This window comes from Ambystoma mexicanum, chromosome 12 (genome assembly GCF_040938575.1).
Source record: "Ambystoma mexicanum isolate Mex_15411 chromosome 12, UKY_AmexF1_1, whole genome shotgun sequence".
In the NCBI taxonomy this organism is placed as follows: Eukaryota; Metazoa; Chordata; class Amphibia; order Caudata; family Ambystomatidae; genus Ambystoma; species Ambystoma mexicanum.
The window spans coordinates 1,022,064,901-1,022,136,989 of record NC_090936.1 but is presented as its reverse complement, the minus strand read 5'-3'; positions in this window follow the sequence as shown (position 1 = coordinate 1,022,136,989).

Sequence of the window (72,089 nt, the reverse complement as noted above, 5' to 3'; positions counted from 1 at the left end):
CCATGGCTAAAGGTCTTAGGTAGTGCCCATTGTATGTTAGAATATACAGTCTGCACAGCCAAAGGCTGTTGCCACTGGCTTGTATTATGTTGAAGACCATGGCTAGTGGCTGGTTAGTGTATATAATATATAGTGGACACAGCCGAAGGCCATAGCTAGTGGCTTGTTACACTATACACTATACACTAGTATTCTATACTATATACTATACACTATAATACACAGTGGGCACGAGCATCACTTATTGCCTTTTATTGTTTTAAAATATACAGCAAATTTGGCCAACATATGTACACGCTGTTCAGGGTAAAAGGCCATGGCTAGTGGCCAATTTATATGTTAGAATACACTGTGGGCACATCCAAAGATTGTGGCCACTGGCCAGTATTGTACTAAAGTCCATGGCTAGTGCCTGCTCATTGTATATAATATACAGTGGACACGGTTGAAAGCTGTATACACTGGTAAAGGGCAAAATCTATGGTTGGTAGCCTGTTAGTGTTTTAAAATATTCAGTGCACACAGGTGATGGTTGTGACAACTGGCCATGAGTGAAGGCCATGACTAGTACCCATTCATGTGTTAAAATATATTTGGCCATGCACACTGACCTTGGCTGAAGGCCAAGCTTAGTGCCAGTTACTATTTAATTTGTAATTAGTAAAGTCATCAGTGATGTGATCTGTGATGTCATCATTGTGGTCATAGGCTGCGCAACAGGGGCCGCAAAATTAAGATTGTTGTGTTAAGTCATTTAGTTCTCACCTCAACGCCCCTTCAAGTAAAGTTTTTTCCTTGAAAATATGTATATCTAAAATAATTATGTAGCACTTTCATTTAAATAATGCATTTATGCAGAATCCTTTTTGATTTGTTTCCCTCCTTTTCTATACATTGTATTTGCAATGTACTACTTCACATTGGTGGTGTTATTATTTTGTTCTCACATGATTTCAAATACATTTTTCTTACAATGTTGTTGAATTTTCTAGATTATATATTCCCGTGCAATTCTTTAGAATAGATTTCAATAGTTTTCTTAGTTGAACTTTTCCAACATTTGTCTTGTTTTGATCATTTTTGTATAGTTCAGATGATTGTAAAATTGTAAAATATAGGTTTGATAAATTCTCTTTTACATGTTGCTCAAAGAGTGTCTTACTGTTTTACTGTTGCCCCGGCTGGCTGGCAGGACTGCAGTAAATCCTTGTGTGTCTGTATATATACCCGAGCCTCAGTTTGAATTGTGTGGACGTCATCATTTCTCGTGCACAGCGCAATAAAAATGTGTCAAACGTGACATCGTAACCGCTGCATTTGTGGACACAACAGCATTGTACTCTTTTGCTGACATGTGACACATGTTTATTAATTCAGAGATATTGAGGTATTGTCAGTTATCCACAAGAGACAGGTATGTTGAAAGTAGTTTATTCACAAAAGAGGCCCTCCTCTCAAAAATGAAGACTGGTCTTTTGATTTGGAACCTTGAATGATTCCAATTTTCCCTGGAGACCACACAACATGTTGTGATGCCAAAGAGTATTACATGGCAACCTAATAATAAATGTACAACCAAAATGTTTACAACCAAAATGTTTACAAATACCGTTAGCAGCCTTCTCAACATGTATATGTAGACAGTTAACTGTCATAAATTCCAAACTATACAGTATTTCAAACTGATAATTATAACACTATTTTACATGACACATGATGATATAGTATACATAAATATATAACAGATATACAATATATATTAACACTATGTCACTGTGATTATGAATTCAGAGATGTGATGAGGATTTATATTAATAAATCAAACTATCACAGTGTAGTGTGTTTCATAAATAATTAACAGGCCAGTTGCTAGACATTTTTGTGAAGGTATTAATAAATAAACTGAAGTCAAATTAAATCTTAATTTGAAAAACCTCATTGTTTGGAGTTTACCATCATATGTTCCATAATTTTGTAATGTTTATGTTGTTATGAACACAAAATATATTCATATTTGCAAATATCTATAGGATGGGCATTATGGAAACCAACTCTAGAAAACTAGATGCCTTATGTGTTGAGCTTCTGTCCCTAAGAGACAGACTCCATGATCAATTATCTAATAACCATATGTTTGCAAAATAAATTATGCATTGTGATTGGGAAGCAGGGGAGGTCTAAGTTGAGTTGCATTCTGGCAATCTTCTTGTGTGTGGTTAAAAAGTATTTCCTTCCTGTTTAGGTCCATATGCTGGAACATTCTCCATGGACTTTACAAGAGTTACTCGGCCATGTGACACATCACAAATTTGGCAGTTTAAGTAAAGCTGCAGACTGGCAGTCAGGTGAAACTTAGTCTCCAGCTTGCCCTTTGACATTTTAGCTGTGTCTCTCCCATCTCTTTTGCCATCCAATCTTCTAAACTGATCAGGCCTTTCAGATATATTCCCAAAGGACAGTTGCCCTCTGGAGGTTGACTTGCATTTTAGTGCCAACACTTCACCATGCTTTTCCAACTACTTTGTGCCTTTGGGATGATTGTATAGTATGCTACATTCTATATATATATTTGTTTGGTGCATGGCTGTTTGTTCATGTCATCCAGTAAAAGGCTGCTTCTGGGCCCTAAATGATCTCATGCATGCCAAGGCAAACACATTAGAGTATTATACATTTGTGAATGCTGAGCATTACAAAGTACCCGTTGCACCTTTCCTTGATGCCAATATGTGTATGATATTGAACAGGAAATGGGACTGGAATTACAAAAAAAAAAAAACAGAGAACCCTGCACTGAGAAAGTCCTGCCAAAAGACGCGGTCTCAGGACCAGAGGACTTTTAAGAGAGATGGTGGTACACGATCAAAGAGTCCTTTGTATGGTTTTCCTTTTGTGCCTGGTCTGTTGGTATCCTGGTCTCCAATCCCACACTGTCATATGAATCAAAAATCTTGATTTCGGCACTCCTAGTGCCTGTCAGTTAAGACAATGTTCAAGGTTTGATTGCGAGAATGGGTCACAATGTTCAGTTCTAAAGAAGATGATGATTTTGAGGGAGGCTTTGTGAAATGTACAACACGTGTGCAAAGTGGAATATGTCTTATATATCTGCTAATGTGTTTTACTTGGTGTAGATTTTAACATATGGACAATTTTACTGAACTTTTACCAGGAAAGATACCCTATTCAGTGTGACACATTTATTTGAGGGTAAATGTGCATAGAAACAGAACATGTAAAGCTGGTGGCCTTAGGCAGGTAACGGGTATTCTTCCATACATCACATGATACAAACATTTACTATTGTCTTTTCTATGATGTCCGAAAGAAAAGCCATATTGCTCTTACCTGGGAGAGAAATTGGCTTATCTTTTTTTATTTTTTTTAAATGTGTTTTTCAGCTGACACGCAGCTTTTAACAAGTTACAATCAGAAAAGAATCAGAGACAATAACAATCAATGAATCTCAATAATACAATAACATGCATACAATTTGAGAAAATTCAATTTAAACTAAGACAAATTAAACATCATAAAATGCATACAAATATTAAAAATCCTAAAAAGCATAATTTTAACTCAAATCTGTAGCTCTTAAGAAGCCAACAACTAATATTATGTCAGAAGTTACTTAACCTGCCAGACATCTTATCATTACAGCATCTTCATCAAATGAGTCTCCAGAGACACAGTATTTCCTAAAATACTTTTGACGAGCGGACTGCAAAAATGGGCACTCCATCATGATGTGTCTGATAGATTTAACCTTTACATCACCACAAAAACTACATTTAAAGTCTCCAGGCATGATCATTTGAAACCTAAGGAGAGTTTCCTTGGTACAAATACGATTTCACAAAACCTGAGAAATTAATTTCTTACAGATCTACTTGGATAAATCATCAAAAAAGGTGCCACCACTCCTTGATTCTTATGATCAGCATTTAAATGAGAAAGAGATGGAAACTGATACAGTAATTCAAATGTTTGGATCCAATCCAAAAGTCTCAGGTGGTTTTTGTTATACTGTGGTCCATTTCTTAACTCTTCTTGGTACAAACCTATCTTAAGGCGAAGGTCTTCACACTCCTTCCCAAACAAAAATGGACCAGATTTTGGCAAAGATGACATTGCCATATGGACATCTCCATAAAGTGTGAAATCATCTACTGTCAACATTTTATGATACAGATTCAGAAAACATCACATTCCCCTTGATTGAAGACCTAAGTCGTACCATACCTCAACATAACCCGGGGAAGGGAATTAATTATACAAAACCGTTTCCTCTATAGAAGGGCATCAGGTTTGGGGAGGAGATTCAACACAGAAAAGTCCTGTATTTCTACACCATAGAATATTTTGGGATTATTTTACCCTGATAGAATGTTAATGGTGGGAGGATTGAAACGTCTCATATTTCCCATCAACTTTTCAAAACTGGGAACATAAACCTATGGTTTTGCTACCAAGATTTTCCCTCAGTATCTGCTTTGTAGCTTTTGTATTTATGTGGAATCCCAAATAAACAAGCAAATCCACGACTTCCAATATTGACCCTCCAACCACCAATGTTGTGCAGTCTGCTTCTTTTGCTTTGTAAATACCATAACCTCGGTTTTAGAACATTTAATTGCCAAATCATTCGACTTGGTGTAGGTTATAAAGCCATCAATCAGTTTCTGCAAACCCGGTGGGGTCAGGTCAAACAATAGGAAGTCATCCACATATGACACCCATGTCAGGCGCTGATTGTTCAAACTTGGAGAAGCGAATGCGGATTTCTCTAACGTCTCTCCAGCATTGGACCACTACACTTTGAATAGGCAAGGGGCCAACATGCACCCTTGTCTAACTCCTGAGGTAGTCTTAATTGGGTGCAGATATCTCACTCCTCACATTCAATCTTATCCTGATTTCGGAATGATCATGGAGAGCTAGTATTAATCTCAGAAGGCCCATGTGTTGTTCTATCTTACAAGCTTTTGCCATAAAAGAGCTCTATTCACTGCAGCAAATGCAGAGGTGAGGTAGCAACTTACAACATAAGATGCATGTACTTTGCTCTTGAGGGCTAGACCTTTAACATATTTTATCAGCAGGCCATTAAGGTATGTGCTATGGTTTTTCTGAAACCCAACCTGCAAATTTATGATACTTCCTGAGTGGACCGCCCATGCCTCAAGATTTTTAAGCAGCAATGACGCAAAGACTTTACTGTGTGCGTCCATGATGGAAATAGGTCTACAATTGCATGGGTTTTTTTCGATCGTCCCTCTTTTAAATTGGAATTAGAAACACTGTTTGGCAGCTTAATGACAAGATTTGATCTTTTAAAATCTGGCAAAAATATATAGTCAGAATAATTGACCAGGATGTTGGATTGTTCCTAAAAAGCATATTAGAGAGTCTATTGGGCCCTGGTGCCCTAGAGCCAGTAATGCCCTTTATGATTTTTGATACTTCATCAAAGTCTACTAATCATCAGGATCCAACTCCTAGAGAACAAGAGGGGGATATAAATAGTAGAATTCTGTCAGAATTTGGTCTCATAATAGGATACCCACTGCTGTTAACCTAGGGGATTTAGCTGTAAATTTGCCTAGATGATTTATCAGATGCCAAAATGTAGTGGTTGTAGTTTGACATAGTGAGTCCATCATATATTCAGCATCGTTTTGTAGTAGATGACATTTATGAAATCTGCACCATTAGCAATAGGATTGCTTTTCTCTTTTAACCTCTTTCAGCCGTGACAGAAACTCAGCGTTATCAGCTGAGTGTTGAACCAGTGCACACCCCCGGGTACTCCTTCAACCTTATTTTCAAATACACCTCTCTCTATTTATTCACTCTCTCTGTTGATCCCTATTCCCATGACTGCTCACTCATTTAGTTCACCATGTAAGTACCCCTCCCTGGCACTCCATCCTATTTCCATCATCAATAGGAAGTTCAAACCAGACACAATGACTAGATACTTGGACCAAATCCGATTCTCACTTCATGCCCTCTCGGCTCCTCTCCAATGAATTTACCTTTACTGTGTATAACAATGCATTCAACACAACTATCCCGATTGCTCATTTACCACTCCCAACTTATGTCTCCTCAGCCATTAAACAGATGGAACCAACCATGTATCTTCATTCTTCTCACAAACTGCAAGAACTCCCTCCTTGCCCTCACCACTTCTTTCGACTCATCCAAACCTACTTAGTACATTGACCACATTTCCTCATGTCGCTTTCATATTTGCAAACTCTCACTGGCCTCCATACAATGGTCACACTCCTAAAACAATATTCCACATTTCCCTCACTCTCCACTGATGACTTTGTCTCCCACCTCTAACCAAAAATCAACAAAATATGTTACACCATTCCCATCCTCTTGTCTCTCCCACCCAACCCTTAGCTCCACCTTCTGTTACTCCTTTTTTCCTCAGTTACACACCTTTCTCCCACCTCTGCCACTGAACTCTTACCCACATACCTCTGCTCAACTCTGCTACTCCTTCATTCGCTCCCATTGACTAATTTGCTCCAAAGTAATCACACCTATCACCTCCTCATACTTCCCCTGCCTAATAAATCTCTCTCCCCAAAGGCTTCTTCACTTCCTGTCACAAAATGGCCCTGCCAATCCATTGTTAAGAAACCCACAGTTGACCTCAATAATCCCTAATTCTGCTGACCAATCTCACTCATCTCCTCCACTTGAGAGACTTGTCTCCACCCATATTGATGCCTGACCAATGGTACATTCCCTCTGTGAACCCCTGCAATCATGCTTCCAGAGCAAGCACTCTAATACCATTTCTCTCACCCCCATGTCCAACTATTTAACCACTTTAATCACTGATCACCACTCTCACCTGTTCTCCATAAAGACCTGCAATTTGCTTAATATAATAAAAACTAGGAATAGGGCAACTGAACACCGATGACACTGCAAAGCAGGGAAACACACCCTCAAGCCTGATAATCAGAACAAACTCTGCAACAGAGAGTTCTCTTGGAAGAGCCAATGCTCTGAACCTCTAGAATAGAAACAGTCAGCTCAGTGGGCACTGGAAGGGAATCAGGAACAGGGGTCTCCCACCAATCCGCACAGGCACACATACCAATGTGTTGCTAATGAGCCTGCTTCAGCACAGGGCAGGTCAGTATTTAAACATCTGCTTGCAGGAGCAAAGGGCTCTTGCAATGACTTTGCACTCAGCACCTGGTGCTTTGATCTGTGCATTGCTGCAGTGACCTGTTCCTTCCAGAACCTGCTCTTGTTCCAGTGCCCTGTGTTCCCTGACCTGCAGCCCTGCTACTTTGCCTGCATTCCCCTGCCTTGTGCTCTGCACCCCTGTGCTGTAAGAGGATTCAATTCAGCACTACAGCCAAGTCAACGCCTAGTCTAGAATACTGAATGAAAACCCTTATTGATATATCTTTATGTCCAGTTCATGCGTTCTGGATGACTATCCCTATATAACACCCCTCCCTTGGAATCCCCCTGACCCCACTGAGCCAGGAAGTAGTTCTGTTTTGCAAGTTAAAAGGTTTATTTGATAATTTAAACAATATATATTATATCACGCTTTATAATAAATTAATAATTGGATATCACACTTAATCTGATATGATAAAGATTAACAACGGAGAATCTGGCACTAGCACACTTCTTTATAATCACTAAGGAGTTGACATGAAATGGATAAGGTAGCACACTGGTAAATAGGGACAGAAGAATAATGTGATAGAGAATGCTTTATAGAGTTCAAATGGATGCAATGTTGAATGAAAGGCAATACAGAAAATACTCAATATGATTTCAGCAAAAGACAATGTAATCACTTTCTTGGACAATTCACCCCCCCCCTTTTATGCAATGCAAGGAAATGGAAGGAAGGCACACAGTTCTCAGAAATGCAATCAAATGTGATTCAGTTCGCCCCAGCAAGCTTAGACAACAGAAGTTTAAAACACAACCCAAAATGCTTCTATATGTGCTGGCAATGGAGTGAAAAATATGCTAAAATGCTTTTAATTCCCTTTAGAGGTTCAGGGTGAGTGGTATCTAGTTAATATTAGTCCAGGCTCACACTAGCAATGATTCAGGGATGATTAGCAGGTTAAACGAATTTCTGGCAAATGGAAGGCAAGCAGCATCAGATTTTTACACGTGGAGAAATTTGCAAATCGCGGCAAAATTCGCGAATGCGTGTTCCGCGATTGCGGTAAAACTATAAGGGGTAGGAATGTGGTTCCTGGTGCGATTAAAAGCTAAGATTCTAAGCTTTCAGATGAAAGTTACTGCAAGTCTCTAAGGCAAACGGTCGCGGAGATATGAGCGATTTAGTGAAGGTCGTTTTTGGTTTTGCAAATTTTAAACGCAACACTTTTTCAGCTTTAAAAATGATGGCAGAATAACACAATTTCTAAGCTGCAGTTCTACTTAGATTAAAAATGGATTGAATTATATGATTTTAACTAAGAGATGTGTTCTGAGTTTTGCCGAGTACTCACAAGAGATTTTGAACCGGAAAGCGACTTGGTCACGGACTTCAGTCTGGTCAGGTCTTCCCGAGTTCCGCTCACAGCGCCTGGCCTCTGGAACTTCTCACAGCATCGGGGTCAGCACTCTCTCTCTCTGGGTACAGCACTGCTTCTGGATTCTGGAGATTGAGGGATTTGAAGTCTCTGTTTATCTTGGAGTCTAAGTGTTGGCTCTTTGAAGGTTGATGGAGGTAAAGTATGGATTTTTCCGGCAGAGCTTCCAGCTGCAGATGGAAATGAAGCTCCCCACCTAAGTTTCAGTGGTCCATTTATATGTTCTGCAAGTGGGTGTGTGTGTTGGTCATAACTAAACTTGCCCCTCTCACTTGTCATTGGTCCAGCTTTCATTTCTCCCCTAATTGGGGGAGCTAAGTTGTGTCAGAGTGATGTCAGCCATTTATGATCTCTTGAAAAAACTCCCCTGTCATCTGTGCACCCAAATCTATATCTGATCAAAATACATATTTCACAGTTACACAGTTGTTTGAAATTACATACCCATGTCACATATCACATGAGGTATACTCTGTCCCAAATCTGCTGTTTCTAAGAGCTTGCATTCAAAAATGGCAACCTTTAGCACTTTTTAATGTGCTAAACAACATTGGATCTTCATTAAATTTTATACAACTGTTCCTCACATATCTACCCACATACCAATGCATTTTCGTTTGTCTAGCTGAAACAGGGAGTCTGTAATAGTAATAAACAGCAGGGTTTTGTCCCAGAATATCCCACAATTTGGAGTTTGGGCTTGAATTAAAGGTACATTTTTTTAATTAAGTCTCTCAAAGTTATACATTTCTGTCATTTGATTACAAAGAGTTATCAGTGTTTTTGTAAAATATATATTTTACTTTCAATTCAGTCCTCAGAGTGTTGGAGTCCGCCTCCAAGACTTGGGTGGGTCAGTCACATGCATCCTCTGGCAGGCAGGCCTTTGTTGACAGTAAAACAGTAAAAATCAACATATTCCTTTCACAGGAAAGGGTCCTTTGTGTGGTGTCTGGCAAGCTGACATCAGGGGGCCAGGGAGCCACTTTGCATTTAATTAACAGAACCCTGTGATTTCCTGGCTCCTTGTGTTGAGTTCTGAAGTGTCAAGAGTTCTCAGGACAGGCAACCCCTTTGAACTTTTAATGACATGAGACCCCTTTTTTTGCACTTAGACAGTTTTGCAAGACAGCTCTCCTGTCAGAGTTTAGACCGCTAGTGCCGCCTTGAGGATTTTGTTGGTACTGCATGCAATTTTGGGATCTTTCTTGGATTAATGCATTCTAAACAGGAATGGTTCTTACATGGTAGTAAATCCTTGCTTAACATTGTTTTGATGGGGCTCCTTACAGTAAGATGGTTATGTGGAACCCCACAAAAAGGGTTGAATCTTTAAAGTGGTCCAATGAGTCACGATTTCAGCAACTTTTTGACATCAGTAACAGTGGATTTTGTTAACAAAGACCTTTCTTTACACTGGTGGGTGGCAAGTTAGGTAACCATTTTGGTGTGCGCACAACTGCGCAGCTCTCCTGGATTCTGGGATGAAATGATGGGCGGCGACAGCGCATCCCCATCTTTACCCACTCCAATGATTTATTTTTGTTCTGGGGTAAAATGATGGGCAGCGACAGCTTAATCCCCACATTCACCCCGTCTAATGATTCCACATGGGTCAAAACCCTCCACAAACCCCCCCGCCCGACTGCGCTTTGACTTGAGTCGAGGGGGAGTCGGTTGCAAGGGAGGTTTTGAACCCTGGCGCTGGTATGTCCACATTATCTTCTTCCAATTCTGTAGATGGCACAGTTCAGCATCTTCCTCTCCATCCGGTCAGATCGGTCAGTTCTCCTCGCCGGTCCTGATGGGAAGATTGAGCGGTACCCCGAGCCCATTGCGTCTCTGCTCCCGGTCTCCGGATCGTCCTCCTTGGCCAGTCTCAAGGTCTTCTTTCTCCTAGGACGACAAAGGAAGAGCGGCAATACCTACTCATAGACGTTTTTCCACCACTGTTGAGATAGTGGGGCAGCATATGCATTTCATCATAACGAAACATTACATTCTTATTTTGAAAAAAACAAAAAAAAACAGTATAACTAAGAGACAGTTTCATGCAAATCACAATATTTAAGAGACTAGATGTGGTATGTTTTATGGTTGGAACTGAATTAGTCTGAGACAGTACCCGCTAGGATTCCAGAGGATTCCTCCAGTTGTTGCAGAGTGTGCCTGGGATGGCAACATTTCAACTGGTTTATGTGGACCCACTTGTCTTCCCCCGCTGCCAAAGGACCTTTGGGGATGTGGATTTTGTAGGCCACAGGGGAGATTTTGTCGATGATCTCAAAGGGTCCCTTCCATGTAGGCAAAAATTTGCGCTGCTTGGCTTGGTTCCTTTGGAAGTTGTATAGATAGACCCGGTCTCCCACCTGATATTCTTTCCTGGAAGTTTTCAGGTCATAATGGGTCTTCATGCTATCAGCTGATCTTTCTAGATTCCGCTGAGCATAAGCAAAAGCATGTTGGAGGTGTTTCCTTAAATTCTCCACATACTCATGAGTTGTGGAGGCATTTATCAGTGTCTGCTCTTGGGTCCTGTAGAGCAAATGCTGAGGAAGCACCATCTTGCGTCCAGTCATCAACTCAAATGGTGACATTTTGGTTGCAGATGAAGGGGTAGATCTAATGGCCATTAGGACCAGAGGTAATCGGATATCCCAACTTGGCCCAGAATCTGCCACAAACTTCTTTAATATGCTCACAATTGTCTGGTTATATCTCTCTACTGCCCCAGAAGAAGCTGGTCTATAAGCAATATGCAGCTTTCTCTTGACCCCCAGTATCTCCCACATCTTTGTCATTACTTCACTGGTGAAGTGGCTACCTCTGTCTGACTCAATCCTTTGAGGTAGACCAAAACGGGAAAAGATGTGGTTAATCATCAAGGCAGCTGCAGTTTCTGCCTTGCAATTTGGGGCTGGGAGACATTCCACCAACTTGGTAAACAAGCATGTCACAGTCAACATGTACTTATTCCCCCTAGCCGAGCGAATCACAGGGCCTACAAAGTCGATTTGTAAATCTGACCATGGCAGGGTCATCCCCCTCTTTTGTAAAGGCGCCCGGTGTGTGAGGGATGTCGGCTGAAATTGTGCACACACAAGACAACCCTTCAAATATTGGTTGAGGTCCTGCCCCATGTGTGGCCAGTATGCAACCCCTCTTAAGATTTCCAATGTTGTGTGAAACCCCCTATGACCGGCGGTGGCCGCATCATGGGCGTGACTTAACATCAGGCTTCGGAATGAGGTAGGAACCACCCACTGATCGTGGCCAGCTTTGGATTTCCTTACCAACAACCCGTCTTGGATTCGGAACATTTTTGGACATTTCATCAACACTCTTAGGTCCTCTTTCCCAATGTAATCGGTATCCGTCAGGGGAAAGTTCTCAGGGTCCTCAAGGTGCTGGTAAAACTTACCAATAATTGGATCCCCCTTCTGAGCGGTAATCAAATCAGCATCAGGGGTCTCCTTACTCCATTGTGCAATTGAAAGGTCGGTGTGAGCATTTGTCTGGGACCTAGTGATAGCAGTGACCTGGATTTCCCCCAACAGGGACTCAATCTCAATTTGATCCCCTTGGATGGCCCCGGTTTTGGCCAGCTGATCAGCTAAGTCATTTCCAGTTTTGTCTGGTCCCTCTACTTTGGAATGACCCTTGATCTTTTTCCAATAGATGGTCATCTCATTCGAGGTGACCAGATCATCAATGTTTTGGATCAACTTCCCATGTTTCAAGGGTTTGTTGTTAGCACATAACATGCCTCTGGTTTTCCAATTAACCAGGTGCTCCACGAACCCGTTCCGTACATAATCCGAATCTGTGATTATGACCAGTTCGTGGAGTTGATGCTGGACAGCAGTGAGGATGGCCTGATGCACAGCCATCAATTCTGCCACCTGACTACTTCGGGGACCAATTTTGTATCCAGCGGAGGGTTCTGGGGACTCATTCACCCATGCATTCCCTACGCCGGCCACCAGTTCTTTCTCCCCGTTGTTGTCAACATGGTAAGAGCATCCATCCACATACACAGTGGGCATTCCCTCACACTTGTCTTCTTCAAAGACTTTGTGGGGGGAATTAAGGTACGCCTCCATGTTGTCCTTTATTTTTAGACTTTCGTCCTCGAGACAGTTTTCTCTGGCACAATCATGCAAGTCAGCCAGACCTTGCGCGAGGGGACTCTTCTTGTTTTGGCCATATCGGACCTCCACAGGAAAGCCTTGCATTGACAGAATCCAGGAAGTAATTCGGGAATTACTCACATTTCCGGCCCGGATTCTGTCACTTTGGAGATATTGCAGAGGCTGGTGTGGAGTCTCCACTATGATGTGTTCCCCCTGGATAAAAGGGTGGTAATTCTTCAATGCCCACACCGTTGCCAGGAGTGCCTTCTCACAATCGTTGAATTTTTCCTCCACAGAGGATAAAGTTTTGCTCGCATAGGAGATTACTTTATTGACCTTGTCATGCTTTTGGTATAATACTGCCGTCAAGCACGTATTAGAGAACCCTGTCTCCAGGAAGAACTCCTTGTTTCTGACAGGGTAAGCTAGGCAAGGCGCTTGTGAGAGGCTTCTTTTGAGTTGTCTTACTGCCTCGGCTTGTTCTGGACCCCATTCCCACTTGACCCCCCCCCCTTCAGGAGATGAATCAGGGGTCTGTAATCTCTGTGTAGCCCTCAATGAACTTTCTGCTGTAATTAGTCAGTCCAAGGAGGCTCCTTAGTTCTCGCAGAGTTGTGGGGTCCTTCAGTTTCTGAAGTGCTTCCACTTTCTTTTCCTGGGGACAGAGACCCTGAGGAGTAATCTCATGCCCCAAGAAATTAACACGGGTTCTAAACCACTGTGCTTTCTGAAAGGAAAGTTTTGCTCCGGCGGCCCTCAACTGTGTCAGAACATAACGGATCTCCGCTATGTGTTCCTCCACAGTTGAGCTTTTGATGAGGACATCATCTACATAAGCCAGGTTACCCCTCGCACCCAAGTCCGGCATGGCCTTGTGTAGAAAAATGTTGAATTCATTGCCGGAGTTGAGGTATCCGAAGGGAGTCCGGGTCCATGTGTATTGCTGGCCCCCAAAGGTAAAAGCCAGCTTGTATTGATCCTCCCTATTGATCGGCACGGTCCAGTATCCATTGGTCAGGTCTATTGCAGTGAATACCTGTGACCCCTGGATCTGGGCCAGCCCTTGGTCAATGTAGGGCAGAGGCCATCGGGATGTATGGACCCGTTTGTTGAGCTCCCTAAGGTCAGCGCAGAGTCTCCACTGGCCGTTTGGCTTCAATATTCCCAGCACCGGATTATTGAAGGTGCTGTGGACGGGACGGATTATTCCCCGGGACTCAAGGTTCTTAATTATTTCAGTAAGGGACTCCATTGATGCGAGAGGCAAGCAATATTGCTTCACAAACACAGGAGTCATGCCAGGGTCCGTGGGGATTGTTGTTGTGTGGATGTCAGTGCGACCACAGTCATATGAGTCTACCGCAAAGAGATCTTGGAAATCCAAGAAAACTTGTTTCAACTTTTGCTTTTGTTCCAGAGTCACACAGGCATCAGCTAGGTTGACTCTCTCTTCCACCATCTGCCTGAAGCCTGGAAAGACTTCTGGTTTGGCTATCTCAGCGGCCTCCTCCAGCTGGGTGGAGAAGTCCCTGGTCAGAGTGCTGATTTGGACCGGAGGCTTCAGGTGGGAAAGGCAGCCCTCATGGACCTGGAAAATCACCTCATTCCTCCTGAAGTCACAAGTCACATCTTCCTTACCATAGGGGCAGGAAGTGTACACCAGGAAGTTCCCCCCATGCCGGGTAAAAATCCTGTCTGGTGTTGTATTGTCATCCCTGTCACTGTCAAAACAGTCCTTGGGGATTGGTCCTAACAGTTCATTTCCAAGATCAATGGAGAAATGTCGGTCATCAACCGCCATTCCAATAATGGTGCCTGCGGCTAGAGTAATACTCTTTAAGTCGCTGTTATCCACCTCTATTGGAATGGTGTCATGTTCTATGTTGACTAATGGAGTTGGGTTTACCCCCAACCCTTGCTGTTGGAGAGAAGCGTTTAGATGTATGTAAGCATCAGGGTTTTTCAACTCTTGTCCCCTTTTAACTTTCACTTCCAGGGAGAATTGTCGGGTCCTTTCTGGGATGGTGACTTCCTCTTTAACCTGAATTTCAACTGCATAAGGTAGCAATTGAGCTGACCTAAATGCTTTTTCTGGATCATCAAAGCTCATGGGATTATCCGCTAATCGGGACCAAGCTTTGAAGTTTATTAGGTCCAAACTAATGGCAAAGCGATTGAGAATGTCACTGCCTAAGTAAAAGGCGGCAGGGACGTCTCGCACGACCCAACAATTGTGGACTATGCTCTTGTTGCCAATGGAGATTTTGAGCATACACCTGCTTGGCAGGAGCTGTTTGGAATTAGGTGCTTCCAGGTCCATTTCCCATTTGTCTATCAGTTTGAATGTGGGAATGGCTGGATCTTTTGGGAGTTGGCGGGACATGGCTTCGCTGATGAAGCTCTTACCGTTGTTCACACACACTCGAGCGAGAACAGAGTCCTTCCCATCATTTAATTGGACAGGGTTGAACAACTGCTCTCCAATTTGCTGAATATCAGCCAGGCTCTGAGCTGATTTCGCATCTTTCTGGACTATAGGAGTGGGAGTTTCAGATTGTGGATTAGTATAGAATCTCAGAGTGTTTCCTTCCAGCGTGGAGTACCACTTTAGACTGGAAGGAAGGTTGATTTTCAGAAATAGAGAGGACCCTGCATCAACGGTCTGTTGTCCTACTGCTATTACTGTCACGTCTGGAATTTGGCTATTCTGGAAGTGAAATTCTACTTGGTCAGATTTTTGTTCAACCATGTGGCAGGTGCCGTTTAAACTAACATGGTTGACACTCTGTTTTAATTTTATTGGTCGGCTAGTCTGGGTCCAGAGGACCTTGTTTACACAATCTATTAGGGGTGACAACCTTCTCAGGAGGTCATTCCCTAGTAAACAAGGGGTGCCCTCTGGGGTCACAACTATGACCGGGTGTTTCAACTTATGTTGCCCAATTTTAATGTCCAAATCTGCCGTCCCCTCGACGGGAATTTCCTTCCCGTCAAAGTTCTGGAGTTGCCCACGAAGAGAGGTGAGAGGAATTTGGTAATTCTCTCCCCTTCCTGCATTCAGTTCGTCAAAGGCCCTTCTGGACAGAAGGGTAGCTTGAGATCCAGTGTCCACCAGTGCCAAAATTGTACCCTGCCCCTGTACTTGTACCGGGGCATAATATCTTCCCTCCTTCTCCTCAAGGGGGCACAGATAATGTAAATTTTTGGACAACTGGTGGGCTAATTTTCTGGTCTTGGACATCGCTAGCGAAGAGATTTGGGCAGAATTCTGTGGAGAGCCTTGGGAATCTGAAAGAAAAATTTGGCAACTGGAGATCAGAGCCAGTGTGGGTTCCCCTGGCTCTGGTTCTGGGCCGCCCCCCCCTTTTTGGAGGCAGTCACCAGGATGGGTTTGAACCAGGGGATTTTCTTGCTGTTGGTTCTGGGATGAGATGGTGGGCGGCGGTAGCTCAGTCTCCACATCTCCCCAGTCTGGATTTGCATCCCTAGGGACCCATTTTTCTTTGGGAGGAGTTCCCCCCTCTCTGAAGGAGAAGATCCTTTTCCCAGGATCCTCTGAGGATCCCTCTCCCTCAAATTGGAAGACCTGTACCTCCTCCTCAAACTGTGTCTGTTTGGGTCTTTTGTTTCTCCTACCACCCCTCTGCTCCTTAGGAGGCAGACTTTCAGGGGCAAGAGATTTTGTTTCCGGTTCCTGGGTTTCCAGGGGCTGTTTACAAGTGAGGAAGGAAGCTTCCTCCAAGGCTTTACACCCCCCTTCCCTTTGTGCCTCCTCCCTGGGAACCGGTGAGTTATCGGGGTGCTGCCCCCGTCATTGTTCTGGAGCACCAGGTCCAGAGTTGGGTGCGTTCTGCGCCGGCACGCCCATCTGAGGGTTCTGCTGAGCCCTCAGTATGTGACCCAGATCCCGCGCCATGTTTTGAACCTGGCGCTCTAACTGGGAAACCCGCTCAGGCTGATACGGGGCCCTGTTTTCTCCCCTGGGCTGATCCCGGGAAGGGTAGCTGTCCCTCCTCTGGTAATACCCCGGGTTGGGAAGATTTGGGTACCCCTCCACCCTTGGCCTCCCCTCTCCCGGATTCAGTGGTCTGGGCTCAGGGAATTGGGGAAAGAAGGATGGATGGTTTTGGGGCTGAAAGTCGGGTGGATATCTGGGGAAAAAGTTCTGCCCAGGGTTTGGTAAATTTCTGCCCTCCTGTGGGAAGTTTGGAGGGAAGTTCCCTGGGTTAGGTGCTTGGCTGGATCCCCCCCCTTGGGCTGGAGGAGTCCACACATAACCCAGGATGGGTCAATTTCCCTTGTAACGGGGACTTACATAATCAGGAGAGCGAGGGACCCCATTTGTGGGGCTGCCTCCTTGGCTCCCTGTCTGTGACTGACCCGAGGACCTCCTGGGCCTAGCATTATTAGGTGCAGGTAGGTTTTTAGGCCCCCCCATCTCCAAATCCAAAACGGGGGTGACCTTTACCTGTGCCACCTTGGCAGCAGCAGGGGTGCTGTTGGCTTTGGGGTTTTTCTGGGCATTACTTTTGCTATCTATCGGTTTCTGCACCTCATAGATCCGGGTAGCCTGTTCAATGACCCAGTCTAAAGATCTTTTCTCGTGAAAATCCCTCACGAGCTGGGTCATGATATATTTGGGCAAGGCATGGAAAAACGTATTAATAAATTCTCTGCTATCCGTGCGCACCCTTCTTGTGGTCTGTGCAAAGGCACGCTTTAACTCCTGCACAAATTCTTGTGGGGCCTGATCCTCCCCACATTGTAAATTGTAGGCTGCCTTGCGAGCCTCTTGAGGATTTCTGTGAACAGAAAAATGTTTCAAGATGGCCGCCTTATAGGTGGACCATCTTAAATGATTTTGGTCCTCCAGCCCCGCAAAGAAACTGGAGTATTTCGGGGAGAAGGTCCACTTTACATATTGAATACAGCTTTGGCTGTCCTTCAAATGGAAAGTCTCCATCATTTGCTCAAACAACTCTAAGTGCTCCCAAACAGAATACTTAGCGTTCTTATGGTAAGGCGTGATAATGCTCCTGATCGCCTTAATCTGCTTTAAGGGGTCCTTAAGTAAGGCCCTTTTTGCCTTATTGGCCTTTTTGGTTCGGGTAACCCTTGTCCATTCATCCTCTGACTCAGAGGCACTGCTCCCAGAGGTTCCTGTCTGCTCTTCCAGGTTTTCCCGGATTCTGCGAGCCTGGGAATGGCTGGCAGAATGTGGGGACCTGGTCTCCTGTGTCCTGCGCAGTTCAGAGGAGTCTTCAGATTCCTCCTTGCTGCCAGGATTTGATGGGTACCCCCTCCACTGACCTAACTGGGCAGAGGTTTTCAGGATGCCCTTAATGGGCCTACTCTCCTGGGGTTCCCCATTAAATTGCACTGTGCTTGGGTGCCCATACCCGGATGCCCGCCCCTCCATTCCTGGGTGGTACTGGCCTATGAGCCCCATGCTTCTGGCTGGATAGTAATCTGCCATCCCTGTGGCCCTGTGCTCATGTGCGCCAGGGAACATGGGGGTGGCAGAGTCCAGGGACTGAAAGGTATGAGGGCCTCTGGTACTAGGGCTCCTGAGGTTATGCTCCGGAGTTTCCATTTCCCAGCGAACCTCATCTCTATCCGCCCCTGCTCCCTGTTGCAATGCAAGAGCCTGCATTTGTGCCTTCAGTTCCTCCGTTAAGGCCTTACTGGACTCTATCAGTCTCTCCTGCATCGCTACCTGTTGTTGGAACCTATCATTGTGTTGACAGAGGGCCTCATTTTCCCTCTGTGCTTCCTGGTTGGTCCTGGAGCACTGGGCCAGTCTTTGCTGCAGGAGGGTTACCTCCTGATTCCCATCCCTGCTGGCCTGCTCCTTTCTTGCCAGAGCATCTTCCACCCTTCTGGTGTGCTCTAACAAGTTTGCATGCTCTTTTTGGAGATCACCCAGCCCCTGGAGGGCCAAGTGATTTTCTTCCGTTTTTCTTTTTAACTGGCAGACTTCCTGGCCTAAGGTGTCCCTTTCCCGACTAAGAGCCTGCATCTGTGCCGCCAGGTCATCCCTCTGCCTTTGAAGGGCACCAGCTTTCCGGCGCTCTTCATCAAACTCTGCCTGGGTATCCAGGTCTTTCAGAATCATTTTATTGCTTTCTGCCTTTTCCCTATCTAGGTGGCCTTGCAGGGTGACTACCTGCTCAGAACATACCCTGTTGAAGTCCAGTTGTTGCTCCAGCTTTTTCTGGCTTTGCAGTAGGGAGTCCAAACCTTCTTGGTGTTCCTTCTGCAAGGCCAGAAATCTGGTATCCTGTTCTGACTTTTCCTTTTGCAGCACATCCATATCCTCCTTTATTTTAGTGATGTACTGTCTGGTCTCATTTTCTGACTCCTGGCTTCTGTGCAGCCTTTGCTCAGAAGAGTCCAGATCAGATTGGGCCTTCTCTAACGCCATCTGTTGCCTTTTTGCCAGATCATGGCCTTCAGCACATTTATTCTGTATGGCTCCCATATATAAATATAAATATGCCGCTATCCTAACAATCTTGTCGTGTTCATCTTTGGCCTTAGGAGCCATATATAGTTCACTCAGGGCCACATGTAATGGACCCTGATCTCTCCATAAGTCTGACCCTGTTTCAGTGGCCTGTCGCGTGATGGCCTGCAACCAGGCATCCTGGCCCTGCTCAGCCCATTCACCTCTCACAAATAGTTTATGTAAGAAGTGCTCTCTGGCTATTTTCATATCCACGAGTGTCGTCATTCTGGAAATTTGATTTCCTTCCTGTCTTACAAGAGTTAGTATTTTATTCTTGCAAAACAGACCGTTTCCTTGGAGCGTTCCTATGAGGAGTGCTTTACAGCGTAACACAGCGTGGTGATCCGACCGGATATGTATCCCGTCAGTTAGCACACTGTATTAAGCTGCACAAGTGGTATTCTAACCCAGACGTCCGGCACGAGCCCCCAATTTGTAAGAGGATTCAATTCAGCACTACAGCCAAGTCAACGCCTAGTCTAGAATACTGAATGAAAACCCTTATTGATATATCTTTATGTCCAGTTCATGCGTTCTGGATGACTATCCCTATATAACACCCCTCCCTTGGAATCCCCCTGACCCCACTGAGCCAAGAAGTAGTTCTGTTTTGCAAGTTAAACAGTTTATTTGATAATTTAAACAATATATATTATATCACGCTTTATAATAAATTAATAATTGGATATCACACTTAATCTGATATGATAAAGATTAACAACGGAGAATCTGGCACTAGCACACTTCTTTATAATCACTAAGGAGTTGACATGAAATGGATAAGGTAGCACACTGGTAAATAGGGACAGAAGAATAATGTGATAGAGAATGCTTTATAGAGTTCAAATGGATGCAATGTTGAATGAAAGGCAATACAGAAAATACTCAATATGATTTCAGCAAAAGATAATGTAATCACTTTCTTGGACAATTCAACCCCCCCCCCCTTTTATGCAATGCAAGGAAATGGAAGGAAGGCACACAGTTCTCAGAAATGCAATCAAATGTGATTCAGTTCGCCCCAGCAAGCTTAGACAACAGAAGTTTAAAACACAACCCAAAATGCTTCTATATGTGCTGGCAATGGAGTGAAAAATATGCTAAAATGCTTTTAATTCCCTGTAGAGGTTCAGGGTGAGTGGTATCTAGTTAATATTAGTCCAGGCTCACACTAGCAATGATTCAGGGATGATTAGCAGGTTAAACGAATTTCTGGCAAATGGAAGGCAAGCAGCATCAGATTTTTACACGTGGAGAAATTGGCAAATCGCGGCGAAATTCGCGAATGCGTGTTCCGCGATTGCGGTAAAACTATAAGGGGTAGGAATGTGCGATTAAAAGCTAAGATTCTAAGCTTTCAGATGAAAGTTACTGCAAGTCTCTAAGACAAACGGTCGCGGAGATATGAGCGATTTAGTGAAGGTCGTTTTTGGTTTTGCAAATTTTAAACGCAACACTTTTTCAGCTTTAAAAATGATGGCAGAATAACACAATTTCTAAGCTGCAGTTCTACTTAGATTAAAAATGGATTGAATTATATGATTTTAACTAAGAGATGTGTTCTGAGTTTTGCCGAGTACTCACAAGAGATTTTGAACCGGAAAGCGACTTGGTCACGGACTTCAGTCTGGTCAGGTCTTCCCGAGTTCCGCTCACAGCGCCTGGCCTCTGGAACTGCTCACAGCATCGGGGTCAGCACTCTCTCTCTCTGGGTACAGCACTGCTTCTGGATTCTGGAGATTGAGGGATTTGAAGTCTCTGTTTATCTTGGAGTCTAAGTGTTGGCTCTTTGAAGGTTGATGGAGGTAAAGTATGGATTTTTCCGGCAGAGCTTCCAGCTGCAGATGGAAATGAAGCTCCCCACCTAAGTTTCAGTGGTCCATTTATATGTTCTGCAAGTGGGTGTGTGTGTTGGTCATAACTAAACTTGCCCCTCTCACTTGTCATTGTTCCAGCTTTCATTTCTCCCCTGATTGGGGGAGCTAAGTTGTGTCAGAGTGATGTCAGCCATTTATGATCTCTTGAAAAAACTCCCCTGTCATCTGTGCACCCAAATCTATATCTGATCAAAATACATATTTCACAGTTACACAGTTGTTTGAAATTACATACCCATGTCACATATCACATGAGGTATACTCTGTCCCAAATCTGCTGTTTCTAAGAGCTTGCATTCAAAAAATGGCAACTTTTAGCACTTTGTAATGTGCTAAACAACATTGGATCTTCATTAAATTTTATACAACTGTTCCTCACATATCTACCCACATACCAATGCATTTTCGTTTGTCTAGCTGAAACAGGGAGTCTGTAATAGTAATAAACAGCAGGGTTTTGTCCCAGAATATCCCACAATTTGGAGTTTGGGCTTGAATTAAAGGTACATTTTTTTAATTAAGTCTCTCAAAGTTATACATTTCTGTCATTTGATTACAAAGAGTTATCAGTGTTTTTGTAAAATATATATTTTACTTTCATTCAGTCCTCAGAGTGTTGGAGTCCTCCTCCAAGACTTGGGTGGGTCAGTCACATGCATCCTCTGGCAGGCAGGCCTTTGTTGACAGTAAAACAGTAAAAATCAACATATTCCTTTCAGAGGAAAGGGTCCTTTGTGTGGTGTCTGGCAAGCTGACATCAGGAGGCCAGGGAGCCACTTTGCATTTAATTAACAGAACCCTGTGATTTCCTGGCTCCTTGTGTTGAGTTCTGAAGTGTCAAGAGTTCTCAGGACAGGCAACCCCTTTGAACTTTTAATGACATGAGACCCCTTTCTTTGCACTTAGACAGTTTTGCAAGACAGCTCTCCTGTCAGAGTTTAGACCACTAGTGCCGCCTTGAGGATTTTGTTGGTACTGCATGCAATTTTGGGATCTTTCTTGGATTAATGCATTCTAAACAGGAATGGTTCTTACATGGTAGTAAATCCTTGCTTAACATTGTTTTGATGGGGCTCCTTACAGTAAGATGGTTATGTGGAACCCCACAAAAAGGGTTGAATCTTTAAAGTGGTCCAATGAGTCACGATTTCAGCAACTTTTTGACATCAGTAACAGTGGATTTTGTTAACAAAGACCTTTCTTTACACTGGTGGGTGGCAAGTTAGGTAACCATTTTGGTGTGCGCACAACTGCGCAGCTCTCCTGGATTCTGGGATGAAATGATGGGCGGCGACAGCGCATCCCCATCTTTACCCACTCCAATGATTTATTTTTGTTCTGGGGTAAAATGATGGGCAGCGACAGCTTAATCCCCACATTCACCCCGTCTAATGATTCCACATGGGTCAAAACCCTCCACAGTGCCCTCTGTCCAGCAGCTCTGCTACCTTGCCCACACTCCACTGCTTTCTGTCATGCACCTCCGTGCTTTCTGCACTTCAGCCCTGGTTGCAATCGTCTGTTTCCTGTCTGCAGCCCCTTGCCCTCTACCACCAAATATTGTGTCACTTTTTCTGTGGGCTTAGGCTCTGTTACCTGGCATTAGCTTACTTGATTCCAGTCCTGAGATTCCTTGTTATCTATCAGCATTCCTGCCCTTGTTATTCCATTCCATATTTACAGTTCCTTGATAGCAGTCTGCAGTTCAGTCCTTGTTATCCTAGTCCAGAGTTGCGGTCATGAGTTTTCTTGTTTCTGTTCTATAGTTCAGTCCACTGCTCCTTGATTCCAGTCCATACTTTCTAGTCTGCAGCGCCAGACTCCTGTACCCTTGCACTTAGATTCTTGCCTTCTAGCTTTCCTCTATCTTCCTGTTCTCTGCCCTGACTCTTGCTCACTTTGACTTCCTATTCTTTCCCTGGATATTGTTGTTACTGTTCTTGTCCTCACTTGTGCTTGTACAATTCCTTTATTCAGAGTTTAGCTGATGGGTTTCCCAGCAGGTAAGCTCTGCCCCTTTCCTTTGTTGCATTTTAGTTTTGAACCTTGTGCCAAATTGTTAACAGTGTGATGGTTCCTCTTTTCAGAGACAGTTACTGCTTTGTTCTTACTGGACCCATACAGGCTTAAGTCTTATGATTACTGTTTCCTTGTTTGTGCCTCAGGGTACAGAAACAGACCATGGGGGTCATTACAAACCTGGCACTAAGGGATTATCGGTACCGGTAAGGGTACCGATACCGGTAATCCCTTAGCGCCCAATTCCCATAACGGCGGCTTGAACCAGCCGTTATTGCAGGGACCCGCAAAGGGACCCTGGCGATAATTACGGTACTGCAATTTGCGGTGCCGTAATTACCGCCTTTCCCCATTCCCATTATGCCCCATGGGGCAAAAATGGGGAAGGGCCATGGTGAAATGGGGAAGTACCGCCCTGCCAACCTTGGAATGGGGTGGTACTTCCCCATTTCACCATGGTGGACTCGTTACAATACCGGCAGCAACCATGGTGCTAATAGCGCCATGGTTTAGCGCCAGTGTTGTAATGAGGGCCCATGAGCATTCAGGGTGAGGCCCTGTAATAGTAAATAGCACAGAAGGCTACAGATTCCCGAGACCCTGTGGTAAACTCTTACCCTCTCTGTGTGCACCGTAATTGGGAATCTAATGTGTTTATCTTACTTGTACTCCTTGCCCTTTTCTGTTTGCTGCCTTTGTTGCCTGTCTGTAAATATTGCCTACCATTTCTTTTCTATAGGATTCCCCACAAGCAGAGTGCCTCAAATGAATGAAATTAATCATAGACAATTCAACTCACAACTTCATGTTGAGATTTTCCTGGTCACTAAAATGTGTTTTTAATGCAAATTGTGCAGGTAAATAAACAAGTTCAAAACAATACGTTTCAAAATATTGAACAATAAAAAATATAACACTTCAGAACTTTCCTCACCATAAACCATTTATAATAAAATAAATCTATTCATAAATTAGTATGATTTTTAATAGATGAAAGGCAAACACTCAATTTCATCATTGCATACCAAAGGTTGTTAGTTAATGTGGTATTGCATCCATAAATGTGCACAATTATAGATATGCACAAATGGTTATTGGATTGAGCTTCTAAAAATGTCTCTTCCGTCATGTGAACAAGTGTCTTTCCCAATGTAACATATGTGAATCTAGCACTCTTTCTCTCTCTCTCTCTCTCTCTCTCTCTCTCTCTCTCTCTCACTCACTTTATCCGTCTATTTCTGTCTCTCACTTTCTCACTCTATGTGTTCCCTCTATGGATGAGAGCCACTTTAGCAGTATATTAAAGGGGGGCGCTGTTTTTCATGGTGAAAAGCAGAATGAGAGCATCAGTGCAAGTGTAATAACCAGAGGTGGGGACTTGTCTATTATTTGCAGATATACATTGTCATTGCATTTGTCCTACAGAGATGTCACCATCACACTGAGGGTCAATTGCCTGTATGGGGAGTGAAAGGGCGATCAATAGGCTTTATGGTAGGTGTTGGGTGTCTGGAAAAACTTGTAAGGAACCAGGACATATATGCACTACAAATGCATGTAATTGTTCTCTTTTTTGTGCATTACATTTTAAAGGGTGTGCATGCTGTAACAAATGTGTATGTTTAGCACAATTATCAACAAATCAGTGACCAGAAATCAACATTAAACTTTGCCTAAGTGTTCACATATGAAACTGATCATTGGTTTTAATCTGAGCATATCTCTTTCCAAGAAGGAAGGACATTTTAACAGACAAATGATGAGTGTTCTCAGTAAAAGATGCTATTAAAGGAAAGGAAATTATCCAATTGTTCTAACATTATACTTTTATCTTTTTTTTAATCATTTTACAAGATTAATTCCTAATGATAATGTCCGGAATGCTATACCTGCCTTACTAAGGAAAACACATTATGAAAACCCAGAATATCCATATAAGTTTTGTGCATTCCAATTTCACTTGTTTGAAATACCCCTATAAGAAAGGAGAAAGAAACAAGTATCACCTATGAGGATTGCTGTCTACTTTGCTGCTAATCAACACGCATTTCAGAAATATAAGAACAACTAAAAATCTTTGAAGCTGAAGCAGACAGCATGTGTGTCTCTGATGAGGTTTAGACAAGGGATTACAATTCCCCTATGCCAACTCATGACGTCTTCACTTCAAGGTCATAAATTGAGCACCTCAAATGTTGGTAATTATGAATGTAATGAGTACGATCTGTGACCAAGTGCTCTGAAGGCAGGATTTTTCCAATGTTTCATGATACAAATTACCAAATATCATTATACTATGTTATTATAGATCTTTTTATTGTACAATTAAAGTGCCGTATTCTTAAATTGCTGAATACATGATGCACACTGAATGTGGTGTTCATTTAATTTTTCTCAACACCCCTAACATAAAGTTCTTTTAAACATGAAACATATATACTCAGTTGGACCACTTCAGGATTTCGATGCAAAGATAAAAGACAGCTGTTACTCCATTGTGTATGCCCGCCCGAGTGAGTGAGAACTTTAGAAGAGGAGGGGCTGAGCAGGGAAGCAAGGTTTCAGGGTAAGGATATGTGTGTGTATGGGGCTGTGCATAAACCAAGTTTCCAATATGCAGACATTCTTAGAGAATTATATATATAAATATGAGAGTTGATTTGCGGCTGCCTTCATGGACTACAGCTACCAGAACTCCCTGCGGCTACAAACCTTTATTAACCAGCAACACATGAACTGACTGCCTCCCAAAAGTGCAAGAAGCACAAAAGCGCTTGTAGGAGAACACCATCTGGACTGAAAGAGGCTGAATAAGCTGGGAACCAGACTGCGCCCCTGACCCCATTTGCTTGAAATTAATATTTGGCAGCTCTGGATTCCTAGAGGGGCAGCACTGGGGGCGACACATGCCCCACTGTGGAAAGCCACATTATTGGTCCCCCCCACTGTGGGATTTACATTGTGTGTCCCACGTGGCCTAGATATGTCAGTGAACAAAATGAAGGGGTCCATATATGTGATGCCATTTGTGATGTCATTTTTGATGTCCTGGGTGTTAGTCTTAGCAGTGCACGGAGGTGGTGTGAGTTATGGTTGCTTAACATACCATAACTGGCAAATGTCTTGGGTGTTGTCAGTTGGAGACCATGACATCTCATATGGGCATTGCTTCTTCCCCAGCACCACCACCATCACCATCATCATCTGGAGGGCCTGGAGAGGGGAACAGGCACAGTGATACAGAAGACAAGGATCAAGAGGTAGAAGAGGATGAAGTCTCTGTCACCAGTACTTGGAGTGAGTCCTGGGTGTGGAAATGTATCACGACTATTGGAAATGTCCCAAAAGCTTGTGCAGCAAGGTTCAATGCACTGAGTGCAAAGTTGTACTCAGTCATGGGAAACCTGGCTGGTATTCCTATGGGACTACTTCCATGAGGCACCACTCAAACTTGACACACCGACTGCTCTAATAAAGGTAATTACTTTCTCAGGTAAGAGCAGGTTGAATTCCTCCACCCCATCATTGTCATCTGCTCCTGTTAACACAAAGGGTACTCCTTTGGGGCGGATGATCCCATCAGCGGCTTCACAAGCTATACAGAATGCCGTTGACCCTTACCTTTCGAGGGTCACAGTGCTATGTATGCACTGTGAAGTATTGATCTGTAGGGGGGAACAGTTTCAGAGTGCTTTCAAGGCAATGGTCAAGGAGCATGAGAAACACTATCACCTAACTAATTAAGGCCCACCCAACATCTTCCTCTCTCCACCTGCCCCTTTGTTGCTATGGTTGGTGCCCCTTCCATTCCTACCTTGCCTCCTGAAAACAAAGCCCCAAAAAATATAAAATACAAAAAAAAAAAGGATCCTTTAGGAGCCACCTTTAACAGTTAAAAAATAGAAGTGAGAAAAGAAGTCACAGGTCCCTGTACAGCCTGCATAGTCCGTGGACAGTGGGGTAGTCCACAGACCCCTAAGAAATCCAAGCACGGGGCGAGACAATTGAAATCATTTTAATTGTTTTGCAGTAAAAAAGGGTGTCTCTTAAAATAACCTTTTTTGTGTTTTTGGCTTTTATATATTAAAAAAAAATGTTTGGTTTTACAAACTGAACTAAGAAAACATTTCACTGAATTTAATTATTTCTTCTCACTTTCACAAAAACTTCTTTAAAGCATTTGTAATGTTTTCCACACAAATCTGAAATCTCCTACATCAGTTAGATGGATTCCATCTCGCCGAAAAATGTTGGCCCTATCAAATGTAATGTTGTCATTATGAAACAATGTCATGCCAACTTCTCGAACAAAAGTACCCACAGACTTACTGATGTTGCACCTCGCTTTTTCCATTTGTGGACCAAATGAACTCAAACGCATCCACATCTGTCTCTGGGCAATGCGTGAAAAAATTATTTTTTTCGAATTAGGGAACATTTCCTAATATCTTCTTCATTGCCAACTGCAATGAAATTCTAGTCACATTCTCCAAACTGTTCCCTCCACAATGAACAATAATAAAGTCTGGATGTTTCAATTCAACCATATTTGCACAAAATGGGAGGAGGTTCATCCATTTTATGGCTCACACTCCATACCAAAACACTTCCAATTCAGGGAATCCAAGATTTTTGGCACATTTTCACAATGCTCAGCATACACCTTCAACCAATGAACCCAAGAGTATTCCAAAATCCAAACACTCTGCCCGCTGACAGACATTGCAATGGCCATTTTCAATCCTCTCACAACTCCTACTAAGACAACTCCTGCTACCCTCTCTTCTTGTACACCACACACATGAAACCTGATTGGCGGATCCCCTGATGTCCATGGACACCACAACTGTCTGTGGTCTCGCAATCTCCTTTCCATGCCAGGCAACCTTAAAAGACCCAGATGTGGCATGTGCCATCAGTGGACTACCGCGGTGTGCATAGATTTTGCGGCCATTAAAAGGAGTGGGTCTGAAAATTAAACACATTTATTTAATGTTCAGTGGTGGCTCTGAGAAGAACCTGTTTTTGGGGGGTTTGTTAACAAACAACTTTTGCGTTTATATACAGTAGTACTGTACACTCTACATCTTCCTTTACAATTTTCTTACAGGAAGTTTTTCAATGCATTCATAACATTATAAAGGAAAATTGCACTTCCGCCATTTGTGAAGTGAACTCCATCTTGTCAAAACAATTCACACAATCAGAACCTGCAGCACATAAAAAAGCAGATACAGCTTAACTGAAAAGCTGCCTTGATTCTTCAATTTGTGGAGTGAAAATGTGTGTTGGACATCTCCATGTTAGCCTCTGATATATTTCAGAAAAAAATAATGTTAGCAGCAGGAAACAGTTACATTAGGCTTTTAAATAAATCCTTCAGGGAAACCTGCAAAGACACCGGAATCACAACCCCCAAACCTTCCCCTCCACAATCATAATGTCTGGACATTTAAAGTGAGCCATACTCTCACAGAATGAAAGCAAGCTTGCCCAGTTTAAGTCACAACTGCATGCCACACAACTTCCACTTCTGCCAATCCAGTATTTCTAAGAATGCCATGATGTTTGGCATACACCTTCAATGAATGAATTGAAGGGTCCCCCAGATTCCACACAGTTTGTCTTCTCAAGCACACAGCCATAGCCATTGTCAGAACTCTCACAACTCCAGCTAACTAAACTCCTGCTACCCTCTCTTCCTTTCCACCACACCCACCAAACCTGATTAGTTAATCCCTACAGTCCCCTTTCCATGCCAGGCATCCACAAAAGACCAAGATGTGGCACATGCCATCCGCGGACTACCACAGTGTCTGTGGAACCCCTAGGCCCAGGGGCAGCCCTTCTACCGTTTCCACTTTTATGTTCTCAACATTCCCTCATTGGCTGCTTTCAAAGAGTCACACATCATCCACCAATCACATCCAAAACCTCTACACCTAACCCTCTCCTCTCACTTCAACTCTTGAGATGTACACTTGAAGTCTCAGAGTACATATCTTCTGTTAATGAAAGGCATCTGCATCAAAAGCTACTGTGCATCTGTCCAATATTTATATTTCCAGATTCAACAGGATCTGTATCTAACAAAACATCATAGTACAGGCATGCATATATTTATTGGGCATAGTGTAAAGTTGTTTTGTTTTATTTTTTATTGAGAGTGTAGCTTACACAACAGAAACAGGATGAATGGTATGAGAGCATGAGTGGTGTGTGTAATGAGGCATGTCCATTGTGTACATTTGTGCACACCACACATCACTTTAGGATAACAATTAATTGGATTGTTATGTGTTTGTAGAAAAGTTTGTGTTGAGTTGTTGGTGGTGAATTTTCTAGCCTGACATGATTTACCCGTGGCAGGACATGTGGTATTATGAAAAATTGTTTTAAAAGAACTGTGTTGATTGAATATTAAAATATGTATATTTTTTACAAACATCTGTAGTGAGAAGCATCTTCTTATGACAAATTGAATGGACAGAAGGTGGTGAACTCTCTCTCCCCGAGAAGGGAGGACAGCCATAAAACAACAAGGTTTGTGTTTGATGTTTAAAATGTTTTTTTCCCTTGTAGCAAGAGGGTTTGCTTGATGGTTTTCTTTTCCCCCTACCTCTCTCTTGTTGAATTTTTTTATGATTATATGTATAACATCTTTTCCTCAACTCTTTCACAAGAGTTATGAATTAAATACTGTTTGCTAACACATTTTGAATTTGTATATATATATATATATATATATATGCGTTCCTGCTACTTACCCTGTAATAAGCTGCTCAATAAGCATATGGTCTTTTTTAACCACTCTAGCAAATGCCATGCATTGCAGCATTCATCACCTGCTCACATGAAGCAGCAAACAATTACAATGTTCTGCACTTCAAACATTTTCTATTTACAATCATTGGGATGAAAGTTCAAAAATGCATATGTGCTTGTATAGCAGCACTTTGTTACTGTTTCATAAAATAAAGGAAAAGCAGATAAAATAGATCTTCTTTAGATCATTTCTAAGTAGCCCTTAGTGTCTGCCTGTTTAATTATTAAATGTTTAAAGTGTTACTTAATAAGTAAAATCAGATACAATAGGGTTGTACACCATTTGTAATTGGCAACAGGTGTGTGCCAGTTTAATATATTGACAGTACATGTATACTTCCTAACATAACCCATTCAAATCTTCAGCTGCTTATGGAATCATACTTTACATTCTTTGACTTGTAGTCCATCTTTCACAATGGTAAACGTAGAACTACAAGACCCAGAACAGAAAACAAAACATCTAGGACTACATAAACACCTACAGATTAGAATGCATCATGTTGGCAAGTATGAATATACTCTTAACATACTAAACTTCCATACACCAACTGCCATCTAAAAGTGTACTACAAATCTTTTCCATCAACTTTTCTGCTCTTTTGCAAAATGGTACAGAGCTTCTACAAATGCAAATATTACATTTATTAACTTTCATGAAAATGCTCCTAAAAGCAACCATTTTTAACTGTCTACCAATTATATTAACTGTGTTTCCCCACCACTACTCCTTCCTTCATAAATATCAACCATGCTTACTAAAAGTACTTTGCCATTACCACATACCGCACTAAATTTCTTTTACAATTACAGGAAAGAAGCACATTACCAAAGACAATATCTGAAAGACAAATACCCTTCACATGCAAAAAAGTAAGAAACTTAATGTACCATGTATATGTATGTAATTACAGCAGCAAAGTTCCACTGTCTACTACCCCAGACTAATCTTTTCAAACCAACATTAATTTCATTTTAGCCCATTATATTCCACCATTCACACTCTTACTATTCCCATCTACACACCACCATTGCAGCACCGACTCTGTTGCTCAAAACATCACATTCACTCTACAGATCCCATCACACCACCACTCCCTTAGTCACTAACCCAACACCATCACACCTCTGCAGACTCTTGCTCTCACAACCTTCCCAACCAAACTAATATACCAACTCACAATCAAACAACACTCTATTCATCTCTATAATCACACCCACAAACCCATGCACCATACATGCATATACGTTGCACAACATTCCAACACAAACTTCCTATTTTCCCAACAGACACAAGAAAGTACCTACAAAAAAGCAACTCTGTAGAAAAGAAAGAAAAAATAGACAGATAAAAATAAAACTACACTATACAGTCAACCACCTCTAAAACTATTTATAGAACACTTTAAAACAAAAGAGCTAGTAACCTCACTCAACTCAACAAAGCTAAACCAGCCACAACTAAAAAAGGTAAGGCCTCTCTTGTAAAAACTAAAAGTAAGAAAATATGTACAAAGAAAATCAGACCTACTAACAAACCTAGCCCTATATCTACCAGTGCTAACGTAGTCACGGCAAAGCAATCCAAAAAATGTATGTTATATAAAATGTTCCAATGTAGAGTTCTATTCAATCTTAACAAAACAGCTGAAAAGTCACAATCTTCTCTTAAGAACTACCACAAGAGACTAATCCTGCAAGCTCTAATTCACAGTGCTTTTCTACTAAAAAGCAAAACGTTTGTATGGATTTTAAACAGAATGGAACGACTAACTGAATTAAACAATACATTACAAAAACTACTTCTAAACATGTGCGGTTTCAATAAGCAAACCTTTTCAAACTTCTGTAATGGTGAATGGACTCACACAACCAGCACAGAACCATATTTCAATGAAGAAGCTTAAAAACAAGAACAATACAAAAATAATGCCATCCACAATAATGGTTGAGGGTATGAAATGGTGGAACACACCATTATGGTTAAAGAAACACTTATAGAAAGAAAGTCCCCATAAACATTTAACCAAATGCTCCTGTCACCCAAACAAACCATCCAGTGCACACATGGACATGCAGCTCAATGTGTAATGTACACCAACAATCCTTTAAATCTATATGTCTATTTCTCAATCACTATGTGAAACTAAAAGACACAATTAAAATGAAAACTTAACAAACCATAGACTCCTGTCCAGTGTGCAGCCACACTGGTCTGCAAGTATGTTCGTTAGCCTGCTTTTTAGCAACTTCTTGCAAAAGCACTTTCCACCACATCAAAATGTTAGCGACACACCATTCTACTATACAGATTCTTGTGCATCAACTATACTATGCAAAAAGCCCTCCTCTAGAACTTCAAAATGTAAATAACATTATCCTACCTGGAAATGCCAAAGAACTGCCTAAAGAAATAGAGCACATCCGACGTAAATACTTTGGAACTGAAGTTGGATTAGAACATTCTGTACCTTCAGAAAACATTACCGAAAACCTCATGAACACCAATGTCCTAATAATGACATGCACAGAAGAAATAGCTAAGTTTCAAAACACATCTGCTGAAATACCAGACTAAATATGTGTCTGTTGTCACAGAACATTTTATAAAAAGAGCACAACAATAGTAGATCTAGCCTACAAAATAGAAAAAAATGAAGAATCGCAATGGTTCCAATTAGCTATATATCTAACAGCAGAAACCAAATTCAAAATAACTGACCCCTCAACACTTTGCACGTACTGCAACGCAAAGCTTGACAATAACCAAATGCCATCACATGCTATCACTAATAACTTAGAAATAGTCCCACTTCCAAAAGCTCTCCAACAACTTAACTTGTACGAGAGCATTATAATACGAACAGTGAACGCTTTTCAAGCTATAACATGTTTTCAATGGAAATCAGCCAAATTACCTCCATCCAAGTCACTAAAGGGCATCTGTGGCAAAGTAGTATATTTGTCATTCGATCTAAAAGAAAATGTAAAAACTCTCGGAGTACAATGACCAATAGATCAGTCTATGATTATACTCATTAATGGTGCGCCAACAAAAGACACAAATAAATTGGCAACAACTAGTTGATTTAAACAAAGTTAGAGAAGCCCTAAAAAATCTAAAAGAAAACAATCAATACTACAAAGATATGAACAAAGAGGAACACTTTAAAAGAAACCATCCAAATTATACAAGACTCACCAGCAGCTGGTCATTTTGAACATGTAGATCCTGTTACTGGAGCCAACATTTTAGACCAGTATACAATTCCCCCATTACACTCCAAAGACACCATTGGTGATACATTAGAAACATGTCAAATGCATCAAGCCAAAGGATCCCCAATGAGCATATATGAAAAAAGTATAGATGCATGTTCTTTTCCTCTACTCTTTCCTACATGAAATGGAGGAAGATATGATGAAAGGTCCACGCAAATTAGTGTATCAGAATATCGGTCTTTAAGAATTAATTCTGAAGATCCCAGATTCAGACAATGTGTTGAATACATTTTCCACCACCTCTTCGAAAGTGGAATAGCAACTCTATTTTGTGGAGTTGCACACATATAAAAAATGGGCTTTAACTTTTTAAACATATATACTACCCAACTGCTTCCAAAAATAAAAGACAAAAATTATGTTTTGCAGTCAAGTATCACAAATCTCTTGGCAAACGTGCGTGGCACAAAAGAATACTGGTTCGGACATCACGCTGCTGTATGTTGTATGTTAAGGAACCTAGGCCCACCCACATGGTTTGTTACTTTTAGTTGTGCAGAGTACCCATGGGATAACTTGCATGACTTATTACTCACTGCAAACCAAAAATAAGATGGAATAGATATAAAAACACCAGGAGAATTCTGTTCTCTTGACCCTGTCAATGTATCAAGGTGCTTTCTCATTCACTTCATTGCCATGCTGCACTTTATCTGCAATAAAACTACCCTTCCGCTCGGTGAAGTGCAACGCTTCTTTTGGAGAAAAGAATATCAATCCAGAGGAGCACCTCACATCCACATGATTTTGTGGATGAAAGATGCTCCTAAATTTGGCCATGATAGTGATGCCACTGTTTTACAGTTTATTCAAAAATACATTAACTGCAACATGCCTTCAGAAACCACAGATAGTGACTTGCATACACAAGTCTTAAGCTTCCAAATATATAAGTGTGGCAAATACTGCCGATGTAGATATATAAACAAAATATATATACTATACCAAATGTCACTTTGGCTTCCCTAGACAGGTTGTAAAAAAGGACAAGTAAATAGCTTGATGTTTTCTGTTAGATACAGTGTAAAAGGCTAATCCCCTAAAAACACATACAACATTAAAAAGGACGGAGCATCGAAGTATATCAATGAATACAATGCAATAATTTCCCTCTTGTGGAATGCAAACATTGGCATTGGCCTATCTCACCAAAGCTTATCTAACAGAGCTAAAAGATCTCTGGGATGACTTATCAACTGACAAAACGCTATTGCAAAAATGGTGCAGCTTTGGTATAAAAATGCTCTCCCATAGAGAATGTGGGTGCTACAAAGCTGCACACCGGTTTACAGGTACAACCTTATATGGCAAATTTTAACACACTGTCTGGTTGAACCTTCGGTCAGCTTCATCCCGTATAAGAGTACTAAAATCCTACCAAGAGACAGAAAACATAGCCACAAATGATCCCAACAGCCAGGACATTTTAAAAAAACTATCTAATTGACACATACTACTCAAACAGCTGTACTGCTTTGGAAAACATGTGTCTGTACGCCATTGTCAAAAACTACACCTACAAAAACAATGTCACATCAAATGACACAACTGGCAAATATTCAATCTCAACTTGTGAGGGAAGTCTAGTGAAACTCACCAAGCCGAGTCTAACTAATCACATAAAGTTAACATTTAAATCTCCACAATATAGAGAACTGTATTACATGGCCCTACTCCAACTTTTTAAACCTTGGAGAAAAGAAAACTAATTATTAGGTGACTATGACTCACTTGAAGCTGCATTAAAAACAAATGAAAGCAGTATAACAAATGACAATTTCAAACAAAAAAAAACAAATGTACGACAATGAACGCCAACAAGAGGAAGACATTGAAGCTTAACTAGACAAAGACACTCCTGAGGCTAATCAACCTTCCCTTACAAGAAGCCAAGAGCCACTTGGAAAACCAATCATTCTAAATGAAGCAGAAATAGCCATGACTGAGGTAGAAAATACCATGTACCAATCTAAACAATCTGCAGAAGACTTCTTAGTGCTCAAATCACACTCACCATTCATCTAGAAGTCACTCGAGAAATTGAACATGGTTTTAAACATGAAACTAAAACATGTAGCTGCACAAATTATAAAACTCTGCTCATGTATGTAAGTGGTGAAGCTGGTTCTGCTAACACATTCTTAATTAAAATAATCAGCACATGTCTACAAAACGTAACAAACAACAACCTATTGGCTTTAGTAAAAGCCCTCCACAGGTTTAGCTGCCTACAACATAGGAGGTGTAACTTTCCACCAACTACTGCTCCTCCCCATAGAACACCAAACAAAATTAGAATACTACAAATTATTAGCAGAAGCTGCTACTGAAATGTGCAGAATTCTAAAACAAATGAAAGTGGTCCTGATAAATGTAGTAAGCATGGTTTCCAACCTTATGTTGGCTTTAATTAATCTCAGAATGCAAAAAGTCCTGAAAACCAACTACAAAGAACTGTTTGGAGGAAAACATATTATTGTTTTCGGAGACCTCATACAATTAACATCAGTGAAAATGCAACCTATTTTCAAAACATTATGACATAAACAATGCTGCAATACCCTCAGCAGCATTGGAAATGTAAATCTCTGGCAACATGTTTACTACAGAGAACAAACTCAAAACATGCATCAGTCTGCAGACCTCAGCTTTGCCAATATTTTAAAAAGCATTAGAACTGGTCTGCTTACTAAAGATGTAATATCCATCTTAAATGATAGACTAATCCCTGAGCTATATGGACGAAACCCATCTGCGCCTGATGTCATGAAACAATGAACTCACCAAAATCTAAAATGTATGTCCTAATGCCAACCCTTTCAAGCTATAGTCAATTCAATGAGGCAATGTTGAAAAAAGAAATGCAAACCATATTGCATATCCGATCCACAGACTAAATAGAAGTGCACAGCATGACACTTCTCATGTGTCAACAATCAACTGTACAACTAAATAGCATAGACAAATGTATCTCCAACACAGCTGGATTGGAGAGAATAATAACTTTGTGTCTAAACTGCAGAGTAATTCTAAAACGTAACCTTGACGTAGAACAATGTTTAATCAATGGAGAAATTGGTGCAGTTGTTGGCTTCCAAACATATCCACATGACAACAACATTCAGTTTGTCAACATCGACTTTGCCAAACTTGCATAAGTTAATAAAATTGTCTGGTCAGTCGCACGTTTCCATCTTTTCAAAGACATGTACTTAAATAGAGAGCAATTGTCTCTATCTCTTGCATATACTGTCACTATCAACAAATCACATAGTTTAACCCTAGATGAAGCATTGATTGACATTGGCAGCACAGTCTTTAAAAAGTTATGAGCTACGCAGCACTTTCCTGTCTGCTTACACTCAATGGTCTATTCCTAGTTAACTTTGATGCAAACAAAGTAAATGCTGAGATTCCTTGCATCCTGGAATACAACAGTATATGGGCACTATACACCCCCATCAAGATATGTACCCTGTACCTCAAAACAAGAAACCTAAAAAAATACTAGTTATAAAAACAGAAGCTATAGCAGATCTTCCAACAATACCGCTACAAAAACAACAACCAATTCCTTCTGCATCAAACAATATAACCACAAAACTGTCTAGTACAAAGTCAACTGCATGTCCATCAGAAAAGAAAGACACAAATGTCTCTTCTCCAGAAAGATCAGCTGGCCCATCAAACGATCCACAAACCAACTCTCAGGTCCATTTAAATTCAGCATCTCAAGTGGAATATATTTTTATGCTGATGTGACAATGAATCTTCTCTTTCAATTGCCACCAATTGTTCACACATTTACTTAAACGGCTCAGACCAGTTGTGTTTTCAAATGCTCGTCCTTCACAGAAATGCCACAGATAATCTTTACAACACTTACAGTCTCATGTATAAATAGAATATGCCTACAGGTATCTAACTAAATCCATAATACTACAATAGTACTTTTCAAAGTCAATCTAGTTAGAATACGCCAACAGGTATCTAACTACTTCATGTGCTCCCTTACTCACAACATACTTCAAACAAACATACTATCACCCTTACACTCACATAACTGTAATTAGGTTTTATTAATCAGTATGGATTTGTTTCCCAATGACCCAATGAGTATTTAATGTCAATACAACAGCAGTGTGTCATACACTAATGTTGTACCAAACATAGTACTTAGAATGTACTGCTGATGAGGGTCTACAAAATTGCGTATGTAAATTGTTATTCAACTACAACTTTTAAATTATCCTGCTTAACAAAGTGTACTTTTTATTTTGCACAGACACCAGGGAATCCAGCTTCATAACACTTTAAAACCAAGTGACCATAGTCATTATAATCAAATACATATTCTCAGAGCACTATCCTCAATTGTACTACAATCATAAGTACCATATACATTTCAGATACATCATTCCTCCATATTACAAACACTTCATACTCCCACTACATTACCTATAATTACTATACACATATTACTACTATGGTGATTCTGGCCATACTCTTCTTACATTACCTATATTTACTATACACATATTACTACTGTGGTGGTTGTGGCCAGTGGATATATTCTTGGAGCCATGGCCTGCAGTCATGCCCCCAGAATCTTGCCACTGGCCTCAACTACCACAATAAAATTAACTATATATCAAGTATGTACAATACACCGTCCTCTAATAAAACTCACCCTGTCCCCCTGCAATCAAAATGATGAGTGTGGACACTGAAATTGACTGCAGACTCGACAGCATTTCCAAACACTTTTTTACCTATCAAACGGGCACCGTGGGATCAAACATCGCAGGCGTTTCCAAAAATATAATGCACCTCGCACTTTTTACCATCCAATCAGCCAGTACGTTCAATGTCCACAGACCTCACATTGGGCTGTGGGCCAATCGGAGGCCTGTCTGGGGACCAAGCAGGGAAGTGGGTCCACAGACCATACCCAGATATCACAATTTATGTTTACCTATTTTTTGGTTGTTTAAAAAAAAATACTGGATGGATTTATACCACATTTACAGAAGCACACTTTTAGAACCAAGTTGCCGCTCCTGCTGCAAATTTGGTGAAAGTCCGTCCAGCGGTTTTGGTTGTAGGTGTGAGACATTTCTTTTTTCCATTGTGTCTATGGGAAAAACCACACATTTTGGGACTGCACACCCTGCAATATATATATATATGTTTATATGTATATATATTGCAGGGTGTGCAGTCCCATAATGTGTATATATTGCAGGGTGTGCAGTCCTCAAATGTGTGTTTCTTCCCATAGACGCAATGGCGGACATTGAGACATAATAATGTCAGGCACTAACCACTTTATATTTGACCGTTTATGGACTAATGAGATTAATATGTCCATTTAAAAATAATTTACTGTACAGCATATGGATACATTTGGAATGCAAAATATGAGGTTCACATAGGACAAATTTTAATCTACTCGATTTGTGATTTAAATTTGAAATTTACAGCTAATTACTGATTTTCACATAGAATATGAGTAAACAAGGATAAAATCCACGAAGAGGACACTTTTATCTGGCATAAATTGCAGTATGCAGATCCAGAAAGTATTTGTGGCTAGATATGTATAGCAGTAACCAGCCTACGATGGCCGACAAGGAAAATGGGTGAATTAGTCCCTTTTCTACATTTGATCCTGTCACACATGGGATATTTTAATGTGCATATTTGAATGGGGCATTTGTTGTGAACAAGCAGCGAGGTAGCCGCAAAATGCATCAACGTTACAGAATTTTTGGTGATACACTATGGGAGTGCCATCATTTTATGGCTTTTAACAATTGATTGCTGTCACTCTTTCTACAAAACAACAATAAAGGAAACATGTATTGAAAAATTGGTATCCTAATCATTATGTCGAAATCGCTACAGAGATTGTCGCTCATCTTACTGGTGTAAAATCTGTAACAAGAAGATATATATATATATATATATATATATATATATATATATATATATATACATATACATATATTCAGTGAAAAAACATTGTTAAAGGGACGTTATGGTTAAGTTGCACTAATAAAAACCTATGAAATTCAGTGAAAACATTTTTTAAAAGGTTGTTATGTTTACAAGTGAAACCTAAAACCCCCAGAAATATGCCAGTTATGGTAAGCTAAGCAACTATAATTCATGGCACCACAGTGCACTGCTAAAAAGAACACCCAGGACATGAAAGATGACATCACACATGCCCTTGATGACATCACTGATGACATCACATATCTGGGCCACTTGTTCTTGTTTACTGACATGATTAGGCTAGCTTTTTGTTTTTTTCTGACAATGAGAATTTCCAAAATTTAAAAGATGCTATATATCCACACATTCAACTTTTGATATGTCCTTAAAGTACTTTCCTTACAGTTTAATCTGAGCTCATAATGCACAAACATGGGGCAATAAGCACACCTCAAACAATTATATACAATTATTTTTTTTACTTGGTGATTAACTCTAATGTTATTGTCATTTTTTGGTGCTGTTGTTTCTTTCTTCCTCACTTTAGTTTCCCTGCATGTGCCTCTAATGTGTATGCATTGTGAATTTCTATTTATATTTGTTCTACTAACACAAGTGTGTGGTAAGTTTTCAATCGTTACCTATTTATTCCATGTTTAATGTAGAAAAACAGATTCCTTGAACACAATTATCAGGTTCCACAGGTAAGCTTTCTTCTAGTTACAATTTTAGATCATAACAGTAAACCACTGGGTGCCATCACCCAGGGTAGCCTCTCCAACTGACTCCCCCTGGAACCTTATCAACAGGCATTCCTACATTCACACACAAACATTTTCTCAGGCACACCAACATTCTTTCAGTATCATCATGCACCTGCATTCACATTGAGCACAATACAACACATCTCCCTCCTTTACACTCACTCACATATCCACAAAAGGAAACATACGAGGAACACTCCAACAAGGCTTCTGTTTTATGAGAGATGCAACTCAGAAAGACAGAGAATGCCCCCCAACGGGCCCTGTATCCATAACACGGAAGGGGTTCCCCCCTTTCTACAATTGCTGATATTCACAACAGCAACTCCTCTATAGCTTGATTGAACCACGCCATGGACACGCAAATTTCATGGAATGTAAACACACCCCTGTCTTCCATGGTTGGAACCCACATGTTTCACAAACACTCATACAGCAGATTGTAAACACACCCCTATCTACCCTGGTTGGAACATACATGCTTCACATTCACTCATAAAGCGGAAGGCTTCATTGCCCTATTTACCCTGGTTGGAACATACACGTTTCACAACCACTCATACAGTGGAATGTAAACATACGCCTATATACCCGGGTTGGGACATACACATTTCACAACCACACAGCGGAAGGCTTCAACCCCTATCTACACACTTCACCTCACACTTTATCACGTCAGTGCTAGACACAGATATTCAAAATCTACTACTTCTCCATCCACTCTGACTTATGGCACTTATCCTTAGATTCTTAGGCCTATAAATCCACAGCTGAAATAGCTCTGACCTGAAAAGTCTAGAAACATGTTGGTCCTTATGAGAATGTTCACATACATCTACGAACTTCCACTGAACCAGCACACACACGAAATCATGACTGACACAGTGTTACTTGAGCTAAAAGTCTATGTTGCACCACACCCTAAAAGTCTATGCCGAGGAAGCAGCTAAAGGTCCATGACGCGGGCAACACAAAAAAACCTACAACTTCCTCAAAGGAGTTAGACTAGCGCACCAACACTGATCACTCTAACTTTAGTCACATATAATCTCCTGCCTTATTATGAGGCTATTAAGCTAACATCCATACATTTGCATTAGCCATGAACACAAATGGATACTCCTCAGAAACCCAACTGTGTCTATTAACCCTCCTCACCAGCTTCACCATTACTTGCTTCTTTTAAACTTGTGCCTAAACTGCAAGGAGCATTACAATAGGTGCTTGCAACTCCAAAATCCCCTTGACGCTCAGTTGACAATGATCACAACACCAGAAAAAAGATATGTTAGGACAGATGTCCTCCTCTTGCCATTCTTACTCCTCCAAGCCTTGCCTGCACGGAGCGTTGCAGAAAGTTCAGCCTCTTGTCGCGTCTGCAGTCAATAATGCAACTTCGTAACACAGTACCTGAATCTATTTGATGACTGGTCCAATACACAGACTGTTCTCAATAAAAGTTTGTTCAGAGCTTAATGCTCGTTTTCACTAGATGATCTGCCACTGTGCCCCTCGCCGGCTCCATGTGACGGCGCGGCTCCATGAAGTAAACATTTCGGACATCTCTCTCTCTTTCTTTTCTGGTGTGCGGAACGTGTGCCACGTCAATGTGCTCCAGATTCTTTATTCGAAACAGGCCGCCTGGGTTTTTGCAGATGCCAATCACACAGCCTTTATAGATGCCTGAGGAGGAGCTCCGTCCCCTCTCAGAGCAAATATGTACGTTGGCCAAAAAAATGTCTCTAACCACGCTGTTTGTTGTGCCACTGCCAATTACCTGGTTGCCAAGACACGTGCCTCACGCCGCTGACCCTATTAGTACCTTCAGATTGCACTGCTTCTCGGGTTCAAGTAGTTACTTGTCCTTGCACAGAAGCCTGCTCCATCCGCATAACCCTGACCAACACAACACAGGCTTTGCTGCGCAGAACGCATGCTCAAATATCCAACTGTAACTTGGAGGGGAGCACAAACTTGCTGCTTCACTTGACTATTTAAAGAGCAGGTGTACTCAAGTATCCTGCCTTGGGTGCTTTTGGAACCATGTGTCCCTGGGACTTTTTTACCTATGCCAGTTGCACCGTCATCTGGCCCAGGTTGAGAATTGCTGTGCTAAGCTCCCCCTATTTCCTGCACTGCAGCCTTGCAGTCGACTTGTACTGCAGTTGTCCCTCTTTCTTCTCTCAGGGGTATGCTAGGGCTGCAGCCCCCCCTCTTTCTCCTGGCCCTGGCTAACCCTCAATAGCTTGAGAGTGTACCTTTGTCTTCTCTCTTCACCCTGGGTGATGGGACTTACAGTTCCAGTCATGCCCCAGCCTCCCACACTCAAACACGCATCGTCCACCGCCAGCAGCCCCAACACCAATACACACACTCTACTACCAGATTTAAGATGTACTCTCATCAACGCGTGCTCTGTCCATGCCCATGCCATTGAAATTAATGACCCTATCACCACCCACAATCTTGACCTACTTGCCATATCCGAAACCTGGCTCCATGAAGCTTCCAGTCCTTCCATCCACCTCGCCCTCCCTCAAAACTATACAATCCTCAGACAGGACCGTAAAAACTCTAAAGGTGGTGGCGGCGTCGCTCTCATCTTTAAAGACACCCTCGCCATAAGAATGTGCAATCAACAATGGGACAACAATGGTGATCTCCTCACTGCTAAACTAGCCCTCTCGCCTAACTGCACCATAAACTTCTTTATCACCTACAGACCTCCAGGATCACCCCTTGACTACCAAAAGCAACTCCTCCAAAACATGAGCAACAAGTTCAAAAGCACCACAAAAGCATCCTTCTAGGGGATATTAACCTTGGCTTATCTGACCCAAAGGACAAAGCAGCCGCAAACTTAGCCAAAGAACTATCACACATGGGGTTCGAACACAAAATTACTACACACACGCATAACAAAGGCAGATCCATTGACTAGCTAGCTGATCACAACTGCTCATCTGCAGTTACCGCCATCTCGGCCCTCCCATGGACGGACCATTACCTCATTCAATTCTCCATTCATACCACACCCACCCATAAAATATTAACTCATGTCCCCCCCGCAAAAGTAAGGAACTCCAAAAAACTCACTGTGTCCAACCTTGCCCCTCTCCTTAATATCCCTGAACTAAAGCCTCCATTTACCCATGACCCTACCTCTCACGCCAACATCTACTCCAGTGCACTCACTCAAGCCATCAAACTCATTGCCCCTCTAGAAGACAAAAAAGGGAAAGAATCAATGCACTGCAACTCTTGGTTCACCGAAGAACTATCTGACCTTCGCACCAAGAAGCGCAAAGCTCTATCCAGATGGCAAGCAGCTCCTAAACAATCTTCTCTTCAATTTCAAAGATATCTCTTTGACCTACAAAAAAGCCATATTCCACGCTAAATCCGAATCCTACAGCCAAAGAATCACTAATGCCAGCTCCAAATCAAGAGAAATTTTCTCCATATTCAAAGAACTCACCACATCTGCCTCCAGCCCAGACAAAATCATCAAGGATGAAGCATGGTGCACAGGCATCCAGACTGCCCTCCTCAATAAAGACAAAACACTCCAAGACAAAATAGCCTCCCAACGGAAAGCTCTCAACACCCCCACCTGCTCTCCCACAATACCCACTAACAACTCTCTCTCAAAAACACCCCTTTTTTTATTTTAGAGCAGTCTCAGAGACGGAAGTCAAGGTCCTCCTCAAAAGAAATCAAAGCTTCCACTTGCAAAGGGGATATCTGCCCACCCTCCTTAATCAAAGAATGCTCAGAATCCCTCCCCCCATCATCACGGCTTTCATTAATGCTTCATTTGCATCTGGAACCGTACCACAATGCCTAAAAGAAGCCTGGGTTCGCCCACTCCTGAAAAAACCCTCTCTCGATCCTTCCTCCCCTAATAACTATCGCCCCATCACCACCGTCGCCTTTCTCCTCAAAATCCTAGACAAAGCTGCACACAACCAAACCCAACACTACCTGGAAACCAACACCATCCTAGGCAAAAGACAATCAGGTTTCCTCAAAGGCCATGGGACTGAAACTGCCCTTCTAGATCTTAAGAATCAAATTACCAAAATAATGGACACAGGCAAACCTGCTCTCCTCCTACTGCTTGACCTCTCTGCAGCATTTGACCTGGTCGACCACAGCATTCTCACATCTCACCTCTTCAATGCTGCACACTTCTCACACAAGACAGCCACCTGGATCACTTCCTTCCTTGAAGGTAGGGCCATGAAAGTGTACTCTGACCAGGACAACGCCCCCCACCACTATAAATTGTGGTGTCCCACAAGGGTCTTGCACTGCACCGACCCTTTACAACCTATTCACTAAACCCCTCTTTGACTTACTGGTTTTCCTCAACATAGCCTACACAAACTACGCCGATGACACGCAAGTTCTCCTCCCCCTCTCTGGATATTACGACCTAGACTCAGAAGCCCTCCTCAAAATCTACTCCACTATCCAAACCTGGATGGCCATCAATGGTCTCTGCCTAAACGGAGACAAAACTGAAATCATCATCCTAGCCCCCAGTGAAACACTAACTAAACTCAGCCCCAACTATTCTCATATAATTATCGACAGTATTAGCATACCTGTCTCCTCTGCCGTCAAGACGTTAGGAGTCTACCTAGACGCCACAAACTCCATGAACTGACAAACCAGCGCCATAGCCTCAGCATCTGCGCTGACCACCAAGCTCATTTATGCCATAAAACCCTACCTTACCACGCCCAACTGCCTCTCCATAGCCAGAGCTACTATAGGAGCCAGATCGGACTACTGCAACACACTCCTGGCAGGCACATCGACTTAAAACCTAAACAGGCTCCAGATAGTACAAAATAATGCCCTCCATGCTGCACTACACATCCCCAAAACTGACCATATTTCACAGACCAGAAGACTCGTCCATTGGCTCCCAGTCAAGGAAAGAATCAACTTTAAAATCCTCACTCTCACACACAAGTGCATCAATCACATAGCACGCCCCTACCTATTTGAAACTATAACGAAGAACTCCTCCATCCGTCCCAGAAGAAGCCATCACGCCAACCAACTCCGAGTACCCACTGTAAGAAGAGCCAAAGCCGGCGGCATTGGCTTCCCATACATAGCACCTAAGCTCTGGAATGCCCTCCCCAACTCACTCAGAGCAGAATCATCGCTGTACTCCTTTCGCAAATCCCTCAAAACCACTCTATTCAACTAACACCCTCCCTCCCTCACCTCACCTACACTAGCTCGCATACATCTGCTACGAAATGTGTCCTGTAATGAAAATTGCTTTGTACCCATCTTCCTTCCACTGTAACCAGATTATGTCTTCATGTAACAGAGTCACGATGCCCCTGGGCCGACGTGCGCTTTAAATAGATTAGAATAAATAAATAAATAAAATAAATGTGATGGGGCAGTGGTTCCTTTCCTTCTTGTCTGCACCCCCCTCAGCAGACTGTACATCAAACTTCACATTTCTTTGCACACAAGTTCTTTTTACTTCATGAAAGACTGCCTTGTAGCCAGTGTAGAAAAGCAGATTCCTTGGACACATCTATCAGGTTCCTCAGGTAAGCTTTATTCCAGTTACAACCTAAGATGATAACAGTGAACCACTAGGTCCCATCACCCAGGGTAGCCTCTCCAACTGACTCCCAATGGAACCTTCCTGGCAGGAATTCCTTCATTCACACACAAACATTCTCTCAGACACACCAACATTTTCTAAGCATCATCATGCACCTGCATTCAAACAGATCACAATACAACATTTAACATTACTCAAAACTTTCATAAGGTAGCATTTATTATTTTACTATCAGAAATTGCCAGATTAAAAATATTGTACTTCTATGGTGCATGCTACAACCATTGCCTAGTTGTTTGTATGATTAGGTTCCTCTACTCACAACAACACTAGAATACAATGATTTGTTTACATGAGTATGTTATTTAATACATTAAGTGGTGCATGATAGGTCTCCCAATCACACCTAACATCTTGTTTCCAACATTATAAACTCAACCCCTTGTATGGACAGTTTATTAAAATTAATTTAAAATGTGATGCCATCATTGATATTTGTGATGTCATATTTCATGTTCTGTGTGTAAGTCTTAGCTTACCATAACTGGCGAATTCCGGATCTTTTTGGTTTTACTTGTAACCATAACGTCCCTTTAATGAAAATGTTTCATTTAATTTCATAGTTTTTTATTAGTGCAACGTAACCATAATGTCCCTTTAACAAAGTTTTTTCAGTGAATTTCATAGGTTTTTATCAGTGAAACTAAACCATAACGTCCCTTTAACAACGTTTTTTCAGTGAATTTCATGTGTTTTTACCAGTGCACGCTAATCACCTACAACATACTGATATCATATTTACTCCAGTATAGCAACATTTGTATCCAATTTACAAAGTTTCACCTTAAAATTCTGCCATTTCCCACCTTCTAGAATAATTTATAACACTTCTATACACTTTTTGGAACTTTTCCCTCTGTTTTTGTGTCCATCGACGTTCGCCAATGTCTAAATTCATCGCTGAGTTTTCAGACAGTGTCACATGACCACGTGTGCACGTGTGGCATGATGACGTTTCTGTGAATGTGTCTGCACTTCGCAAACACGTCTGTGCTTCATGAACAGTTTGAAACTGCATTTTCAGCTGATCTAGGAACTTGAAAGCTCAAAATCTACCCTTACAGAGCTCCTACACCTATTCTTACTCATTGTCCATTAACAATCTAGCACACAATACATACTTGGAAGAATATTAGAAACACGATATTTATCTTAAAAAATGGCATCAGTTATTGCCATCCCTCCTCCCCAAGAGCCACCACCACCACCATCTGGAGGACCTACAAAACAAAATGAAGTGCAGTACTTCCAAAGACAATGGAGAGGACCAAGAAGATGAGGTAGAGGAAATGCCTACCTTTAGCACCCACAGAGTGGGTGTGACAGTTATTTACTATGGTTGGGAATGTATCAAAGCCTTTAGCTACCCAAGTGAGTGCAACCGTTGTACTCATCCACTGACTACCTGGACAGAACTCCTATATAGGACCACCTCCATGCATCGCCACACCAAATCCAACCATCAACAACCACAATGCTCTCAGGCAGGTTGTTCCTTTCTTAGCAAGTAGTAAGCTGTCTTCCTCCACCTCATCTTCCTCAACCAATACAGTAACCACACAGCCTACTTCTGTGGGAAACAAAATCCCACCAGCTACCTTGTACGTGATGAAAGAGGCTGTTAATTCATATCTTTCGAAGACAACAGTACTCTGTATATAGTGCAACACAACACACTGCAGTGGGGAGATTTTCAAAGTGCTTTTGAAGCTGTGTTCAAGGAGCATGAGAAACACTGCCCCCTACCTTAGATGCAACACACACGAAACATCTTCCCTAGTCCACCTACCACTCCATATATGTGGTTGGTGCCACTTCCCTCATTTCCCTCCCCACCTTACTTCCTGGCCTTTCCTGAAGAAAAAAATAATATAAAGCACCAAAAAAGTTTCCTTTAGAACCCAGCTTTCACAGCTAAAAAAATAGAACAAAAAGAATAATCTTATAGACTCCATCTACTTTACATTTCTCAGTAAAGGATTTAGACTCATAAGATTCTCCAACATTTCCATTAGCATGTTGTGTTATGCTAATGGTATAATGGACAATCTTCTACTAGAGAACAATATAAAAGGACAGAAACAATTTTCTGTCCCAAATAATTTTCTCTAACATACAATAAGGACCATAATTGATGGACCTTTCCAGGCCATGGATCCTTAAAAGACCTGTATGGCACATGCCCACCATCGCACAGGACATCCCTTCTGCCCTTTTTAATTTTATATTTGAAACTCAATGCCTGCTTTCAAACAGTCACACACCCATCCACCAATCACTTTTCATAAATTGTACAACTAACCCTATGAGCATATTAAGCATCAACACACCAACTGCCAACAAACTTATACACATCTTTTGCATATGCATTTGCCTTACTATACAAAATAATTGTACACAGTGCTCCTATCAATGCACATGTGTATTATGCCGTGAGAGAAGTGCATAAATAGAAGGGACAGTACGGATGGGCAAGTGCTCATTAGAACCCAGGAGGGAAATTCCAAGGGATGCCAAGGTAGGATGCTACTGTCTAACTACTGTAGCAGAGGCATATTATCAGGAACACTATAGCATTAGCACTTTATATGATGCACCGTAATGGTGATTTGTATGCATTGTTATTTGCATATCAATTAACATATTAATAACCATCAAATTGAAGAGTATGTCTATAATGGCACTTCCACTTTATAATATGCACTTTACTGTTTAAACCTAGGCAATGCTTCAATTTGATTGAGTAATCTTTGATATAAACAGTATGTTTAGAAAGGCACTTGCACTTTAGGAGATACACTTTACTGTTGAAATGTAGGCAATGCTTTAATGCGATCGATAGAACTTATGCTAGTAATATAATAATCATTTGGGGAGAATAATTCTTGATAATGTGCCCAATTTAAAAGTAAACATCAGGTATACAAAAGCATTTCCACTGTAAATGATGTATTATAATGCTGGTATGTATGCAAATGCCACTCTGTCATTGATTGATGTGTGATGCTGTTTGCTGCATAGAATTGTTTGTGTGGATGCAGCGTCATGTTTGCATTGATTGGTTTGTAGGGGAGACTCGAGCTTTGATACTGGCGCTCAGATTTTTCCTGCAGAGTGGTCTGTGTGGATTTGGCATTGCATCCGTGTGGACGGTGTTGTGCAGTAGATAGCGTTGTGCATTGGTCTATGTTTTGGGTGGTAATGATGAATTTATTACACACCTGTGATAAGATGATGTCGAATTTGCCGTTGGCTTTTAATTGCTCTTCGCTTGCCTCATGGGTTTATGCTTTACAGGCGTATATCATCTCTTGTGAAGGAAGATAAAATGTACAGCACGGACTAGCTTGATAGAGTTCCCCAAGACAATAATAAAAATGTGCAGCTCGAGCCTCCTTGCGATCGCCTGCTGAGAAACATTTTCTCACTAAGTGATGTCTGTGATATATTTGAGCCACAACATTTTAGACACATATCATTAAGAATTGTAAAGTTCAGAACTGGTGACACATAGAAGTCATACCTATTGCAAGATGGCACTTAGGTTTAACATGTCATACTCTATGGTAATTACATGAGCAGGCCAGCAGGTGAACGATTGTGATGTGTATGTTTTCGGTATAAGCGAGGAAACAAACACAATCTGATGTGTATTTACAACCTAAAAAAGCCCCTGTTTGGGTGGAATGCGTGGTGTTTTCTTACCCATGAGGGTGAGTGTTTTTAAAACTGTTTGGTCTATGTGGATTGCATGCATTTGAACAATGCTGTCTTGTCTTAATGTATATTTTTCTGCACTATTAAAAAGGAAATCAAGCACTTTACTACGTGTGCTCGGGTTACTCTGTTATCCTTTGGCCAGGCGGCTGCTACCCTGTAATGGACTACTATGTTTTTGAAAAAAAAAAAAAAAAAAAAATATATATATATATATATATATATATATATATATATATATATATATACATATATATATATATATATTTTTTTTTTCACGGACGGGGGCATCAACAAACATCACACAGGGGGACAGAGAGGGGTGGGGCATCAACAAACATCACATGAGGACAGAGGGGGAGTGGGGCATTGACAAACATCACGGGGGACAGAGGGGGTTGGGGCATCAACAAACATCACAGGGAGACAAAGGGGGTGGGGGCATTTACAAACATCACAAGGGGACAGAGGGGGAGGGGGCATTGACAAACATCATGGGGGACTGAGCGGGTGGGGGCATTGACAAACATCATGGGGGGACAGAGAGAGGTGGGGGGAGAAAACCTGAGGCAGACAGGGAGCAGAAAGGGCCTACTCACGGGCCTTAGGGGCTTGCTTGCCCGATTTATCTTCATATCATATTTTAAAACATATCTCTTCTGGGGATTTTTTGTAGTAGGGCTTGACGTTGATGCATAGTGTAAACATTACTATTGAAAACATAATTCATTGCTAGCAATAACTGGCCTAAAACCTTTAATCTCTAAGTATGGTTGCACATGGTATCACTATCTTATTTTAGCAAATAGAGGAAGGTCCGCTTAACCATTATTTCCCTTGAACTATAGATAGCCATCTCCATTCAACAGACTTCTGGAACCTTTAAAAAGACATTGTAGGTTGTACGGCTACAAAAATCCTCTGATGACCTGGAAAAATACTTAACCAAACAAATTACTATTCTCCTCTAAAGATTATAAACAAATAAGGCTCCCACTTTATCACACAAAATGAAACTCCTAAATAGCTTTAGGCATTTAGCGTATCCTGTGTTTTACTACTGACCAAAATGAACAAAAGAATTCCTTTGGTCACACTCTACAAGACTTATCAGACCATAAACTCAAGGCTATTTCTGCAGATGCTAACCGCAAAAGGTTGGAATTACTCATTTACCTGACTTCTGTGTCTGAAAACCTGTTTAGAAGTCAAAAGTGCATTTTGCAAGAGACTCCTACCTACTATGTTCTGATTCATTGTAAAAGGGCACTTATATTGAGATTAATGAACTGCCCATGTATTTATATTAAGGTACATGCATGTTTTTATATTTGGTAGATTTGATACATTATCTTTCTGCGTGCATGCAAGCTAATATTGTATCAGTTCTGAATAAAAAGTAAACTACACTCATTTTGCCGCACCCCCATTCATCAATATGGCACTCGCAACAAGAATTCCTCATAATAGAAGGGTCCCCCTTGGACCACTCCGACCCCCAACATTGCCCCTTTAGTTAATACTTTAACTAACAAATCATAATTATCTTGTTGGGGAACATCTCTACAGCCAATTCTCATCCCAATCTCAATAGGGGTATACTGCTCCAATGAATCAACCTGACTCATTCCCCCACCATTTCCAAAATCTACATCCCCACCTTCACACAAGCAAGTCAATTTGGTGGTGGAAATAAAACAGCTTCAGTGTGACTACTCATATGGGATGAAGTTGTGGTGGACCCAGACTTGGACAGAGTTGTGATCATCATGGCTGCACCTGTTGGTACCTGGGCAGCGCGACAATGTAAAACTAACTGGGAGGAACAAAGAATAATAAGTAAAAGGACAAAAATATGCATCTAAATCTTTACATCAAGGTCCAACCAGGGAGGTACTCATGCAACAAAGAGCCTATGCATGAATCGTTGGTGATCCCAGCCTCAGGTTCCATGACCTCTTTCAGTTTATGCAGAGCAGCAATAGTTCTGGTACGCATGCCATTCTCTGTGTCATTTGGAAACACAAATGTACAGCAGGTACTCCCTATTTTCAGTCTTACTCCACCCTCCATTGCCACCAAGAGGTTGAGTATGTACCGTTTTGTAAAGTTATGAGCCTTAGTGCCTGCAATTCTTCCGTGATGCCACTAAGCGCTGACTCTGAAGAGTTCACAAAGAGCAAGAATTAATACCTGGTCACCTGGAGCCATTTGGCATTTGCCGATGCTTGAATGCAAGGTGCCAGGAGAGAGGAAAAAAAAAATGTTTCTGTCTGGCTAAACAGCCAAAATCGATCAGGAACGTCTCCTAAGGCCTGTGAAGATGCTGCTAAGAGGTCTGTTTGTTTGTTTGTTTGTTTATTATTTTTGTATGGCACACCAAACCCGAAGGTAACTGGGTGCAAGCAGTACAAGGAGGCTTTAGGTTTGAGATACATAGAGTTGCAGTCATAGTATTACAGGTACAAAGGTGGAGATATTCACAGTAAACAAATTGTGGTTCACAAATTGCAGGTAAACATTGAAGATATATACAATTAATATATACAATTACATTGCCGAGAGCAATATAGGGTGTCATTTCAGTTGCAGGATTTTATGATAACAGATACTTGGCTTAGTATGTTGTTTAACATTAGGTCCTAGGGTGAGCGTCATTGGTTCTGATCCATTTCTGTATGTTGCGTCTGAAGCTAGGGTAGGTTTGATAAACCTGTAGTGAGTAGGGGAGTGAGTTCCACGTTTGGGCTGCCATAACTGGGAAACTTCTGCCATCAGATTTGGCTAGATTGAAACGTGGTACGCTGAGGCAGCATGAGTTGGAAGACCTAGTCAGGCGAGTGGTTGTTTTCTTGACTATCCGATCGGCCAGGTACCGTGGTGCAGCATTATTGAGGCATTTGTGGGTCATGGAAGTTGTTTTTGGCAGGATTCTGTCCTTGATTTTTAGCCAGTGGTTGTGTCTTCTAATCACAGATATGTGTCCTTTTTTTGGGATATTTAGTCCTGTTCTTAGAGCGTTATTTTGTAGCATTTGGATCTTGTTTAAGATGTACTTGTTAGCCCCCAAGTAAAGAGCATTACAGTAATCCAATCTTGAAAGTATGAGGGCATTTGCTAAGATGATGCAGCTGGTTGAGGATAGATAAGGTCTGCAGGCCCTGATTAATTTGCATGTATATGCTGATGTGGACGCTAAAGAATTGACCTGTGTGCTCATGGTTAGAGTAGAGTCAAGGTAGAATCCAAGCGTTTTTACTTCCTTTACAACATTGATAGAGTTGCCATCAATTTTGAAGGAGGAGTAATCGTTGTTAAGTTTTTTGAGGTTGGCCGAGGTTCCTAGTATTAGAAGTTTGTGTGGCCATCCATGCCTGAATGAGGAGGTAGATTTTGTTCACAAGAGCCATGTCAGTGATGTAATTCCCCAAAGGGGTATGAGGATCTGGGTGTCATCTGCATAGTTAGTGTAGGTGACACCCAGTTTGTCCAATATGTCAAACAATGGCTTCATGAAGATGTTGTACATGGTGGGTGAAACGCATGATCCTTGTGGAACGCCACAAGTTATGGGGATAGGATCTGCTGAGTCTGAAGGGGAAAAGACTTGCATAGTTCTATTGTTAAGGAATGATTGTACCCATGCTACTGCGTCCTTAGAGAAGTGAGCCGCTGAGGCAAGGTGTTTACAAAGGACTTTGTGGTCCACCAAGTCAAAGGCAGCTGACAGGTCAAGGAGGAGTAGCAGGGCAATTTTCCCTTTGTCTGTAAGTGCCTCAATTTGTGTTTTTAAGTCAATCAGTGCAGTTTCAGTTCCATGCTGTGGCCTAAAACCTGATTGGAGGGTGCAGAGGAGATGATTTGTTTCCAGATATTGTTGTGTCAGAAGGTACGCTACTCTGTCAAGTATTTTCAGAAGGAAAGGCACCGTGGTAATGGGCCTATAGTTGGTTACAATGGCTGGATCTAATGTTTGTTTTTTCAGTAACGGTAAGACCCAGGATTCTTTGAGATTGCTTGGGACAGTATTAGTTGAAAATGATACATTGATGAGTTTGGCGATAAATGGTGACAGGTCTCTGGCTGCATCTTTAATTAATTGCGCTGGGCAGTTGTTGCCCTGGCATTTAGTTGGTTTCAGGGAGGAGAGGATTTTCTCCACTTCAAGGAGAGAGACTTTTGAGAATTTAAATTGATCTGCTTTATTGGTTAGTTTTTTGGGGGTCAGAGTGTGAGCATCTTGTTTGGTAAGAGAGGATTTCTTGTTCACAATCTTTCCTTAAATGATTTCAATGTTATTGGTTAAATCGTTCTGTATGTTGGTACACCAGACTTTGGGCCTCATTCCGAGTATGGCAGTAGGGGTTTGATGGCACCAGTAAGGATGCCGGTGCTGTTAACCCCCTACCATGATATTCCGAGGTCCCTTAGCCGGTCCCACCGGCATCATTTATGTCATGTGTTGCCTGGCTATAAGGTGAACATTTTAAAATATCATAGGTAATGGTCTTGGGAGAGTAAGAGGAAAATGATAAATTATTGGCCTATTTAGGGATATTGGAGAACCTGCATACCTTTTTAACTACAAAACACAAGGGCTTGAAGCTAGAAAAGTGGATAAACATCTTGGAATTATGGCGGAGGTATGAAAAAAGGGGGAGCAGCCATATTGTTGAAATTGTGGGGGTATGGCTGAAAAAGGAGGGTTCAGGAATTTTATCTGCGCCCCCGCACCCCATATTTATGCTATCCTCTTTCGCCCACAGAGGTGTACACAGACCCTGAGATTGTACCACCATTTTCCCCAGCAGCTACTCCAGTGGTTGTAAAACAGACACAGGTAAAACCTCCATCACCTATGATTTCTAAGAACTGGGATTCTGAGGAAAGGGGAACTGTAATTCCTTCAATGGTTAGAGCTGCAGAGAGGTTAAACATAGAGAGTGGAAAGGGGATAACTCCCCCAACTGCTAGGTTAGCAGATAGATTAAGGGTAGATGAGGAAGAAAGTGTGAGACTGACAGAAGAGCAGAGGAAGGGTTGTAAATGAGAGGGAAAGAGGAGGTTAGGCCTCTTCCTGCATTGATAGAGGATCGATTGATAAGAGTAGCAGATGCGCAAGAACAGCAGAAAATGAAGGAAGCGCTACAGATAGCAGAAGACGTAATGCTGTTATGGCGGCAGGGTGATGCAGAGTGAGGTGAAGTGAGAAGACAGATAAGGGATGTAGAAGAAGGAAGGTTGAGATATGGGCCGGTTCTTGTTAGATTGGATAACTCGGTTATCAGAATGGTTGATGTGGACAAGGAGAACAGGGATGCTGCCAGAGGCACAGAGGCATAGCTGGGAGGATGAGGGACGGCACCCTATGACAGTGCCAATTCTTCTTCTGTGCCTGTAGAAGGGTTAGGGGATGTAGCAGCCATAGTAGACAATGAAGAAGTAGAGGAATGGGATGTCGAGCAAGGAGAGCAGGGTGCAGGCACCCACCTCTTGCTTAATTAGCAGTGATCAAAAGCACTCCATGGAACAAAACGACATGCCATTGTATTCGCATGGCTGTAATAAGTGGTAGGGGATGGATGGAGGAAGCCTTAGTAAAAACAGGTATAACTCAGTTTCCGTTGCACCAGAAGGGCTGGGAAGGGTGTATTATGTCCTGTGGTCACACATGAACTGGAATAACTTAATGAAGACACTCTCTTTGCTCACTGCAGGGGCAGGGAAGTGGATTTATGCATTGGAGAAGAATAATGTGGGTGTAATGTTGACCTTAGGGGACATGAAGAGCTTATTCATAGCCCTAATGCAAGAGCGGTCAGACGTGTTTTAGAAAAGATCAGGGTATTTAGGAGTTCAGTAAAATACAAATACCCATGATGGGGCAGCTTTAATAATCTTAGGGCACTGGTATGGGGGGCCTTGTGGATTATGTACCCCGATATGCCTGATATCAATTCGATTTGAGCTAAGATGATGAAATTGGATCATGTTCCTGCCACACACATCCAGTTGATTCAGGAGATGTGGAGGGCAGAAATGGGAGAAGCATCAGACAAGAAGTTGGCAATGGTTTACCACATGCTGAAGAAGGGACTTTCGGAAGAAGTCCAACCCAATTTTAATAAGGTAGTAGGGATGGAGGCCAAGAGTTTTCCAGAAATTCATTGCGCGTTTCTGCAAGAGAAATCAGGAAAAAGAGAGGGAGAATGTAGAGCAGGCACAAAAACAAAGGGTAAGCTTTACCAAAAGAAATTGGAAAATATTTGTCTAGAAGGGGCAGTAATTACAAAGTCTATGGAGGGACTGCAGGGGCAACCAGGACAACTGGGATACAGTTAATTGGGTATTACGCAGGGTTGGATGGATTGGTATGTTCCCCGTCCAAGGCCCATGAGAGGGTTTCTGAGGGGCAAAGGACGCTTTCCACTGGGAAGTGGGTCATTTGTCAGGGTTGGAAGAATGGGTCCCCAGTTTAATGGGCCAACAGGAAACAATAATGGATGATTGTATGGGATTCAATGTTGGTCATGCGGTAAATTGGGGCATGTGTCATTGGATTGCTGTGAACAGCCACAATACTTTAACATGGGAGCTCATCAGATTCAGACCCTGGCCCTGCCATATTTAACAGGTCCGGTGCAATTGCAGCAGGCTTGGGTTGAAAAAAAACCTGCAACTGGGGCTGCTGAGACCTTTGGGATCCCACGAACCATGCCAGAACCAGAACAATCATCAGTGCAGATATGGGATTAGAATTGTTTACCTCAAGAAACAGTTGGGCACTACACTAGGAAATCTTTTTTCTCTCTTAGGTGCTAATATGTACCAGGTGTAGGACAGCCCAAAGGGATCTCTGATGTGTCCAGTCCTGTCTATTGCCAGGAGGAACCCTGGATAGGTTGCAGGTAGGTGACCAAATGTTTTCATTTTTGGTTGACACAGGAACTACCAAGTTTTGTATTAAGGAAGGTGAGTACCCTTTGTCAGGCACAACGATGGATATAGAGATTCTCTGGGGCTGTCCTCTCAGTTCCTTGTACTGAATTCTTAGTACCATGTTGAGTATTCAGAATTTTTCAGCCCCTTTGTTGTATTGTACGGATACACCAGCACATCTTTTGGGAAGGGGCATCCTGCGCAAGTTGCGGATATCGATTTCTTTAATGCAGGAAGGTATTGCATGCTCAACCCCATGGTTGCATCCATTAAGGGAAGAAGTGCATTTTTCAGACCTATTGGGGTGACAGTATGATTAAGGGGGGTTCCCGTGCATGCAGCATTGTTTCTTTATGGCTTGATGGTTTTGCTGAGTTGGGTCAGGGGATCAGAAATCCGACATGGCGGTAACCGATTGAGTTTTTATTTTGACTCGATGCGCCACAGGAAGGAAGGACATTTCAGAGAGAGCTACCACAGTTCAAAATACACCTCAGCCAGTCACAGTGAAACTAAGGATATTGCTCACGATTGCAGCACATTCGGGAAATTATATTTGTATTTAATAGTTTTTTTAGAATGTGCTTGATATCTGAGTTTGGTTTGTAAGCACGGATCTGGGATTCAAACATCTGTTGCTCTGCGTGGTCTTGCTTACAAGACCAGCACATTGTCCCTGCCCTATCCTCCGTTCACCCTTTCAGAAGAAGAAAGAGTACATTTGAAAGAGGGTGCCCTGGACGGGGGGTGAGGTGATTTTTGTTGATGGGTCTTTGGCCATCAACCGAGAGATGGGAGAGAGGCATATGGGCACAGCTGTCGTGGGACTTGTCGATGAGGAGTACTCGGTCGGACTGAAGAAACGGTTTCCTTCACATTACTCTGCACAAAGGGAAGAACTGCTGGCACTTCTAAGTGGTGCTACAAATGTGTAAGGGGAAGCCAGCCACTGTTTATTCTGACTTTGCTTATGTCACTGCCATCCTCCATTCGGGGTTATCAAGATGACAGAGACGAGGATTTAGGAGGTCTGACAGGTCCCCTGTCAAGAATGCTGCACTGCTATCCCAGCTGACTGAAGCGTTAACCTTGCCAGTAGAGATAGGTCTAGTGAAGTGAACTGCCCACACTAATAAGGAAGCAACACATTTTTCTTTCACAGATTCCCAGGAAAGGGATACTGTTTCCCAACAAGTACAGTTACTAGCCTCATATTTCGCTGTCCCGGTGCTACAAATAATAGACCCACAGATCTGCTTTGGAGACAATAATGCCTGTAGAGCTGCTTCTTTTGGCCCTAGAATAACTACATTACCCATTTCATACTTCTTGACAACAAATCGCAGCAGAGGTCCAGGAGGATTGGTTTATCCCTAACTTACAAGAACAGGTAAATAGATTCATAGGGAATTGTGCAGTGTGCAAGGAGTTCAAAACCATGAGGTCAGTGAGGGTGTATTGCCCAGGCCCTTAAGTCCATTCAAGGAGCTCCATATCGATTTTGTGGTCATGATAATGATGTAAAGTAACTTCAAATGTTTAATTGGCATGGCTTGTCCATTCTTCCAGCTGCTTGAGGTTGGTCTCTGTGTACGAAAGGTGTTAATGTGATATCTTCACAAGTTGTGTCTTCTCATCAATAGACAACAGGAGAAAACAGTCTACATGTGCACTTCTGTGCATCACTGGAACGAGCAGTGTTTCCATGGTCCACACACAGTTTTCTGCTTGACTCCTGCTGCCATAAAGGTGGAGGGGACTAAGAGTTGAATCCACCTAAAAGACACTCAAATGGATACCAGCAACCCTCTGCCTGTGCAGGAGCAGGCATAGAAGTTAAGTACACCCTAGGGGATTCAGTATTCATTTCAGTGCAAGGGGGAGTGCGGATAGAGATCTGTAGTTTAAATCATTTTTGTATAAGAAAAAGAATGTTTATGATTGTAAATTGTGTACCAATTCATGTTTTTTAGTTTTTTTGGTCCTTGGGTCATCATGTCTGAAGATGACAAATGGAAACCAATTAGAATTGTCTAATCTTATGAAGTATGAGGAGAAAATGTTAAGAAGAAAACAAAATGTTGGCAATGATTTTTTCGATAATGATGAGGATAAGTAAAATCCCATAATGGATGCATATGGTTTCCCAGTTGGCAACGTGTGGGGCAGCCATATGAGGAAAGTGGGGAGAGAGATATCGGTAGGATATTTATACATCTGCTCTCTCATTCCCTATGCTTCTGGTGTTCCTAGGGTGTTTATTCCAAATGAGATGGCGGTAGCAGATTCGCTTTGCCTAGTGCACTTAGCCCTGTGCAGGGTTCGAGGGCAGTGTAAAGGGGAGTCCATTAAAGCATCAGTTAAAACTCAGTGATGAGGACTTTTTAATGACCGAGCGGGCACAGCACAAAATTATTAGGTGCACTCAATGAGTTCAATTGATTTTGGAAGGAGCTATTGTTTCTAAAAATCAATGGGAGCAATGGGTGAAGAGTTGCAGAGCTCGAGAAATGAGGGGATCCATGGTAGAAAGGGTGGCACAAATAAACAAAGAGTGTGGGACAGTATGGACAAATCATTTGCTGTATCTGACGTGGCTCAAAGAACCAGGAAACACCTGTTAAGATACAGACACTTGCCCATTTTTCTCTATGTTATTAGGGCAATGGCACAGTGCCAATTGGCACAAATGGAAACTGCTGTAAGACTCTGCACATTGCAGATTTGGCTGTAGGTACAGCTGCCCTTCTTGACAATGTATGGATCTGTGGACAGCGTGCATACAGGCAGATGCCTCCAGCCTGGCGAGGTGTGTGCAGTCTCTCAACCCTACCTGTGCCATCCTTGTAATCCCTGAAGAGCATTTGATTCTGGCTCATCCAATGCCTGAACTTACATCTGTGCTCCTTTTGTCTCCTGTGCCCCTTGTGTCCCCTTCCTCACCACAAATCGGAGACTATTCTTGATGGAGAAAATCCCGGACAATTATTACGAAGCAAAAGGTTCAACTACCTCATTCTGATCTCCCTATCGGAGCTGGAGCTCCTTAGCATTGCTGTGTGCTGCACGAGCAGCACACCATCTGATATCTGGCCTGTGTCATCGAGGTAATCCCCTGGTATTTAACCAGCTGCTCTGATGCTCCTCCGGCCACCGACAACTTGTGCTACATAATTGCTGTATTCCCGTTCTGCTTCTTGCGCTCCATTCATCCAGAGGAGGCGCATTCACATCATTCGACTGATTGCGTTATTATTTCCCTGATTCGATTTATATTTACCTGGAATCATTGAAGCTACTCTCATACTAAAATGGCCGCTGACCTGATAACAGCTTGTGCCTGACCTACATCAACAAGTGCCTGGCTGGCAGGAGCAAGCGGATTGGTGCAGCTCACTGCCTTAGCCAACCACCAGTAGCCGGAAGGCTTCAGCCGGCCTGCGAAGCAAGGCCTAGAAAGAAGGCTAGCTGACAGAGCTTGATCTCATTCTGCTCTCCCCATCGGAGCTGGAGCTCCTTAGCATTGTCGTGTGCTGCAGGGGCAGCACACCATCTGATATATGGGGCTCAATGGGAATGGGGAAGGAGCTAATAACGGGCCCGCAAATTGCACGTCTGTTATTAGCTCCATGGTCCCTTAACGGATCCCGCTAAGAACGGCTGGTCAGACCAGCTAAGGCGTTAAAGTCACCATCCCGCTAAGGGACCTTGTAATCAGGCGGTAAGTGTTTAACGGCGCCGAAGCTCTTTACGGCGCCGTTAAACACTTACCGCCTGGGTGTAATGAGGGCCCTAGTCTGATTTACATCAACCTCTCTCGAAGGTGCGTAAACGGGAATCTTCAAATGTATTGCAGCACAGTATCTCTCTTTCTGTGCTCATTAGCCGCAGAATTTTGGATCTTGCACAAGAGTTTTGCTTCTCTTGTATTTTCAGTTTTTCTTTCGTTCAGTTTGGGTTCTCAATTAGTTCTTTTACCGTAGAGTCTACTTTGAGTAATTCTTTTCTCCATTCTATTTTCCAGAGGTTAAGCAAGTCAGCACTTTTTCGAGCATCATGTAGTGCAAGTATCTGATATCCCAACAGTGGGGTTTCCAGTGAGATTTTTCTCAATAGGGCTAGGGATTTCCATTTTATTATGGAGTACAAGGATTCAAGCCCTAGCTCTGTTCTGAATGCAGCTATAGGAGTACATCTGTGTACATTTAGTATTGGCTTCCGGAATTGTCTCTCAAGTTTTGCCCATGTTTTTCACAAAAGGTTCAGTCCTGCTTCTCCACCATACACTAAAATGGGAAACACCCTCTGAATATAGAATTAACGTACTGGTCATAAAGAAAATTTACGAAATCTTCCATTCAAATTTGACCCTTGGGCCTGCAACATTCGTACTTTTGAGAGAAGATCATCTTCCCACTCTTTCTATGCGATTGATTGGTTTACTCTCACTCCCAAGTATGGAATCTTTTTTTACTTTTCCCAGGGTTTACTCGCCAAGTTTCCTGTTAAATCTTCTCTCACTGGATTTCTTGGTTCCCCCTATTGTTAGGATTTTTGATTTTCCAATATTGATCACTAATTCATTTTGTGTCATGTAGTTCTGTAGACTGTGCAGTAGCCGTTGGATACTGATTTTAGTTCGATCAAGCAATACAATGCCGTCTGCATAACAGATCATGGATATTTCCTGATGTTAATTTTTGGTGGGAAGATGTCTTATGTGCTTTAGGGCCCCAGGCAGGTTGGCAATGTATAGCTTGAAAAGTGTTGCTGCAAGCGGACACCCTTGTTTCTCTCCTTTGTTAATCACTAACTCTCCAGATAGGCTGCCCTTGTTATTGATCCTTACCAGTGTTGAGGTTTTATAATGGAGTGCTTTTATTGGCTTCAGTAGTTCTTCAAGGCAGTTCAATTTTTCCAGTTTGTTCCAGAGTTTCTGCCTATTAACTCCATCAAAGGCTTGCCTGAGGTCTATAAAGGCTAGATGTAATTTCTCCTTTGCTTTGTTGGCATTACGTTTTAACAGTGACAAGATTAATACATTCAGGTCTGTACCGGTACTTTTTGTAAAACCTGTCTGGCGTAGATCTAGGATTTCTTTAAGACTGCCCACTCTGAGAGTCTTCTTTGTAGATCTGCTGCAAATATCTTTCCAATTGTGTCAAGCAGGGATATTGGCTGATAGCTTCAGGGAGCAGTCCTGCCTTTAAAAAAAAAAATCAGGACTGTGATGCTTTTCGTCCACGATTCTGGATTTTGTTTTTTTTCTCAACATTCCTGAAGATCATACTTATCAGTTTGGCCCATTTCGCCTGATTTTTTTCGGATGTAAATTGTTTAAACCGTCAGGTCCGGCTGCCGTTGAATCTTTCAGCCTTTATATCATTTGTTCTATGTGCTCTTCATCCTTCGTGATATTCCATGGAATATTTTTCTCTGACGATGTGACTCCTGTGCTTGCATCGGCACTACCAAATACTACCGTGTAGTGTTTCATCCATTGGAGTTCAGTGGCTCGTCGAGCACCCATAAGGCACTTGGTTCTCTGCAGTAGCTACAGAAGAAGTCTGCCTGGTACACGCCCAATAGTTGCAGGTGCTATGCAACTGAAGTTGGGTGGGTTCTCTCTGCTGCCCCCTCACTTTCCCTACATAGGTAGCATTACTAATGGGTCTGCTAATAGGGCTAGAAAGAATTGTTTATAAAAAAAAATGAAATAACTTGGAATTCAACTTCGTGTTGCCAATACCCAGAAGTAATGCTTTATTGATGGACACCTTTGCAGCACTGGGAAAACAAATGTCTGAAACTACCTTCTTTTCATCACCACGTATTTTTAAGACTAGAATCAGCAAACTTCGACCCAGCAGAATTTGGAGACCGATATGCAACACACTTGCATTACAAATAATACAATTTTAGGTAGATAATGGAACTGGATTTACGCCTGCTTTGTCAAAATTATACATTGACCGTCAAGATCTTCAAGGAGACACCCTATCACAGGACGATGTGACCATTAGAAATCATAAAGAATAGTTCCTCCCTCGCTCGTTCACTCATTCCCATATATATCTACACTGTGATAGAACTCTCATACTGCAGCCCTGCTGCCCCGTTTCACCTCTACATCAAGCCTGACTCATAGAACCTAGATCCCTGCACTGATCCTGCAGCTCCTCTGAGAGGACCTTGACAGCATCTTTGTGAATCACATTTGCATGTGAGCACCTTATGATGCTCAAAGATGATCCAGGTGTCTCCAGTTTTTCGCTAGTTTTAGGCGTTGTGAATTAGGTATAACGTGGGTTGCTCACAGTCTTCTCCTTATTTGCTATGATGTAAATCTATGGGAATGGGATCACGTGTCTTTCTACTTGGGAAGAGTTAACCATATCATGAAAATGGGGTGCGTGTATGAAAGTGCACTACTTTTGCTGATTTTATTCGGCACTCTCAAAATAAGGCCAGTTCCAGTCTCTTGGTGGATGTTGCTTGCAATGTCATCCAAGTGGTATGGGCCTCAAAAAGGTGGAAGTATCATGCACAGAAACACAGAGGGGCTGCTTGTAAACCTCTGCCTGATCAAACATTTTCAAGCTGCATGTCACATCTTGAAATCATAGGAATAGAGGGGCGGGCATGTTGTACCAAGTCCCTGCAAGGGCTGTCTGGGAATTGTACTGTTCCTTGTTCTGCTTGTCCTAAAAATCATCTCTGATTACAGATAATATAGGAGGCTATGCTGGTCTGCCAAGGGCAAAGCTATGTATTCCCAGGTGTTGCTGGGTCCATCCAAATCGTAGGAAATCTTGGGTAATGATGTGCATGGGGATCAAGAGACTTCCTGGGCAAAGCTGAGCTAGCAACAGAGAAGAAGGACAAGTGGAGGGGCAACAATTCTTCATGCTGAAGGCCTGTTGTTGAAATAAGGACACCTGCAAAGCCTTAACCCAAGTATGTGCTTCTACGAATCTTCTGTAGAACATTCTGGCAAATGTGATGGAAAAACCTGCTACTTGGACAGGTGAAAAATCATTTAAGTCAATATGCAGTGATTTTACCTGACATTTCTTCAGTTAGTGTACTTTGGGACATTTCAGGAAGAGAACGATAAAGAAAGGCCTTTAGCCAGTGCCCCTACTTTTATATTTGTTAACCTCTGTGACATGACCCAAATGAGTGCGTTGCTTTGGTTGCTACTTGTTTGTGAAACTGATGTGCAGCGCCTATGTTTCTGTTGGACCTGGTGTGCACCAGAGGCATAACTATATCACTCAATATTGATGTACGAGGAAAAGGCCTTGGCACATTGGTTTACTGAGCTCTGTTTGATCTTATAAAGTTGATGAATCGAGCTCTAATAATTGCCTATCAATACAAGAGTGTTTTCTACTTCGTTCAAGAATTATTGTGAATGAAACTGTAAACCGATAAAATGCAAACATTATCATGAATACGTTATATTCCCGTCAGTGGCTCTGCTTGAACAAATGAAAATGCAAGATGATGGTTTGTTGATTATGAAAGCGAACACCTTCCTGCCCCTCTCCTTTGTTGGTGTTTTATCCGGTTTTCCATGGGTAGCCGTATTTCCAAATGACAGATTAAGTCAGGCACCAAATGTCGTTCTTTTTTCATTAGAGATACATACAGGGCGACTGTCCTAATTCAGGATATATAACTCGGTTTCTGATCCAGATAGTGAGGTCATCCCAAAGTAAGGCCTGCCGACACAGACATCTCAGTCTCAGGCTACACTGGGTGCAAAGATAACATACGAAATGGGGACAGCTCCTAGAACTGATAGCTTCCATTAAGGAGAATACCCATTGCTTTCCTGATAACTGGCTGGTCTTATTACAGGTTTACAAACCGGTCAGGTTGAATTTTCTGTGGTCATAGATGACGATTTAGTAATTGCATGACAGATTAGAAAGTTTATATATTGAACAGAGAGGCATTTGTGTTTCAAATCTAGTGTCTCCACATCGACTGAGATTGTATTAATACATTGGTACAAGTTGCAATTGGTGATTGTGATGGAGACAGCAGAGTATTTTCTCTATTGTTGTTCCCGGCGAGTGGCGGCTCAACCAGTTACAATTTCACTCCGGACGCGGAGCGTCACAGAGAGTTTCAGAGTGTTCTCTGTGTTACATACCCTCCTGCAGTCTTTTCTCCATTGTTGTTCCCGGCAAATGGCTGCTCAACAATTTAAAATCTCACTCCGGAAGCGCCGCGTGGCAGAGTGAGTCAGAGTGTTCTCGGTGTTGCCTGTTTTTTTCCTGGAGGCCTGGCGTTTGTCTCAGAGAAAAGCTATATGTTGTAGTCATGGCAACGTTGACGTGTGGAGAGAAGTGAAGTCCTTCATAGGACCGGGACTACGTTCCAGCCCCTTATGGAACAGCAATCTCTGTATTGAAACATTAAAGAAGAGCCACAGCAAAACCATCAGAAACGTGAGTAACATCATAACCACTATTACTGACTACTATTATTGAATAAGTATATGGCCACCACACTGTGATTCACAGAAATATGTGTACCTCATTGGATGCCCATAGTAAGTAAGAGTGAACAGTGTGCTTGGAGACTCTAGTGGAATGCCTCCAAAATGTTGCCTTTGACTGGATTAGATGTTTGGCCCTGTCAGCAGGGCGAAATGATGGTTTATTGGCATACCTGCATACCCGACTGACATACAGATGTTCAATTCTTCTTTTCATGGAACAGGTTGTTCAATCCTGAAATGGAGAATGTCAGGAAGAAGGCTTTTCAAGGGTGAAAGTGGGATGTCTCATTCCCTAGCAAAGCGCCAGACATCTCTCTTACGAAGCAGCGCCCAATGTATTCATCGTATTCTTTTTTAGTGTTTATATAGTGCAAGCGAAGCTCATAACTCCATTAGAGTTGTATAGAAAGGTAGTCAGAGTATAAAGAGCTACAATATGCAGCAAATTATTGAGTTAAAGGTTAGACGTGCAAAAATGGGATGCCATAGAGTCGCAGAGACTATATGCAGCATCTCACTGTGGGGTGAACATATAATTGTATATATTATTTGCACTTCGAAATGCTTTTCCTACCTATCGTTTGTATGTTGAAGTGCAAATGATGACAATTGCACGGAGGTGACCAGTTTGCACGTAATAGGTCACCTCTGTGCAGCACAAGCATTTGATGAATATGAGCTCCCACTGTGCTTTTGGATGGATTAGTGGTGATCACGCTTGCTATTCGTTAACCAAGAAACTGGCGGGAAAAGGGCTCAGTGTTTGGCACCGCAAGCGGGAGCATGCATTCCCCCTCCTCACCTGGCGCCTATTGGTGCACAAGCCACGCCCCCTGCAGCATATAGCCTTCATCACGACCCTGCACGGGTGAAGCCTGCGGCGGGGAAAGGTCTCTGTGTTTGGCGCTGCAAAGCACCCGGGGGCCGGAAGGTGTCCGCCCGGCTGGAAGTGAGCCAGTCTCGACTTTGATTAAGCCTGAGTGGAGAGCACGGGTCTTTGATAAGCGGCTCCTTTGAGTGTCATCACAAGATTAGGATTGAAGTCTCCGAGCCCGTTTGGCTATCTCTGACAATACCCTGTTTTACTTCACAGACTGAGACGAGAGAGTGTTTCTGTGGTCTGGTTTTGTGCACCATTAAGATCTCATAGGGGCAGTTATACGCCTCATTGACTAACTTACAGCTGCTTCTCCAAAGTGAAATGTTCTGGTGGGTACCATTTTGGGTAGCGGTTCACCAGATCGAAGAGGCACTCCACAGGAGTGTGCTTGAACATAGTTTGTTGACTCTATATGACTTTGGGCCACAAGGGACGTGAGGGGGAGCGTCGAACTATGGTTGTGCAACCCAAGTCAGTGGACGTTCCCCTCCACCATAGTCAAAGATATGGACTGTACTTCATCCGTGCACAGAGTCTATTGAAGGAAGTGTGCTGACTTACTCTAAGCATTATTAAGTTCTGTTGCACACCTGTTTCTCTACTGAATGTTTGGAAAATAGATTGTTATTAGTTTGCCGGTCTAGCAGACACAACATAATGCTTAGTCTGTAATTTTAATTGTGTCAGTCTCTCTGAGTACTTAGTTTATTTGGCATATCTTAGCTATTTTAGCCACTGTTTTATATGTATTTATTTATGTATCTATTTACCACCCTCCAAGCTGGCTTTCTTCCCGCTTTGAAGGGTGTAAAATGGGCCTTACTATGTCTACACATGTGTGTATTGCAATGAACAGCTTTGAGTAACAACTGGTTGTTGAAAGGGATCCATGAAATGTCAACGTGCTCATCTCGGCTCACACCGTTGAATCCCGCCCCTCCATTCGGTCTCCTCGAATTCTCTGCTAGGCACGTTTTACGGTTGGGTTCATCAATATCATCGAATACACTTTTGTTTTCCGATATGTACATTGACATCCCTGATTGGTTTTGACATCTTGGAGATTTTCTTCTGTCTAACCTCTTGGGGGAAACAACCTTCCTTTTAGACATGTATAAACTAATATACAATATACAATCAAGGGAAAAGAGAAATGAAAAGAGGACCTAACAAATAAATAAATAAATATAAACCAGTGTCTAAAATAGCTAAGATATGTTGAATACACTAAGTACTCAAAGAGACTGACACCATTAAAATTACGGACTAAGCCTTCAGTAGCAAAACAGGTGTGCAGCAGAATGTAATAATGCTAATGTTCAGTTTAAATTCAAGGTCCCTACATTTGCTCAGAGAAACATCCAGGCCTTGTGGGGACGTGTACATAATTACTGCATCATCAGCATAAAACAGCAGGGTAATTATCCCTACCCATCGTGGGACAATCCATGCACCTCTGTGTCAATACTTTTATAATGTCTTCAATGTAACTGCTAAATAACTGAGAGGCAAGAATGCATCCTTTTCCAACACCCCTCTTTACATCAAAGGGAGTGGCTGTTTCACCAGCAAGGCCGAAGCGGACAGCTGCTTTCTTCGCAGAATATAATGACTGCATGGCAGAGGTCAAATGTGGGGGAGCTCCCCTCTCTCTCTAAATCTGCCAGAGAATGTCCTGAGAGACTCTGTAAAAGGCTGTCCTGAGATCCACGAATACAGCATACAGCTTCATCTTCTGCAGCACGGTATACTTCTGAATCAACAGGAACAGCTGAAAACATTGATCAACCATGTTCTTTCGCTTGGGAAAGCCCACCTGCATTGTTGGTTGTGCCCAATACTGAAGGTGAAACAGGACAGCTTTCACAAATATCTTTCCAATGCTGTTGAAAAAAGGAAAATCGGTCTGTAATTAACCAGAGTCGTTGCCCCCTTTTTTATAAATTGGTAAAATGGCTGCATTTTGTCAGGGAGTGGGAACTGCACCAAGTCTGGGAACTGCACCAACTGTGTTGAAGATTTTACAGAGGACTGGTCCCCAGGCCCTTATCTCATCCTTGTAGAGATCAATAGGGATTTTGCCTGGCTCATACCAACAAGGTTTCATTAATGCATGCCTTTTAACTCTGGGTGTTGCACAAGTTATGCGTGGCACCAGCTTCTCTGAGAGGTTTTTTTTTTTTTTTAATTCAGACAACATTTCGGGGTCTGATGTAACCTCTGAGCAAATTACTTCTAGGCGTTCCAAAATGGCGTCATATGTAGCTGGTTTTAGATCTTGTTCTATAGATCTTGTTCTATTACTCTGTGCCATGTTACCGCCTTGCAGTCATGTCCTAAGAGGACGATGGCTTCCACCATATTTGGTAATTGCACTAATGTTTGGATGTCATTATCAAAACGAAAGAGTGCATTCAATGGCTTGTGATCACTTTTGGTTATATCATATATCTCGAAATTGCTCACCTGACTACAGTTCTTAGCCGATATGATATAATCTTTGATGCTGGCACCATTGTGGCGAGCATAGGTTGACTTATGGCTGATCCTTTGGGAACCTGTCCACAATGACGTGAAACGATTGATAACCCTGTATAGCAACAATCTCTGTGGCCCAGGTTGCTTGCATAAAAATCACAAAGTCAATCCAACCAGGCAGGGTCTTCAAGATTCCTTGTGATCTCAGCTATATTCCAAGACAGGAAATTATATCCAGCAGGTGAGTCATGGCTGATGCGTTACCACCCAGTCAATCTTCTTTCTCCAGGTTTCCGGCATTTGACTCCCCTTTCTGATCTTGCTTGCCCTGGGGTCATTATGGGAAGTGAAACCACCCAGGCATTGGAGAAGTCCTTGTGTCCCTGCCTCTAGTACTCCCCCACCCCTTGATTGCTATTAATAGGGGCAAATGATCTAATCAAAATTGCAGTGACCTTGGGGGGATATGTCTGATAATCATTTGCCAGGATTCTGTCTACCAGATCCCAAGATTGGAGGGATACCTGAATATTGTCGTTAGTGACATTAGGGGTTGGGACCCAGCCACATCTAACAAAGTCCTCTCCTATCATGGATAAGCACCCCTTGATGTGCCTAATCCAATATAGACATTTGTTCTCAGGGCTTTCTCATCTTCAAAGGTTTCATGGGAAACTCTGGGGACATTAATAATAGTAACAAATGGAGGTACACTAAGCCGCTCTCTGAACCTACCAACAGATCTTTCGCTATCAGGCATATAAAAAGTCTCTGCCACAGATGGCTTACCAGTAACTGAAGTTAAATTAGAGCACACCGGAAATTGTTGAGTTTTATTTACTTGTGTTTATCAAATATTACAGACTCAGTCTCGAAAAGTACTAGTAACTCACAGGAAGCCTGCCTCCTGGACATAAAGGTAGGTATATTACGGTTTAAGTTGTCGATGGAAATTGATCTCAAAGTTCTTTTTTCCTGCTGAGCACTAAATGGTTCACCATCTGGAGCAGTACCAGATGCCTTATGCGATTCTTGGTTTTTAGGTTTTGAAGATAATATGGCCACCTTATCTTTCAGTGTCTTAATTTCTCTGACCAGTTCTTGCAAACAATGTCCCAATGCATCAATAATTAGAGTTTAAATATCTGCAAGCATACCATTAACCCCAGGGTCTATGCTATGTGTGAAATTAAAAGGTGTGGGGATCAATCCCACCAAGCAAGCCACTCAAAGTCACTGGGTTTGCTAAGCTCCCATTGCCAGTATGTAAAGTTCAACACAAACTCTTGCCTAGCTTTTGGGGCCCTTATTCCTCGAAGCAGTTATTTTTTTATTTGTTCTCTTTGTGCTCTTCTGTGCTTCCTTTATATTAGTGTCTTTGTCAGCAGGTACAGATAACCTGTTACTGAGGGATATTGGTGGTTTATCGAGGCCATCTAACCTGGGTCCACCGCTCCTCCCGTCTCCTTATCAGGATCTTTGATTATGGGTCCATTATCTGGGGCACTTTTGGGGAACTCAACAGTTGGATTCAGTTGCTCCCTATGGGGACACATTTCAATGATATGGTTTACAGTACTCGTTATGCCTCCGCCCATGATTTCAATTGGCAGTGCAAAGTTTTCACTGCACTCCTGTCTGTCTTTTCTTCCCACTTTGAAGGGTGCAAGATGGTCCTTACAATGTATAAACATGTGTGTATTGCAATGAGCAGCGTTGAGTAGCAAATGGTTGTTGAAAGGGATCACTGAAATGTCACCGTCCTCATCTCGGCTCACACAGTTGAATCCCGCCCCTCCATTTGGTCTCCTTGCATTCACTGGTAGGCACGTTTTACGGTTGGGTCCATCAATATCATCGAATACACCTTTGATTTCGGATATAAGTACATTGACATCCCTGATTGGTTTAAATATCTTGCAGATTTTCTTCTGCCTAACCTCCGGGCGGAAACAACCTTCCTTTTAGACATGTCTAAAATAATATACAATATACAATCAAGGGAAAAGAGAAGTGAAAAGAGGAACTAAATAAATAAAGAGTCCCCAGTTCTCTAATCACAGGGTGCTATGCATTACCGTGGATACATTATTTTTTTGTAACAGAATCCGTTTTACGATTATTTAGGAATCACGTTCCAAGAAAATGGTGGTTGGTCGACTCAGATAGAAAAAGCCGGTACAAACTTAGGGAAGTACAGTGGGGTAACAAAGTTTTGTCTGACATGGGACCAGGGCCATCTCTCCTGTCCTTGAGTTATATAGAAAACAGGCAATAGCAGCATCAGTTTCTGGCGGATATATTGGGATAGGGTAGTACTCGTACCCTCAACAGAATCGAACATAAGTTTCTGAAAAAAACTGCTCTCACTGCCACAATGCCCTCCCATGGCACTATTACATCTGAGCGTGATATTTCCTCAATTGGATACCTGCTCTCTCTGAAACCAGTGTTCGACTGGCTTAGAGTGTGGGGCATGGAGGGCCTAGGGAAGTACTGAGACACATTGAGATTGGAGGCTGGAAAAGGTATCACTTGGGCAGGCCATTTCTGCAAATTTTGTCGTGCAAAATGGACTTTGGTTTTGAACGTTAACACGATTATGTACAGCCACCTTATAAGAGATTACTGTGTTTGAGGGACCTTACTATTAGCTTACTTTACCAACCTGGGGCCTTTGGGGGTCGGGTGCGTTCTCCTCTTTGTGGGTCTGGCATGGAAACTGTTACTCATTTCTTGCTTATCTGCAGGCAGTTGACTACACTGAGATGTCAATACTTGAAACCCGTGCTGAGGTTAGCTTGTTTTCCGTTAACAGCAGAAGCATTGAGATTCTGTAGATGTTCAACCGACCATCATATAGTGTTTGCAATGGCCCGATTTATCCAGAGGGCCTGGTGGATCAGAGCAAAGGATATTAAACTCACTACCAACTATGGCCGACAGCCTGGTGCTTAGCCTAGATGCTGTGGGATGGGGGTATAGAAGATTGGACCATGGAGTCATGATTCAGTATTTGTATCAAGCATTTATTATTAATTTTGTATATTCTCTATTATATTCTGTTTGTAACTTTATGGTTTTATGCTAAATAAGGTATTGACTGACTGAAATATTTCAAAAATAATTCTGTACGTCAGAAGTTATCAAAGTGACTGAGGACGAAACAGGCATTGGATGATTTTTGTTCCATTCTGGGCATTAAAATAACAAGGGGTGTGCAGCCTTATGCACAACTTAGAGACAATTCAGAAGATATGTTGATTAGTATTGCCAGGTTAAAGTCTAACACCAACATGACTGTATACTCATAGCTCTATGCCCTGAACATTTTGGGTAGCCACAGTTGTCTCTCGCTGTCCAGAGAAGTCTCTTACTATCCGGTAAAACCTGGTAAAAGGGCACCAGTCACAGTTTTTTTTTTTAAATTAGTGCTTCAGCTAGAAATCAACCAATTGGATTTTCATTAAGATTATGCTGTCTGGGTTAGCGTTTGTACTTAGAGAAGCGATTACAACTCGACCCATGCTTTATTGCATGACTGGTTGATACATGCCAGCAAATAGGCCATTTTGGACACTGCAAATGTGTGCTCCCTGCCATAGGGGCATGTGCTGCTTCTCACATTCAAAGGTCACATCTGAGATGATCACAACAGCTGGACTTTTTTGGGGCATCCTTTACAAGTGACATATGGACAGCATGTCTTCCTTCAGCCGGGTCTCACAAGCTCAGGTTCAGCTCAGGCATCAACACCAAGAAGCTGCTGCTTGAAGCTGTCCACGAGTGCAGTGGTAAATGGCTGTGACATCCATGCCTGTGCATTGTGAAAGGATGCAGAGAAAATGTTTAGTTGGGATATCTTCTCCCTTTTTGTTATCTGG